The sequence below is a fragment of the Ostrea edulis genome, chromosome 4 (genome assembly GCF_947568905.1).
Source record: "Ostrea edulis chromosome 4, xbOstEdul1.1, whole genome shotgun sequence".
In the NCBI taxonomy this organism is placed as follows: Eukaryota; Metazoa; Mollusca; class Bivalvia; order Ostreida; family Ostreidae; genus Ostrea; species Ostrea edulis.
The window spans coordinates 3,196,299-3,268,387 of record NC_079167.1 but is presented as its reverse complement, the minus strand read 5'-3'; the positions used below and the strand labels follow the sequence as shown (position 1 = coordinate 3,268,387).

General features: G+C 34.5%; 2 protein-coding genes and 2 long non-coding RNA genes across 5 annotated transcripts in view; 2 read left to right on the top strand and 2 right to left on the bottom strand.

The window, feature by feature from the left end:
- The window catches only part of LOC125671641 (uncharacterized), a 19,065-nt gene extending 8,638 nt beyond the window's left edge, over positions 1-10,427 (bottom strand). The window contains exons 1-9 of the mRNA XM_048907469.2: positions 10,288-10,427; positions 9,665-9,880; positions 8,878-8,942; positions 5,923-6,035; positions 5,461-5,529; positions 5,226-5,366; positions 3,351-3,477; positions 3,120-3,237; positions 2,830-2,993 (exon numbers count right to left, since the gene is read on the bottom strand). Coding sequence (XP_048763426.2) covers positions 2,830-2,993; positions 3,120-3,237; positions 3,351-3,477; positions 5,226-5,366; positions 5,461-5,529; positions 5,923-6,035; positions 8,878-8,942; positions 9,665-9,741 — 874 coding nt within the window. The 5' untranslated portion in view covers positions 9,742-9,880; positions 10,288-10,427. The remainder of the gene's footprint in view (positions 1-2,829; positions 2,994-3,119; positions 3,238-3,350; positions 3,478-5,225; positions 5,367-5,460; positions 5,530-5,922; positions 6,036-8,877; positions 8,943-9,664; positions 9,881-10,287) is intronic.
- LOC130053928 (uncharacterized) lies at positions 5,411-6,249 on the top strand. The gene is made up of 2 exons (XR_008802155.1): positions 5,411-5,550; positions 5,884-6,249. It is a non-coding gene; the product is annotated as an uncharacterized LOC130053928 (long non-coding RNA).
- A 6,698-nt stretch (positions 10,428-17,125) lies between the features above and the next one.
- LOC125670537 (uncharacterized) lies at positions 17,126-22,773 on the top strand. Of its 2 annotated transcripts, none has more exons than XR_008802154.1 (3): positions 17,126-17,260; positions 21,128-21,205; positions 22,662-22,773. It is a non-coding gene; the product is annotated as an uncharacterized LOC125670537 (long non-coding RNA). The 2 variants fall into 2 exon arrangements; XR_007368280.2 differs by having other exon boundaries at positions 21,128-21,237.
- LOC125669408 (pikachurin-like) lies at positions 21,338-70,934 on the bottom strand. The gene is made up of 26 exons (XM_048903875.2): positions 70,532-70,934; positions 66,812-67,022; positions 65,142-65,314; positions 63,588-63,691; positions 63,331-63,436; positions 62,206-62,424; positions 60,864-60,959; positions 60,555-60,726; positions 58,903-59,028; positions 55,172-55,287; positions 54,916-55,002; positions 53,038-53,106; positions 52,774-52,873; positions 52,463-52,609; positions 42,948-43,205; positions 39,370-39,571; positions 38,970-39,114; positions 35,795-36,035; positions 35,542-35,667; positions 35,176-35,413; positions 34,004-34,232; positions 33,720-33,900; positions 33,532-33,604; positions 33,169-33,402; positions 32,724-32,827; positions 21,338-32,102 (listed from the first exon to the last, which is right to left on the bottom strand). Exons 2-26 carry the CDS (start codon positions 67,002-67,004, stop codon positions 31,954-31,956), a joined length of 3,888 nt encoding a protein of 1,295 aa, XP_048759832.2. The 5' UTR covers positions 67,005-67,022; positions 70,532-70,934; the 3' UTR covers positions 21,338-31,953.
- Between the last annotated feature and the right edge of the window lie 1,155 nt (positions 70,935-72,089).

Here is a 72,089-nt window from a genome sequence, read left to right as displayed (position 1 = left end):
AACTAGCTCTCTATAAATAATGAACAACTATCTCTCTATAAATAATGAAAGCTGTGTGTTGAAAACAAGACATGTATGGATTGAAGGTATGATGTGACCTTGATATATTCTGATCACAAAATGTATAGGTATCTTTCTGTAATCATCAACTACCTTTGAACAAAATATGAAAGAACTATATTGAAAACTTTTTTAAGATATCAATTGTCACATTGAAAGCCTAGTGAAGCTACAGAATGGAGGTCTGTTGTGACCTTGATCTGTACATATCTTCCTTTTATGGTCAACTACTTTTGTATAATATATGAAAACTTTTATGTTGAAAACTTTTCAAGACAACAAACAAAAGTGATGACGGAGAAATGGACATGCAGACAAAGTAAATCCCACTGGGCTTCTGCATTTCCAATGCAGGCTGAAATAAATGAAACACCAACATGTACACAATTTTAGTACATGAAAAGAAAACAATACATAAAAATTTATGCATTTCATTTCAGGTATATAGAATAAGGTGAACAAAACATTATCTCCCTTGGCAATCCTTATCACTGATGTTCTGACCTACTTTCTAAACTTGGTATACCACACTTTCTAGGTTTCATGACCCTAGGCCTTAAAAATCTAAACACTCCTTTATAGATAAACATGCTCCAAAATGGGGAAATTGGTCATGACTTACTTACAACGTAACAAATTGTCAACGAAAAACATATAGCAATAGAGATTACCTTGGACCCTGAAAACTAGTGTACTTAGTTGTCATTGCCAAGTTGACCAAAATGACCTATATCCAAAATTATACCACATATGGAAAACAGTTTCCCACCATTTTCAGTGTTCAGACATAAAATTGAGTGCAGGATTGAACAAACTTAATTCATAGATCTATCTTTCCTATACAATTAAGTGATAGAAAAAATATTTTGTCCAAAACTGTATTTTCAAAAAAAAAATCACAAAATTTCAAGTACATTGAATAGAATGAAGAAAACTTTGATATCAATTACAATAAACTATGGTATTAATTCAAAAACTCTCATACATTGATTTAATACAGTAAAAATCAAATAAGCACCCAGGGGTGCATGAGTCGAGATGCATGGGATACAATGCAAAGTCAGGAATGATGTGGCATATTTATAATTGTGAATATTCGGATTTAAACTTTTAGAGTTATCATGCAGATCCAGATATTTCTAAAATTTTCAATCTTTTTTCAGGACTGTGACCTTAACCTTTTTTCTCCAAAATCAATAGGGGTCTTGCCTTGCTGGTATCCAACAATATATCCAAGTTTCATTTGATTTAAATTAAAAAATTTCGAGTTATCCTTCTGAAACCAAATTTTTTAAAAATTTTAATTCTATTTTCGGTCACTGTGACCTTGACCTTTGACCTATTTTCTCCAGAATCAATAGGGGTCTTCCTTACCTGGTACATAACAATATCTTTAAGTATCATTTGATTCAGATTTAAACTTTCTGAGTTATTATCCGGAAACCAAATTTTTCTGAAATTTTCATTCTATTTTTGGTCACTATGACCTTGACCTTTGACCATTTTTCTCCAAAATTAAAAGGGGTCTTCCTTACCTGGTACCCAACTATATATCAAAGTTTCCTTTGATTAGATTGTAAACTTTTCGAGTTATCATCCAGAAACCAATTGTTGATGCCCAACCGCCCACATCACCAAACCAATAGCCGAGTTCAACTTCGTTGCAACTCGGCTAAAAACATTGATTGAAACATTACTATGGTAAAAACATTGATAAGTTGATTACGAGCGAATACGTTATTTCCGGTTTGATATGCATTTTTGCACGGCGGTCTGATATGTAATATGAGTTTTCGGACCGGTCGTTGATATTAGCTATTGTGATGTGAACCGTATCACACAGTGCAGAATCTGCATATTAATCATCATCAAGTACATGATAAATTAGTACTAGTATTGCAACGAAAACCATTGATAAGTGAATCAGAACGATCTGCTCCTGCCTAAAGGATACTGATCGAAATGCCTTAACTTTAAATTCCTCTATAAATATAATTTCAATGGATTTTTTACACTTTTTAGAAATTGGTTGTGCTTTCGATACAGATTTTTAAGGTGTAAAATAAAATCTGATTAAGTGGACGATTGAAGAACTCACAGGACTCTTTCCTATACAGCTTTACATTTCAATGATTTGCGAAAAAAATGTCTCTAGAAAAAATACAGTACCATTATCTCACGGAAATAAAGTATTGTGGATAATAAGTGATTAACAGTATCCTTGGCTTGCAAAGATGATATCATAATAGTCCTTCATGTCAATATTTTGCACACACACCTACATTTTAAAAATAAAATCCATTTTCTGAAAATATATGAGGGCATGAATTTATCAAAATTCATGTGCACATTGTTCAGAGCCCTCACTATGTCTGTTACACATGTCAATCAGAACCCTCACCATGTCTGCTACACACAAGTCAATCAGAACCCTCACCATGTCTGCTATACACATGTCAATCAGAACCCTCACCATGTCTGCTACACATGTCAATCAGAACCCTCACCATGTCTGCTACACACGTGTCAATCAGAACCCTCACCATGTCTGCTATACACATGTGTCAATCAGAACCCTCACCATGTCTGCTATACACACGTGTCAATCAGAACCCTCACCATGTCTGCTATACACATGTCAATCAGAACCCTCACCATGTCTGCTATACAAACATGTCAATCAGAGCCCTCACCATGTCTGCTATACACACATGTCAATCAGAACCCTCACCATGTCTGCTATACACACATGTCAATCAGAACCCTCACCATGTCTGCAGATCCAGAATACAGGGTGTTTGGATTGTCTGTATTCCTTCCACTTCCAGCCCTCCTCCGTCCAGAACTTTTCATCATCATAACCACCACTTTCAACAAACTCAAGGAATTCTCCATTGGTTATCATGAACTTGGAGGCTTCAAATGCAGGAACTCTGGAATTTATAAATATTATCAATACACACAGACAGTTATTCACATGTCTATTCCTGTTCCACAAATTCTCGTATATTTTTTTTTTCTCAACTGTATTATCTGATGTCTAACATTAATTATGTCACCTGGTGGAAAACTCTCCATATTCATTATCCCATCCATAGGATGGAAACTCTTTTGGTTTCCCGAAGGTAACGTCTTGAGCCTCAACGGATATGAAGGGATTCTCTTCAACTCTTCCACCTGCATTTATCCACCGCATAAAATTCTAACTAAGCAAACTGCCACATTTTAAAAAGTGATAATAACTCTGGCTCTTGCTGGCATCATGATTAAAATCTAAAATATGATCTCACCACATTTATATGGGGCATACACCCATCCTTTAGGCTTGATAACCAATTCCACAGGCAGCTGACGAATCAGGACGGAGGAAGTTTCTAGGTGGATCCTCTCGTGCTCAATTCCCATCAAGATTGCCCACTATATAAATCAAATCAGTCATGTTAATAGCAACAAGTATTTTGACATGCAAGTATAAACAAGAGGCCCACAGGCCTTATTGGTCACCTGAATACCAGTGAAAAAGTATCACTACTTCCATGGACTATGAAATCTAGAAAAAATTTCCTGTTCTGAATATCTAAGCTAAATTCTAATGTTCAGCAACAGTAAAAAAATTCTCTGCCCTCAAAAGTGCATACACTGATGAAAGGCTTTAAATGATAGGTTTATTAAATTAAAACATCAAAATATATGACTAATTTGGACTTATCATAAAGTCATAACCCTGGGTTGTGAAATTCACCATTTTTTGTAAATCCTTTTCTGCTATTCCTAAGTATGCATTTAGATTTTATAAAGTATCAGCAAACTTACACATAAATACTATATACTAAGTTTGGCCCCACCCTGCGGTCAAAACCCTTACTCTGGGGAAAATCACATTTACAATTTTGGTAAAAGACTACCTGCTCTATCCATTTAGTTTCAATTTAGTATCAAAAGCACTAAAGAAAATGTTATTTAAGTGTTATACACATAAACACTATATAATAAGTTTGGCCCTGCCCTGGGGTCAGAACCTCTACCCCGGGGATCATGAAATTTACAATTTTGGTAGAGGCCTTCCTGCTCTACATCACTATGCATTTAGTTTTTCTTACATATGTGTGGTTCTTGAGAAGATTTTTGAAAATTGGTCATTTTTGGACAGTTTTTGCCCTGCCCCTAAGGCCCCATTGGTGCAGGAATCCTGAAATTTATAATTTATGTTCCCTTTCTTCCAAATATGTTTCATACCAAATTTGAAAAGAATTGGAATGATAGTTACCAAGAAGAAGTTAAAAATGTCTATTGTGAACACATTTAATAACTGACCACCCTGATACCAAAACACCTACCCCTGGAATAATCAAATTTACAATTTTGGTAAAGGACTACCTGTTCTTCCTAAATATTTATTTACTATCAATGTAGTATCAATAGCATTAAAGAAGATGTAATTTAAGTGTTTTACACATAAACACTATATAACAAGTTTGGCCCCACCCTGGGGTCAAAACACCTACCCCGGGGATCATGAAATTTACAATTTTGGTAGAGGCCTTCCTGCTCTACATCACCATGCATTTAGTTTTTCTTACATGTGTGTGGTTCTTGAGAAGAAGATTTTTGAAAATTGGTAAATTTTGGACAGTTTTTGCCCCGTTCCTAGGGCCCCAGGGGTGCTGGAGTCCTGAAATTTACAATTTATGTCCCTCTTGTCCCAATGATGCTTCATACCAAATTTGAAAAGAACTGGACTGGTAGTTATTAAGAAGAAGTTAAAAATGTTCAATTGTTGACGCACGACGGACGAAAACCAATTGCAATAGGTCACCTGAGTTTACTCAGGTGACCTAAAAAAAATCCAATACTTAGACTGATAACTTTACACGTGTTGTCATCATTGAGCATCACTATTGTGAATTTTTCTGATCAGGCACCTATTTACTCACATGCTATCCTTTTTACATTACAATAAATGACCTACTCATCTAATATTCATTTGATTTTAAAATGTTCAGTTTGATCTATTAATATACATCTATTTTGTTTTATATGCATGTACCTGCAATAACAAGCATGTAAAACAATTTCATATAATAATGGAAAGCAACTGGAAATCATTTGATACAAGCAAACAAGACATTTCTCAAAAATGTGAAAAGCAATGAATGGATAAATACCCATGGTGACTCCATGGTAACAGGAACGTCCAGTGCTGTGTCCCGTATCACCTTCAGGACCAAGTTTCGGACGTTTCTGCGATATTCCATCACAGAATCTACAGATGGCCATTTATAGCTGCCACCCATCCGGTAATTTTCCTTCAAAGAAGTAAGGATACCACTGTAAATCTAATTTCTCTTTAAGCTATACTGAATGGAAAGCTGTGGCTGTTACTTTCAATATCGATCTTACTGTGTCATCCCAGGACATTTCATCAACGCCAGTCTCAAACATTGTTTCAAACTCCAAGTTAACCCGCTCCTGAAAATAACAATATTTCAGGTAAGATAGAATTATTCACTAAGATTAGTAAGCTAAGAGAACATGCACTAATTCCCTTTTTGATCACTACAACTAGAATAATTTTGACAAAAATCAAGCAACTACTGTGGCACATATAGCTCAATTTTTGATTGAGCTTCTACTTTGTATTAGTTATACATAGGAATATTGAGAGCATATAGCAAGTGTGTAAATTTCAAGAGTATCTTTATCATCTTTTAACAAAAGACTACCTCATTTTGTATAAATTTATAGAGTAGAATTCAAACTGTTAAGTAGAGAAAAATGCATGTCCCTTTGTTTCCTTTCTTACAACTTTCACTCTCATTTCAGCATATTTCAGTCAGAACATTTATTCTTTGTTCTACGTACTGTGATGAGGCCAGCTAACATCAATTTGTTGACGTACACCACTGCAGTGTGACAGAAGTAGAAGATCAGTGGCAGTCGCAGTCGGTCCGGGCATTTGTAAAATACGGACTCGTCTAAAACAAAAAATCAGTAAGCCGATGATCTAATAGTAAAATAATTAATGTATAACATGTTTTCAGATGTTGAAATATGGATTGTATTGAAATCTGAACTAAACAACATTTAGCCTTAGTCCTTATTTAGAAATCTAGCAATGTGAAAGTATTTGAAAATAATTTGACTATAAAACTAAGTGTCTATATATGTTATAAACTTAATACTACAAAACTAAGTGTCTGTGTTATAAACTTAATACTACAAAACTAAGTGTCTGTGTTATAAACTTAATACTACAAAACTAAGTGTCTGTGTTATAAACTTAATACTACAAAACTAAGGGTCTGTGTTATAAGATTAATACTACAAAACTAAGTGTCTGTGTTATAAACTTAATACTACAAAACTAAGTGTCTGTGTTATAAGCTTAATACTACAAAACTAAGTGTCTGATTGATTGATTGAATATTGTTTAACGTCCCTCTTGAAAATATTTTACTCATATGGAGACGTCACCACTGCTGGTGAAGGGCTGCAAAATTTAGGCCTATGCCCGGTGCTTATGGCCATTGAGCAGGGAGGGATCTTTATCGTGCCACACCTGTTGTGACACGGGACCTCGGTTTTTGCGTTCTCATCCGAAGGACCGCCCCATTTAGTCGCCTTCTACGACAAGCAAGGGGTACTGAGGACCTATTTTAACCCGAATCCCCACGGGACTAAATAAATGTCTGTGTTATAAGCTTAATACTACAACACTAAATGTGTTATAAGCTTAATACTACAACACTAAATGTGTTATAAGCTTAATACTACAAAATGTAGTGTCTGTGTTATAAGCTTAATACTACAAAACTAAGGGTCTGTGTTATAAGCTTAATACTACAAAACTAAATGTCTGTGTTATAAGCTTAATACTACAAAACTAAGGGTCTGTGTTATAAGCTTAATACTACAAAACCAAGGGTCTGTGTTATAAGCTTAATACTACAACACTAAATGTCTGTGTTATAAGCTCAATACTACAACACTAAGGGTCTGTGTTATAAGCTTAATACTACAACACTAAATCTGTTATAAGCTTAATACTACAAAATGTAGTGTCTGTGTAATAAGCTTAATACTACAAAACTAAATGGCTGTGTTATAAGCTTAATACTACAAAACTAAGGGTCTGTGTTATAAGCTTAATACTACAAAACTAAGGGTCTGTGTTATAAGCTTAATACTACAACACTAAATGTCTGTGTTATAAGCTCAATACTACAAAACTAAGGGTCTGTGTTATAAGCTTAATAAGCTTAATACTACAACACTAAATGTGTTATAAGCTTAATACTACAAAATGTAGTGTCTGTGTTATAAGCTTAATACTACAAAACTAAGGTATGTGTAATAAGCTTAATACTACAAAACTAAATGGCTGTGTTATAAGCTTAATACTACAAAACTAAGGTCTATGTTATAAGCTTAATACTACAAAATTAAATGTCTATTATAAGCTTAATACTACAAAACTAAGTATATCTGTTATAAGCTTAATACTACAAAACTAAGTGTCTGTGTAATAAGCTTAATACTACAAAACTAAGGGTCTGTGTTATAAGCTTAATACTACAAAACTAAGGTCTGTGTTATAAGCTTAATACTACAAAACTAAATGTGTTATAAGCTTAATACTACAAAACTAAGGGTCTGTGTTATAAGCTTAATACTACAAAACTAAGGTCTGTGTTATAAGCTTAATACTACAAAACTAAGTGTCTGTGTAAGCTTAATACTACAAAACTAAATGTGTTATAAGCTTAATACTACAAAACTAAGGGTCTGTGTTATAAGCTTAATACTACAAAACTAAGTGTCTGTGTAAGCTTAATACTACAAAACTAAATGTGTTATAAGCTTAATACTACAACACTAAGTATCTCTGTTATAAGCTTAATACTCAGGGTTGAGCAGTTAAAACCACCCCCAGTTTTAACCAGTGGTTTTAACCATCCCGGTCAATACTCCCCAAGTGGTCAATACTGGTCAATTGTGATTTAAACTGTCTATTTTCCTATTTATGTACATTTCTTGCAAAGATAAAGATAAATCAAGTCTTAAATATGGATCAATTGTTGATTAATATTTTTCATTTTATAATTAAATGTAATTTCATAAGTTTAATATATTTGGTTTGCTGAAACGGACTGAAATATCTTCAGTACTTACCAGAGGGTCACAGTTCTATAGCATAGCTTGACATTTGGAGACAGACCTCTTAATACATCTACCTGGGCAGATTAAGAATAAAAGGTAGCTGGACATTATCTAAGCACATGCAGGAAGCAGAGTTGACTGGTGTTAATAAGCATAGGCTGGGACCAGAGATGACCAGTGTGCCTGTTATTGTTATGAAAACATCACCAATCCACCCCTCAAATGTTTATTCAACTTTTCAGTTAAAATGAAGATTGATGAAACAATACTTATAGGTATAGTTCTTGTTAAACTAAGGAATTTGAACAGAAACTTTTACATCATCCCCCAATTCAACAGTCATTTGTACATTATTTAATATTATGACTTATAAGTATATCATAAACTGATAGTGCATGTTATGAATTACAGAATTTACCAATATGGTCACTTAAACATTTAAAATAAATAACACAGACTATAATGACCAAATAATTTTCAATCGACCAGTATTGACCGGTTTTAACCAGTATTGACCACTGGCCCGGTCAATACTCATATTGACCACTTTTTTGCCAACCCTGTAATAATACTGCATAACTAAGGGCCTAAGTTTTACCCCCCCCCCCTCTTTTTTTATTCACTGACTGTTGCCTTATCCATATATAGAACATGTACCTTTGAGTGATGTGAACAAGCTCTCATTCAGGTCATAACTGTTTTCAAAGTATTCACAAAGTTCTCTGTTAATACAAAAAGATAATAATTAAATATAATATCTGTGCAATGATTTTACCAGTTATTATTAGATGACAAAGAAAACCAATCAAAGTAATCGCTCCTAACAAGTAACAAATTCACAATAGTTAACACGTACTCATTTATAATTCCGTCAACAATGTACCTTTTCCTTGTGGGTACATCTACTTGATACACTCTGCTTACACCATTTGACTTAATCTAATTATATAATGGTTATTGTGAAAATTCAGCAGCCATGAAATTTAGCGAGTCAACACATGAGTGATTGTGGATGTTCTGTATAGGAGTTAGGTAAGGTAGGTCATTGTTTGAGTGTAGTTATGCAAGTTAAATTCTGTACAATCATCATTTTATACATTCAATCTAATACCACTTTATATAACCATTGATATTCATGAGTAAGTAAGATTTCTACCAGAATATATTCTGGCATACGTACGGTCTTAAAGAAGTGTTAAAGAAAATAGTTTAATCTTAATATTACATTTTCAATATTTTATGTTGTGACATCTAGGTCTTTGTACATGTACATGTACTAAAAACACTTGAGACCCATTGCTTCATTTCCTATGGTGCATATATAGCTCACAACTATAATTGTTAAACAATTTTGAAACCAAAGATGGCTTCTTAAAATCCCAATAACTTCCAAAAATCAGACACAAATTTATGTAGCCTAATATACAATGAGATGCACAATTACCTTTTTGTGCAATTAGCCAAGTCCGGTGGCCTTAAAGATTTGAAGGTCAAATTCCCAGTCAAAGTTTTGGACTGCATTATCTGACCTTCTTTTGTTGCAACACAACAAATGCGTGAATTCTCAAGCTTTTTTTATCAGGAGCTGATCTATACTACTATTTTCAGTGAGACTTTTCGGTAGCTGAAGAAGACAACAGGACACAGCAGAATGGACTCCCTGAAATAGTTCAATTTTTTTGGCAAACATTTTAAAATCAACATTCAACTCCAACATTGGCCATACATTTAATTTAGCCATTCACTTCAGTATGTTCAGTGCACTTAAATAAGTGATGAACCAGCTATATGATACATTAATTGTAGCTAATAGAAAATTATCCTACAAAGTAGATGCAATAAACTAATATAATATATTTTACATGTAATGATTCTTGCTTACAAACTCAATTCCTATACTAGCTACTATATAAATATATTCTCCAAGCTTTATCCCAGTTTGGGCTCAGAATAAGAAATACTATAATTCTATCGTTTTCTAAAAGAAGATATAGGGGAAGGCAAAACCCCAACAATTAACATTTTTGATCGATACAGGGATTTTGAAATTCATACTAACACACTCACCTGTAAGTCGAACTACACAATAGCTGATCCCTCACTTAGACTGAACGATTTATTTAACTCACGTGTCTGGGTCTTTCACACGATTGGTCGCACCTCCAAGAAGTCAAATCTCATTGGTCTAAAAACACATACCCAAGTGTTCACGTGTATGTAGGTCAAACTGACCCAACACGTGTTGTGAATTTTTGTAAACAAACTGCATCGAGATGGTTTCAAAATCGCAAGACTAAATTAGAATTGAATACGCGTTGTATATAAGGTATATTACTTTGGTTATAGATTACATGTCATTTGTATTTTAAAAGTTGTCGTACATGTTGTGTTATGTAACGATTAGAAACGTACTTATGATTAAAGTTCACTCTAAACAATAACGCAACAAGCAAATCGTGTTTGGGTCGTAGTGCGAGATGATCAATCAACGTTAAAGCGAGAAAGCGGAAGTTATGAATGTTAAAAAATTATACACGAGAAAAAGATTTAACTCAGAAAAAGATCTGAGAGATCTTCTCTAGAATTAGATTGAGTGCACATGTACGCTTGCAATAGAAAGTGGTAGATATAATTCCACATCAATGAATGAAAGATGTAATGCTATCAATACTGGTGTGATTGAGGATTAAATTCATTTTCTTTTTCAATGTAAATCTTATTCTAATTAAGCTAAGAAAGAACTACCTTAGAAATAACATATATGCCCCCCATGGTGCAAAATTGAAAATGGTTATACACATGCATAATTTGATTGATAGTAGTATCACCAATTCGAAATATTGAGCAGACAATATCTTCCAATGTCAGGAGTGGATTGACCAAGTGACCTAAAAATCAATAGAGGTCATCTAGCTACTCTTTATGCTGTACCAGTGTACCAAGTTTGGTGTCATTCAAGCAAATTATTCTTAAAATATAGGAGACAATATATTACTATGTCCAGCGTACCAAGTTTGATGTCAGTCAAGCAAAGGGTTCTCAAGATATTGAGTGGACGGTGAGTATATTCTTATGTCCAGTTTGACCCTTGACCGTGTGACCTCAACATCAATAGGGGTCATCTTCTCCTGAATGTGTACCAGTGTACGAAGTTTGATGTCCGTGAAGCCGCTGAAAAGGTTCTCAAAATATTGCGTGGACAGCATATTCCTATGTCCAGTTTGACCCTTGACCTTTGACCATGTGATACCAAAATCAATAGGAGTCATCTTCTCCTGAAGATGTACCAGCGTACCAAGTTTGATGTCCGTCAAACAAAGGGTTCTCAAGATATTGAGTGGACAGTATATTCCTATGTCCAGTTTGACCTTTGACCAAAAGACCTCAAAATCAATGGGGTCATTTTCTCCTGAAGATGTACTAGTGTACCAAGCTTGATGACTGTCAAGCAAAGGGTTCTCTAGAAATTGAGTGGTCAGTATATTCCTATGTCCAGTTTGACCTTTGATCATGTGACCTCAAAATCAATAGGGGTCATCTACTCCTTGGGATGTACCAGTGTACCAAGTTTGATGACTGTCAAGCAAAGGGTTCTCAAGATATTGAGCGGACAAGGTCTTCCATGTCCAGAGTAGATTGACCCTTGACCTTTTGATCTGAAAAACAATAGGGTTCCTCTTCTTTTCAAAACCAAACCACGTATGAAATATCATTACGATCAAATGAATGGTTCTCAAGATATTGAGCGGACAACATGTGGTCTACCGACCGACCGACCTACAGGTGCAAACAAATATGCCTCTCTTCTTCTATGGAGCGCCAAATTAACATAAACTCAAATAATTGAAGATATCTTCAATTATTTGAAGATATCATCAATTCAATTATTACTCTCTTTAATTTAATTAATTAGCGCATGAAATCAATTATTGCTCTCATCAAATGAATTAATGCGCGCTTCAATTCAATTATTGCTCTCATCAATTGAATTAATGCGCGCATCAATTGAATTCATGAGAGCAATAATTGATTTAATGCGCGCATTAATTCAATTATTGCTCTCTTCAATTCAATTAATGAGAGCATCAATTTCGTAGAAATATTGCTCGCAATAATTGATTTAGAGCTTGGTATAAATAATTTGATGATCTCTTTAATTCAATTGAAGATATCTTTAATTATTTACAATGCTTTTGTATAAGGAATTAATGCCCGCATAAATTCTTTTAAAGGGAGCAACAATTCAATTAAAGAGATCATTAATTCAATTGTGGATATGTTGAATTGAAGATATCTTTAATTATATAGTTGCTCTCTCTAAAAGAATTATTGCTCTCTTCAAATGAATTAAAGATATCATTAATTCAATTGAAGAGAGCAATAAATGAATTAGTGCGCGCATTAAATCAATTATTGCTCTCTTCAATTGAATTAATGCGCGCATCAATTCAATTATTGCTCTCATCAATTGATTTAATGCGCGCATTATATCAATTATTGCTCTCTTCAATTGAATTGTAGCGCGCGTCAATTCAATTGTTGATATCATTAATTCATTTGAAGAGATCATTAATTCAATTAAAGCGCGCATCAATTCAGCTGAAGAATTAATGATATCATCAATTCAATTAATGCGCGCAATAATTCAGAATTGAAAATATCATTAATTATTTGAAGAGATCTTTAATTAATTTGTTGAGCGCATGAAATGAATTGATGATATCTTCAAATAATTGAAGATATCTTCAATTATTTGAGTTTATGTTAATTTGGCGCTCCATATTCTTCGAAGTGGGGGGTGCATAAATATTACTCTGGACAATGAAAGATACATGTTACAAGTATATTTAAACAATGATATACATAAAGTTTTAAGAATTACTGTGAAATTTATTTAGAGACTGTTTTGAATACAGAAGTCAATTACTTAAGACTACATAAAAATTTTGTAAACATTATCTTATGATGTTCAACGGGCCTTTGCCAATTATCGTAATGTTCGTGACAATAAGTATCTGTGTGTGTGTGTGTGCATATTGCATTGCTGGGTTTAGAATATCACTTACATAGTCCGAGGTATCCAAATATTTGCATTTACCAACTAAACCTAACTCTGGTGTTATACATGTCTCTGCTACAATGTAATTCTCCATATAAATTCAGAAATGCATGGTGACCTTTCAATTCAATGTGGAAAACATACGTGTATGAATGTTTATATTATGGGAAACAACTGGGTGCTTTCTGATTAATCGGCTTACAATTAACGCATGCCTAGAAGCACCCCACCCCTTCATCTAGACAATTAAAGTAGACATTTATTATTATTATTATTATAGTGTTGATGTTTTTTCATGCGACAATTTTATTTGAACACTGTTGACGAGAGTTTGAATTAAGGAATATATTTGGGACTTTATAAGATACATAGAGAATAATGCATACCAATTTCTACATCACTTTTTATATCAGTGGCACAAGCAAATGGTACGGTTTACTATATGTTTATTCACAGCAATAGATTTAAAAAATGAAGATAACCAGAAACAAAGAGTAAGATATTGTGTGATCTGGGAAAGGGTATATATGTGTTGTATGTTCTATCAAATTAAAAAATGACACTACTGATATCTTATCATTGTTTCTGATTACTTTATTTTTTGCATGTTATTACCAAGTTTGCTATAACATAATAAAGCACGCGCTTTTCTATACACCGATCTATATCAGACGTCTACATATTTTACCTGTATAACATTTATATATCGACCTTTCACACAGACCTGTTGATATTATTGTCTAAGGATGGTATTAGTGGCGGATTTAGAGGGGGCGCAGCCGCGCCCCCCCCCCCCCCCCCCCCCAATTTTCAAATTTAAGGTAAATCGCGGTATCTTGTTTCGGAAAATGTACTAAACGATAAAAGAAGCAATAATTTCTTCCACTCCTGGAGAAATGAATGACAAAATCTTTTGATTTCCTTAATTACTTTATTGGGAGAACTTGATTTTTAAAAAAAACCTTAAAATGTGGGTCATTTTATTAATTTCACCTTATTAAAATGATAGAAAATAGTACAAATGACTAAATAGGAGAAATATTTCAAGCGCCATCAAATCGGTAAAGTCCAGGGCCCTTATTCACAAAAGATCTTACGACTAAGATGAAAAAAAAATAACTCTGTCTGATAATCAAATACCGATCACAATGTCATTAGTATGTATTGAAGTTTTATAAACCATGAATGTACTTTACATATTAATTAAGAAAGTCTACAAGAGATGAAAAATAAGGAAATTAGTGTTTGTAAATTTTGATCTTAGTCGTAAGATAGTTTGTGAATAGGTGTCCTGGAGCCTCCGGGGGCTTCTCCCCCTGGACCCCCACCAGGGCTTCGTCCTGAACCTACTGCCTCATAAAGTGGCGCCCCCCGTAACCGTAATTCCTGGATCCGCCCTGCATGGGTATGGGGTCCGATTCGAAAAACTGTAAGTATCATCCTCTATAATTGAATTCTATACTATAACAGATTTGTAAATCTTGTTTATCTATTCTTTTTTTAAGTTTGTAACCTTTTGCCTCTTCATATATATATATATATATATATATATATATATATATATATATAAGCCCATCTTCTAATGGACAAATTTAAATTACCCCCCCCCCTAAAAAAAAAAAAAGAAAAGAACAAAAATATATGAAAACCATACTGCAATTTAATTGTAAATAAATTAAAATTTTTCCACAGTTACATTTACAATAATATCTAATGAAGTGCCACTACAACGGCTGGGAGGTTTTCTGTTGGTTGTAATTTTTTTGACAGCGTAACATCACAAAAACTAGCCATAAATGCGGCCGCTACGGGTTTTCTTCTTCAGCCAACTGCCCTTCAGATATTTGGATCTTGACTGTTGTGGAGTAGGTCTGGTCTTCTCTCCAAGTACGATCTGCAAAAATCGCCGCAGGAATGTGTAATTCAGAATTAAATAAAACACATACAATGCTAGGCTAGCGAACCAAAATGACGCAGGTTCCAGAGTTATGGCGACATCCTTGAACAATTCACATATGGTAGCTTTGACCTGGAGGTTAGAAAGGTGACACAGAGCCCCAAGTCCAAGACATTTACCAGATAATCTCAATAATCGCATGAGCTGCATCTTGTGTGTGTGTGTGTTTTTAACTTTCGGCGTTGCGAAGTTTCTGTTGTGACGTCATGGCATTGCAAGTCTCTATTGTGACATCATGGTTAATTATTACGTCATGGGATGTACAGATTCATTGACTACATCACAAATGGCACTATTTAGCAGTGGAGAACAATCTGTTGGGCTTTTGACCAAGTTTGTTTTTCGTGTCATTCATCCATCCATCTGTCTGTTGTCAAGTTTTAACCTTTTTCTCAAAAACCAGTAGGGGAAATTTGACCTCATCTTGTCAAGAAGGGCCATGCCTACCTAAGGCAGGTGATTAAGAAATTTTGGGGGCACTTTTTAATGTCCGGGGCCATAACTTTTTTGTCTTTTGACATATGTCTTTGATATTTCGTATGTAGGTATACCATAAGACAATGTGCCGTGTGCCATTTTTTATGACTTGTGACTTTATGTAAAGGTCAAACAATAGAATTTTGGGACAAGGCCTGTTGGTATAACGTGATGAGACAGTGTATTGCGTGTTATTTTTGGTGACCTTGACCTTAATTGTAAAGTTCAAATATCAGAATTTTTGGGGCATTTTTGTTGTCCCAACCATAACTTTTTTTGTCTTTTGACATATATAGGCCTTTGATATTTGGTATGTTTAATTTACTATCATATGTTCACAACACTGTTCCTTGGTTGAAGCACATATATATATATATATATATAGATGACTGTTACTCTAATTTTCTACTTTAAAAATAATAATAATGAATAATAATAATAATGTGCGGCATTTATATAGCGCATTATATAATTTGTAATTACTTTAAGCGCTTTAACAATGTAAAATGTAAAACATGATAAGATTAATCAGAGCATAAAATATAACAAATAAAATAAAACAATTTAAACATTACGAGTTCATGCGACAAACCAGCCTTTACTTTAAAAAAGAATATATTACAAAATATGGTTATAAGATTTCCTAAAAAGATATGTTTTGAGGTTTGTCTTAAAACTTTTGACAGTGCCACACGAACGGATGTCTATCGGTAAACTGCTCCATAGTGTGACAGCAGTTACATGAAACCTTCGATCTCCATTGGTCTTTGTACAAACGCGGTTTTTTTTCTAGCAATCGTGAATTGCATGAACGCAGAGATCGTTTTTGGTTCGTACACAGTGATGAGGTCGCTGATATAGGCCGGTGCCAATCCGTTAAGTGCCTTGTATGTGTGTAATAAAATCTTGTATTCAACACGGGAATCAATTGGAAGCCAGTGCAAGGATACAAGCACCTCTAACAATGTTTTAAAAAAAAAACAACTATGGGAATTGAAGGGGAGACATCAGCTTTAGTGTTCTAAAACGATTCTTCCTAGTTAATTTATAACTAAGTTATTGTACATAGATGTATTTACTTGCAGGTAAAAGTGCTGTATGAAACAGTCAAAACAACAAAAAACCCAAAACCAGAACAAAACAAACAAATAAACCCGAAATTCCCGACCAAGCCACAATGAATACTAATAACCAGCCAATAGAATTTTAAAACCAATACGTACACTATAAAAATTAAATATTACCGCGTTTCGGGAAAATGTTGTATTCACTGCATGTATTCAAAATGGTATATAGCGTGTATGGGGGCATGATCCGTGAATGGTGTTCAGGTTTTGACCAATAGAAATGCTTAGTAAGGGGTTTTTAACAGCAGGTTTTGTTGAATTATTCATTTCTAGCTGCTGTCCTACACGGGTTAAACAAACTTCCACATTTTAATGTATATAATGTTTGTATCATTGGTATTTTATGAGGCTCGTTCATAAATTTCCTACATCTAGTGGCATTTGGCAACGGACATATAGGTTTTCCAGAGTTTTTCATTGGTAAATATCATTTTATCTTTATTTTTTGCGGGACAATATTACATGTATGTTGTCGAGTTAAAATTTTTCTTAGCTTGTCATTTGTACAAATATAAAATAGATGGCGGCGTCCTGTAAGTACGGCTGGCTGTCGTGCAATAACCAGTGTGTTGTATCCATTTTATAAGGAGCAAGGTTAATACTATACCTGCCTAGGCTATTTAATTACCTTGGACGAATTTGGCTCCACTCTTTTGGCAGGCTGTTTTTGGCTATATTTAGCTCTAAAACTTCATAGTTATTTCGGATTTCAAACATTTCGGTTGAGCATCACTGAAGAGACATTATTTGTCGAAATGCGCATCTGGTGCATCAAAATTGGTACCGTATAAGTTTTACACTGTAACATGGGACCGTTTGGCCATGACCTCAGTCAAGTAAGCAGATTTCAGTTTGCCCAGAAGGGTGGGGTGGGGCCTCAAAAGGGGATAACATTCAGGCGCGGATCTAGAAATTTTTCATTGGGGGTTGGGGGGTTGGGTTGAAGAGGAAATGCAGGGGCAGATCCAGGAATTGCGGTTATGGGGGCCGCCACTTTATGAGGCAGGGGTTTGGGGCCGCCTTGAGGCTCCCAGTGGGTCCAAGGCGAAGCCCTGGTGGGGACCTAGGGGGCGAAGCCTCCCGGAAGCTCCTGGATTTTACAGATTTTATAGGGCTTAAACTATGTCTCCTATTTAAGTCATTTTTACTATTTTTTATCATTCTTAATTAATAAGGTGAAATTAGTAAAATGAAACAAATTTGAAGGGTTTTTGGAGAAAATTAAGTTCTCCCAATGAATAAATCAAAAAGATTTTGTCATTCACTTGTCCGGGAGTGGAAGAAATTATTGCTTCTTTTATCGTTTAGTACATTTGTGTAAACAAGATACCACGATTTACCTTAAATTTGAAAATTTTAGGGGGGGGGGGGCGCCGACTGCGCCCCTCCTCCCTCCTTAAATCCGCCACTGAAATGAGTTGTTTTAACGTACTTAACATAGTTTAACGACAACTTAACAGGAATGCTATACTATCAATTTGTATTTCTAAATTCAAATTTGGATTAATGTTATTGTACGATTATCAGACGTAGATCTGTCACTCTTGATTTTAAAACGAACCCCGTTTTAAAATGCATTCCGATTAACTCCCGGCAATTCATTTTTAAAAAAATAAAATGTAGTATTACAGATACAAACAATATAAAAGATATGAATTATCATCACCTGATAGAAATGTTGACGCACAATTGTATAAACAATTTCCATCGCCTAGGATTTTAATAACTCTATAGTCATTCTCTCTCTCTTTTTAGCGAATCCAAGGGAGGGGGGGGGGTGCAACCCCCCTCTAGATCCGCCACTGACAATTTTACCTGGTAATATACGTGTATGGGGAATATTATAAGTCTGATTAAAATCAGATCCTTTGATCCGCTCATTAGCCTAGTGTAGCGATCTACGTGGGCGGATCAAAGTATCTGATTTTAATCAGATTGGGGAAACATTCTTCATGGAGTCTCAAAGAACAACGGGGCAAGTCATGTTACTGCAAGCATCCTCAGTTACTGTAGATTCAGATTCAAGTCCCTTCAAATCATGGCTAGGGTTGGATTGTTTTAGATGCCTGATGGAGCCTTAATAACAGTATCAGAGGAGTAAATCTTTAAAAATCTCACTCTCCAGAGCAGCAGGACGAGAATTAGTAATATCAATATGCAAGCATCTCCAGGTAGTGAAGATTCAAGTTTGATCAAAATCAATTCTCCATGGGAAGGTTTGGGCCTCAATACAGATTCGAAGTATATTGGAGGAAATTTGAAAACCTTACAAACAACGGAGTGATGTAGTAAGCAATCATTCTCAGATAGTGCAGACTCGTTCTTCCAGGAGGTAGGGTGGGGCCACAAGAGGGGTAAAAGTTTTACATGGGAATATATAAAAACAAGAGGTCCACAGGCCTTATCAGTCATCTGAGTATTAGTTAATTAAATGTATCACTAGCCCTAGGGGCTACAAAAGCTATGATAATTTTCTTGTTTTGAATAAGCTAAATTGTAATATTCAGCAGCAGTAAAGGGGTGTGCTTGATTTGTCTACATTGTTGTCCACCCATAAGTTTACACCTCATAATCGGTGCAATTAATTGGTGTATTATAGCATGTTCAATATGGACGTTAAGCTACTGAGGATATCCGCATAGGATAGTTATTGATTTTTAAAGTGGCTCATTACACTAAAATTTTAGTAATGGCTCCTTTAAGCACCAAGCTAGTATGAAGCATGATTTCACCATCGAAAGAGTGATACAAGTTCTCATTCATTTCATATACATGTATTTTTTGTGTGATGTTATTAAAAAAGATGTTTTGTTTGCAAATAAATAAAAAATTACCAACTTTTTTTCATAGAAAACCCTTGATCTTGGCTAAATGACCATAGTTTGAGGTCTGAACACACTACAGTATTTGATTATAATCTATGTTTTAAATCCAAAGATGGGGTTCTATAGTCTCTTAAAAATGGCATAGAAGAGATATTCACACTACATTTACTAATGACCTTAAGTTTGTTGGCTTATTCAATTCAATCCAAGAGCATGAAATACTGTCTATCATTAAAAATCTTTGAATTTCATAATTAAAGTAGAAGCTCCAACTATGCATTCAATTTATGTGCTAGATGATTGGGAGTAAAATTTTCACTGCATGAACCAACATATTCATGCCCTTGGACCTGTACCCCTGACTCAGGGGCATGGAATTTCACAATTTTGGTAGGGGTAACTATGCTCAACATGAATATGCACTCACTTTCTGCATTAGATATTCTGGATGCTTTACAAAGAAATAATGGAGCCAGACAGCCCCACCTTAGCACCAGTAACATAGGAGCCATAAAAACAATTTCAGTTATGCTTTCAGTTTTGTTGTTTGATGTCCAAGAGTCCAGAAATTTTTAAAGAAATAAGAACTCAGCTAAGCGAGGCATCCTCTCACAATGTAGGCAAACAATAAATGTGTTTTATATGAAGTTCTGTAGTAACCTTGACCTCTGGACCCCAAAATAAATAGGTTCTTCCTCTCTAAATAGCAAAGCTACATGTGAAGTACATGTATCAAATCAGTCTAGCAAAAAATGTGGCTTGTCTACAAATTCTTATGAAGTCCCGTAGTGATCTTGAGACCCTAAAATTGATAGGGTCATTCCTCTCTAAACAAAGCTACATGCGAAGTATCAAATCAAATCTAGCAGTTCAATCACCGATGGCAAGATAGCTCATTTGGTAGAGCACCTGACAAGAGAATTCAGGGGGCCCGAGTTCGAATCCTGGACTGGCCCGTTGCATTTTCTCCTTTCTTGCTACATTTGGTGCCAGTGACCACCTCTGGACTTGCTGGTGAAAGTCCTGCCAGAGGCAATAAGAATCTGGCTTGTGTCTTCAGAGTGAGAAGACATTTAGGGAGGGAGGAATGTAGCAGTCAGACGGGTTCAATCACTGGTGGCCAGATAGCTCAGTTGGTAAAGCATTCAGGGGGCCCGGGTTCGAATCCCAGTCTGGTCTGTTGCATTTTCTCGCTTCGTATTACACAATCAAACAAAACATATGTCCTGTAGAGTGTATGCAAGCTCAGTGTTACACACACCACTCCCCCACACAGGAACAGTTCCATTACTAAATCCCCTCTCACAATTCATTGTGAGGTAATAAAATATGCCCCTTTACTACATGAGCCACAAACTAGTACCTATACGTCCCAGGGGCCATGAATTTCATTATCATTATACATTCAATGTGGCTCTTTTGTCTGCTAAGATAAATTTTTAAAGATTTTATAATTTTTCAGGTTTTGGTCCCACTTTCAGCAACCAAATGGGCCAGGGATCATGATGTCCTACCCTATAAATGCTATATATCAAATTTGGTAAAACTTGATTAGATGAATACTTGAAGAAGGTGAAAATGTTTAAATTTAAATGCATGATGCATGTCAATGGAGGACAAATCACAATAATTCCCTGAGTGATTCAAAATGAGTAAGGTAGTTACAATAATATATCACGGAGAAATATTGTTTATTCATTATCATTGAAATAATAAATACATAAGCAATATACATAAATCAATATATTAATTTATGAATCTTAAAAAACTGCACACAAAAAAATGTATACATTTATACATAAATAACAAAAATATACACATGAATTGTACACCTTAATAAGAATTTCACAAATCCTTTTGAAAATATGGACATTCAAAAAGTTAGTTATTTTCTAAATTTCTCCACAGAAAGTCAATATACATGTGTAAGATGAAAACAAAATGTTGATATGTGAATGATCACAACCAAATCAATATCACAAAGGCCTTACTGGTTAGGTTCAATATTGATTAAATACACCTGAATGGCCTTCTTGAAATCTATAGCATGTTTTTGTTAATTATTGTCTCGGTGAATAACCTTTACTTGAACCAATAGTGAATCATGAATGTAGCCGTTTTGATACATAACAACATAACATTCTGTTAAGTAGACGAGGTATCATAATTACTGTAGTAAGCAGAATAAAATTGTTTTCATAAAGATATATATTCAATGACTGGATGTCACAAATTTTACACTCCAGGCAGTTATGAAAAAATTTCCATTTCAATGACTCATTCAAAAAAAGTTCCAAAGGGTTTCCTTATGTGATTAGTTTGGAAGTAAATCAAAGGGTGAAGTATTAGGACATGGGAAGATAAGAATTCCTGTAAGGACTGAATCAATACCTATATATAACACAGAAAACAAGAATTAGAACATTCTGTGAAATGATGCAGATCAAAGCAAGATTAGAGAGGGGGATTTAATAAGTCAAATATGTGTGTTCTAATTTCAAAATACTTGCTATTACCTAGTATCACCTTTCTGCAAAGATATCACAATTTAAAGAACCTCATGTTTGTTGACTCAAAAATCAAACATTTGTTTCACAGGGTTGGGATTTGTGATTTCATTTTTTCATGCAAGAAATGTCACTTCCACATAATTATGCTACTGAGCTCATGTATTTGAAATGTCACTTCCACATATATATGCTAAGTTCATATATTAGAAATAAAAGATTACTGAATTTTAAAGTAATTTAAGTACATTGTTCATGTATATTGAACAGAATCAAAATGATCTACATCCCAGACTGAAAATATGCATTCACGATCACAGCCGGATATTTCACAATATATGTACCATTGTATTGAATTGACTATTTCAAACACCAATTAAATATTTAGGTCTATAGGTGTATTACGGAAACTTACCATGTTCTAATTTATCCCATTATTGATGATTATCAGACTAAATCCTCAAATACTATTTTCTTTCTGAGTAACAGGGTCGCTCTTGAGGCCCCTTGCAGGAATTCTACATTACATGTACCAACACCAGTGCAGACTGTACTACTACTGGGCCATGTGGACTTGCTTGTGGAGAAGACACAGGCCTGCCCACCCAAGTCAGTTACATTCAGTAGTTTTCTACTCACTTATCAGTAAACTATAACAATCATGCAGAAGACTTTTTTTTTTTACATAATCAAATAAATTATCACATATACAATACATGCTTTAATACTAATAAAATTATTTAAAAAACAACAAAGTACTTGATGCAATGTACTTAACAGCAGTGAATTGTTTAAGTGTTTTAAATGACTTTAATAAAAGAAATGATATTTAATTTGGAGGATTTTTCATCCAAATCAAAGATCGTAATTTTAGGGGTGTACAGACAAATCTGGAGAGTTAGCATGTCCGGGATTATAAATTTCACATTATAGGCAGAAGGTATAGTATAAAATGGATGTGTGTGCAAAGCATGTGTATTTCACTTGAGTGATAAGAATGCACAATTTCCAACAAAGATTGGATAAATTTTCACGTTACTAATGTTGTCTCCACCCCATCCCCTCATTTGAAACATGAGACACATATTGCTTTTACACAGATATCAAAACCCTACAAATATAAGATTGAACCATATTGTGGCCTTCAACTTAAGGCTCATCATTGGACAGATGATGGTTTTCACAAACTGCATCCTTGTTGTTCATTTTTTGTCACAATGTACATTTGAACTTCCATTTGTTTACTAGTCCTGCATGAAACAAGAATTTCATACAATAACTGCAGGTACCGTAATTTAAACTTGTCCAAATTACCTTGGGTTAGGTAAAAGACATATCCTTCTTATATAAATAACTTATTCACATGCGCTATGTTTCCTCGATAAGGCATTTCTTGCACAGACAAAAATTCTTACATTTTCCACCATGGCCTTGACCTTTAATTGCTTACCTGGGTCATGACATGGACACAACCTTGGTGTTAAGTCTAATCCCCTGCTGTTTTTCCACATTGAATTTAGTTTGTGACAGACAGATGCAGACATAATAAATCTATGTATACCCAAAGCTTCTGAGTGTTACGAACAGAAATTTGTTGGCCATAGTTTTGGTAGTAGAGAACATTAATTTAGTGTGGAATTAATACATATTTAATGAATTTAATGACACTTGCTACAAACATTTTTTTTTACAAAAATGATGAAAATGAACACTAAATTTATGCTTCTATAAATAAAATGAATACAATTTACCACATGGATTGTAATTTATCTCCATGATTTTTAAAACAGTGGGAAAAATGTGTATAAAGCTATATAAGGAGGAGTAATATATTGCAACTTTTGAATATCATTGAAACTTTACAAGTACCTTAGTTTTTTTTTAAAGGAATTTTATATTTGTACTGATTATAACCAAACTCAGCCAAAAAAATATCAATCCATGCATCCATTTTTTGTATGAATCGTGTGTCCTTAAATATCTATAAACTTTGTCTATCCCTCAGAAGTCATTTTAATCATGCACTTAGATGTACAATAGCGGAGACGGTATTTTAAAGGCTTTGTGCTCTTTAATAGAATGATAATCTCTACCCCTAGGGCAAAAATCAATTCTTCATTCCCAATTTTTCTTTGTTCATTTAAAGTTGAAACATATCATTACAAGCTACCCAGTGTAGTTCCAAGGAAAATGTGTCACTTGCAGATAGAACCATTGTATATTTGAACTGGCTCTCCCACAAGGAACACACATGCTAACAAGAGTACCGCAAACGGTACTATATACGCCCGTTGGACAGATAAATTCAACCTGGAAGCATATTGTGCATTCTGAATTGATACAACACACGTTCTGAATAGAAAAGCCTTAAAGTGGGTCATGGTGCACCAATCCATCTGACATGTGAACTGATTATGTATTTCTCTAAGTGAGGTTGTGACAAAATGTCTGAAGTGCAATATCTATGATGATAAAAATTCCAGGAAACCATTTGATCTACTTTTAGCCCTAAAATAGGTTGTGGTGCACCAATTAAGTTGAAATGTTTGAAATATGAGCTGACTATATGTATTTCTCTGAGAGGGAGGTTGTAACAAAATTTCAGAGCAAAACCTATGACCATACTGAAAAAAAAATCTGGAAAACTGTTTGACCTACTTCTACCCCTAAAGTAAGTCATAGTACACCAATCCAGCTGAAATGTTAACTGAACTTGTATTCCTCCGAGAGGAAGCCTTTGACTAAATATCAGGGTAATATCTGTATCCATAATGAAAAAAAAGTCCGAAATCTGTTAGACCTATTTTTAGCCCAAAAGTAGGTCAAGGATGGACCAATCCAGCTGAAATGCAAACTGAACTTGTATTCCTCCAAGAGGAAGCCTGTCGCTAAATTTCAGTGCAATATCTATATTCATAATGAAAAAAAGCCCGGAAAACTGTTTGACTAATTTTTAGCCCAAAAATGTGTCACCAATCCAGCTGAAATGCAAACTGAACTTGTATTCCTCCAAGAGGAAGCCTGTGACAAAATTTCAGGGCAATATATGTACTCTTAATGAAAAAAGCCCAGAAAAATGTTTGACCTACTTTTAGTCCTAATGTAGGTCAGACGGACGGGCCAATCCAGCTGAAATGCAAACTGAACTTGTATTCCTCTGAGAGGAAGCTTATGTGTAAATTTCACACCAATATCTGTATCTATAACAAAACAAGAGGCCCAAGGGCCACATCACTCACCTGACTCACCGTGGCTCATATTTAAAGATTTTTCCTATATATTCGCATGTAAAACTTTGATCCCTACCTACTCCTGGGGATCATGATTTTTACAAAATTGAATCTGCACTATGTCAGGAAGCTTTCATGTAAATGTATTCTTTTCTGGCCAAGTGATTTTTTCAGAAGATTTTTGATGATTTTCCCAATATACCATGATTTTTACAAATGTGAATCTGCACTATGTCAGGAAGCTTTCGTGCAAATGTAAATTTCTTTGGCCCAATGGTTCTTAAGGAGAAAATTTTGAAAAGATTTTTTTTATTTATTAGTTATGTAAAACTTTGATCCCCTATTGTGGCCCCATCCAAGCCCTAGGGGTCATGAGTTTAACAAACTTGAATCTGCACTATGTAAGGAAGCTTTCATGTAAATCTCGGCTTTTCTGGTTCAGTGGTTCTTCAAAAGATTTTTCAAGATTTTCCCTATATGTAAAACTTTGATCCCCTATTGTTGCCTCATCTTACCCCCAGGGGCCATGCTTTTAACAAACTTGATTCTGCACTATGTCAGGAAGCTTTCATGTAAATCTCAGCTTTTCTGGCTCAGTAGTTTTCAAGGAGAATATTTTTAAAGAATTTTACCTATATATTTGTATGTAAAACTTTGATCCCCTATTGTGGTCCCATCCAACCTCCGGGGGCCATGATTATAACAAACTTTAATCTGCACTATGTAAGGAAGCTTTCATGTAAATTTCAGCTCTTTTGGTCCAGTGGTTCTTGAGAAGATTTTTAAATGACCCCACCCTATTTTTGTGATTATCTCCCCTTTGAAGGGAGCATGGCCCTTCATTTGACAGACTTGAAAGCCTTTCACCCAAGGATGCTGTTGGCCAAGTTTGGTTGAAATTGGCCCAGTGGTTCTGGAGAAGAAGTAAAAAATGTAAAAAGTTTACAGACAGACGACGGACAACAGGCGATCAGAAAAGCTCACTTGAGCTTTCAGCTCAGGTGAGTTAAAAAGGTCCAGAAAACTGTGTGACCTACTTATAGCCCTAAAGTAGGTCAAGGACGGATTAATCAAGCTGAAATGCAAACTCACTCTTACACTTCTACCCCTGGTAAAGGGGAGACATAATTTGTCACAGGTCAAATGACCTAAACTTGATGACAATGATAATTTAAAAATGTGATGTTCTGCTGTGCATAACAAAAATTGGCAAATTCAAAAATATTGCAGAACATGCCAATTTTGAGAAATTTTCAAGATGTGTCCCAAAAAGTTCCAGTGAGTAAAAGAACAACACATACTCAGTGACTAGTCTACGATGATCTTAAGAATTTGAACTCCGTAGAGATCTGGCTAAGTACAAGGTCAATACATAATCAAACTAGATCAGGAAGATAAGACTATAAAAGTACATTACATCCTCTGTCATTTATTACACAATATGGATGAAAGTTAAATCATATCTACGATCAATATGTTGATTTATGAAGACCATGATAGAGCAATGTAGATTGCTACACAGCATTTTTACTAGATTTTGTAAATGCAACTTATCTGTAAATGTAAAAAAAAAAATTGGATACAGGTCTGTTTTCACTTCCTCCATCTTTAATTTGGTTATATATAATATACTTTCTTTACTGCCATAAAAAAGCAGTGTAATTGATTAGTTTTGAAAATACTAATGTATATAGTATATACACAATCTCATTTCCTCTTTAAATTTGAAGGTGAACAACCATGATAGCATACTACAGGACATACATATGTCTACATATCTTACAGTAGTATGACAAAAGTTCAAATGTAATATTTTCCTCTTCTATTTCACACATTTATTTCTTTGAATAAAAATCTAATTGTTTCATCTGAAAGCATGTTGTAAATAAAATTTTATTAACACTAATCTGAGAAAATCCAGTGATATGGTGCTTATATCATCAAAATTGGTGAACAAACAATAATTTGAAATGCATGTAGTTTCATTTTGTACGAAACACATGTGCTTTTTTTCTTTGGAAACTTAATTTGGCCAAGGAGTGTACATTGTTTCTACTTCTTGACCCAACTCTACACTCTAATTTACCTTCAATCTGTAAAGTACAGTAAGTCTGCAAGGTGAAATAAATCCTTATTTAAATAATACACATTTACATAAAAAGTTTGGTGCCTGGGTTGCACTAGAATTAGCATTAGAAATGTGTGACTTTACAGTGCTTGTTCAGTCTAAAACGGCAATACCACTAATGTATTCTGCAATCAAGGACTTTATGTAGTCATGAAATGACTCAATCTAATTAAAATCAGACTTCTTAGATCCGCGCCATATACTTTGTGTATTGTGAGCGTATCCTAGGATCTGATTTTAATTAGATTGGAAATGACTGGACAATATACTAACTTTAACACCTTTCCAATGATCTGCACCTTTCTAATCTTTCAAATTGTTTTGCAATCCATAACTCCATCCACCCAGTCCCTATATAACCATTTTCCAGACCTTTCACCACATTACCAATGATCTAAAACTTTGACTATGCTACGATGACCTTGCCCACCCCACCCCACCTCCGGGTGACAATTTCTTAAAACCATTTCACTGATAAGCAATAAGACCATCTTTCTAATATCAACATTTGATTTTCTGCACTTAGCGGAGATAACTGTTTTTAAATCTCTTGAATGCACTTTCATATGTAGTACAATTTATATAATATGTGTGTCTTCTCAGTTTAGGGCATAAACCAAGAGGTAAAAATTCACAATTTGATAAGAGGTCTGCTTGCTAAACTATGCACCTAATTTGAGTGTTAAATGTTCGGGAGTACCGATACAGAAATTTTCAGTACATTCATGACTTGAATCCCTGACCTAGAGTCATGAATTTCACAGCTTATAATGATACTCTGAATGTTTGTCTGCTATATGTTTAAGAATAAAGAGGAATATTTTCAAATCATTTAACTTCATATGAACCATATAATCCTGCACAGAAGTCTAAATCCCAGGGCCTTGGGTCATGAATTTGACAATTTTGGTAAAGACCTTCATGCTCATTATAAGCAAAACAAATTTACTTGTACATTCCCATGATGTGTTGGTGATCTGTTTATTTCGATTATAAGCATAATTTGTAAGATGCCTCGGAGTAAGATTTTCTTTAAAGATTGTATTGATATTGGTCATGCAAATAATTTCTGAAAAGAAGTTGAAAATGTTAGGCAAGACAGATGACAATTAACAGGCACTGATTACATTAGACCGCCCGAGTATCGTCATGCATTACCCCCCAGAGTACCCCCCAGAGACGCTTCGGTTTTAGTCTCATTATATGGGCAAGAATACATCAACTGAAAGACAACTTTAAGTTCCTGAAACATACTGACAATTACAATTATGGTCACTTTCACAAAATCCTCAAAATTTGTAATCACTGTTGGTGCTTTATCATTTACTGAAATGAGGACGGAAAGTCACAGGACAAAAAGTCACAAAATCCGTAGGACAAAAAGTCACAGGACAAAACGTCACAGGACAAAAAGGTCACAAAAATGCTCACTAAAGCTGTTGTTCTGACACCAGACATTCTTACAGTGGATGGGAGGTAGAAGGGAATACATGTCATCATTCTTATTTGTGTTTGTTTTGCCACATTTAGCACTTTCAGTTCATTATTAGATGTTCATTATTAGATAATAAGAATGGAAAAATCATTGACTTGTTTATATAGCAATTATTATATGACAGTTCACTTACTTCTTGTTTTGACAATAATCTGGAGTGAAAGGAAGCCAACCATAATTCTGCCATTAGATTTTGTTTTGACAATCATTCATATGTAGTATACTAAACCAAACGATCATAAAGCTTATTTTTATTTTATCTCAATAAAAAAATCAAAATAAATATTTTACAATAAATATGATAAAAGGAATAACAATTTTATAATTATTATCAAAATCTCATAAAAAATATAAATTTTGCATATACATTTTCTTAAACTTTACAAAAAGAACAGATATGTTTTAATTTATATATAAAAAATCAATACTTTTTATTTTCTTATAAACTGTGACTTTTTGTCTTGTGACTTTTTGTCCTGTGACATTTTGTCCTACTTTCATAAAATTTCTTATTGTGACTTTTTGTCCATGGTCATTTTGTCCATGACTTTTTGTCTGTGACTTTTTGTCCTGTGACTTTCTGTCCTACATTGATCTGAACGAGCAAGAAATTCACCCATCTGTGATTAACCTTGCAAAATGTCAAATAACTTTTTAAATATTGTCAGGGGGGGGGGGGGGGGCAAATATTCATGGTCTTCACTTTCTGAAACAACAACAGGGTTTTGACTGATGAGTTGCCACCCTCTAAGATTGTTCTATATGTGGAGGATTTGAATTACTGGGTATAACCCCCATAAAATTTAGCCTTTTTTGTTTTTACTTTGGCAATGTATTGCTCCGATGCTTGAAAAGTTCCCACTTTCCATGAAAATTGAAACATTAAACCAATCAGTTTGTGAAAAATGAGTTAATCTGGCCCACAATTTTGCATATACATTTATTTCAGGCTTTTTATTTGGCATGCATATTTCCTGATAACAATGCTTTGATTTAATTGATATCAAAATAAATTACTTAAAGAAAGGGCCTTAGTGTGAAAGCATGAGGTCACATTCTTTGAAATTGCTTGCTTATCGAAGTTTTATATCTTTTGTGACATGGATCAGAATAAGAACAAGTTTACAAAAGGTTGAAATTTGTTTGCATGTCCTGAAATATCAAATGAATTGTCAAAAAATGTTGACCCAATGTAATTAAGGCCTGTACTATTTAAAAGTACTTTACAGGTATCATTAGAAGTTGTTATTGTGTTTCTCTCAGTATCATATGTTTACAATGTGCAAACAACAGAATAAGTTTGTGGAGTCCTCCTCCCCTCCATGGAAATACACTGTACTTGTGTGATGAAAAGACAGCAAAAAACAAAGAAGAAAAAACCACAACAAAAACATATGCCCCATGAAAATTGAAATGCATCATTTAATTGATAGTACATGTAGTGCCAAAACAATTCAAGATATTGAGCAGACAATATCTTCCTATGTCCAGAGTGGATTAACCCTTGACCTTGTGACCCTAAAAAAATCAATAGGTGTCATCTATTCCTTAGGATGTACCAGTGTACCAAGTTTGATGTCTGTCAAGCAAAAGGTTCTCAGATATTGAGCGAACATTATATTCCGATGTCCAGTTTGACCTTTTGACTATGTGACCTCAAAATCAATAGGGGTCATCTACTCCTTAGGATGTAACAGTGTCCCAAGTTTGATGTCTCTCAAAGAAAGGGTTCTCAAGATATTGAGTGGACAGTATTTTCCATTGTCCAGAGTAGATTCACCCTTGACCTTTTGACCTGAAAATCAATAGTGGTCCTCTCCTACTCATAATCAACCCACAAATGAAATATCATTACGACGAAGTGAGTGGTTCTCAAGGTATTGAGGAGACAACATGTGGTCTACCAACCGACCGACACACATACTGACCGACAGGTGCAAAGCAAATATGCCCCACTTCTTTGAAAGGGGGCATGAAAAAAAGATGTGTTTGTGAAACACTGATACCCACATATGGCAGCAAAGTAATTCTGGTGCCCAAAGAAAGGTCTTGTCAAAAAGAATATACCTGTAAAATATGAGAGCCCAAATAATCACCATGCATTCAAAACTTACGGCAGACAGACTAACACACCAAAAACTATACACCCCCAAATCTCCAATTATGGGGGGAGGGAGCATAAAAGGCATAAAAATATGGAATATATGAAATCTGGATTTGAAAAATCAATATTATATAAAAGCTAATCTCTTTAAAATCATATTCTTTAGAATATTGAATCTACCGGTAAATGAGATCAAAACGGCATAGGAAGATGAGAGTATATACTTGATGATACAAAACATGGAATACCCTTAACTATAGTAAGTAGTTTCAGTATTCACTAATTCTGAACAAAACATGCTCATTAAAACTGATTAACTTAATCAATCTAGCACCATTTTGCATGTGTAACAATGACAATGAACTTTAAGGAGGCATGCTACACCAGAGATATTTGATATGTATAATGGATGAAAAGTGGAGGATATGTACAACAATATTTTGAAATTGAAAACTTTCAAATTTACTTTATTTAGTCAAAAAATACAGTTTTAGTTGAAAACCAATCTAATTAAAATTGAGTTGAAAGGAATCTGAGAAAAATTTAAAACCCTGCTGGACTCGAACACGAGATCTACATTTCAGCAGTCAAAGTGCTAACCTACTGAGCTACTCAGCTAGGCGAGAATTTTTTAAATTCATCCATATTTGAAAAGGAAGTCGGCCATTATGACGATGTAGAGTACCTCCTTAAACCAGAAATTAAAGCTAGAACAGCTGTGTAACGAGAATTTCTCTAAAATATTGTTATGGCACACAGAATGGTAATGAAAGATACATGATGAAATATCGTATCATTAACATGTCTCGATTTCCTGGTCTTGGCTAGTTCCCTTGACATTGACTGACTCCCTGTCCTTCTGATTCTGTTAGCTTCAGCGGTGAATAATTGGCTAATGCTACATCTTGGACACATCCTACAAAACCTGTCTTGTACATACCTCTGGTATTGTAGGAAACATCTGGCATACCACCTACAATAATCAAATCATACATTGTACATGTATATTAGCACTACAAATAAATATACAAAACTGTGTACCGTATGCACTAAAACAAATAATGAAGCATTTTATGTAACATTTAGTAAATAAATCATTAGTAACTAACATAATCATTTACACTTCAAACATTTCATCACACTTTTACTTCTTAAAGAGGTCGGTCATTTCCATCTGTCAATACAATGTCTTGATCGGCACGTGCTATCAACTGACATATCATCACACACCACCTAATTAAAGGGAGGTGTTGACAGGGTACAGGTAATCGCTTCAATTAGACAGTTTGGTTTGTTTTCTTTATAATTTACGCCTTGCTAAAATTGTCCGACACAGACTTTCCCTTAAAAAAAAAATACCGTCCGGATTAACGGTACAATTTTCAATGCATTTTAACGTTTTGTAGTAAAAAATGACTGTCCGGATCTGGAACGCGAATTTCCAGATTAATGATGCAAAATAACGTATAAAAAATCTGTTCCCTAGAAAAATCGTCCGGAAGGTGAAGCGTCCGGATTAATGGCGTCCGGATTACCGAGGCTCCACTGTACATCTAATTACTGGTGATGAACCAATGCAGTGTTATAGTCTTACCTATATAGACAGGACCATTGACATTCAGCATAGTACATGCCCCTGGTGATCTTCCCTCAGACACAAGTGTGCCATCAATTGTCAGAGTGCCATGTTGTTTATTTCTGTAAGGATATTAGTTGACATGACATTTATATACTTTACATATTGAAACTTAGGATATGACTTCTGCACCACACATGTACCAGTTGTATACAAAGCTCTATATTCCTTATCATATCAGTTTAGTGCTAATTTCTACTGGTGTGAAAGTGAGAATCTACACCACAACAAACATTAATGGCATAAACTATAGAGGATATTTGAACGAAATAATGACATTTATTAATCTTTGATAGGGTGATTCTTGTCGATATACACATACAAGCATATAATTTATGAATCAATAGCACATGCATATGGTACAATGTTTTAAAACTAATTTTTCAAAAATTACACTCATTACCTTTGTGCTTTGATTGTATACCACTTTCCATCGGATACCCTAGTTTTGTTGTATGAAATGTAAGCTCTGCCACAACCCAGATTATAATGGAACAAAAGCAAGCCCTTCTGGAACCCCACGGTGAGAAAATCTCCCTCCTCTCTGATAGGGAAACTTGAGCTGATCCAAAAGAGAAGGCCATCTAAAGAATGTCCTTGAATCTTCATTTCTATATCAGACTGTCTTCCCGATTCCCTACAAACAGAAATTAAGGCTCTCAAATGCATTGGGGTTTTTTTAACTTGAAAAAACAAGAAGTACAATACAGTATGTGCATTTAGAAGGTTTAAGAATGACATCTGTAGTTTATAGTAAATGATTTACCTTTTCATAATATATTCATTGTCATAAGACAAAAAGCCAGAACCAGTGAACTTTGCTGCAGAAATGGTGAGATCTGTAAGTAACAGTAAACTTAAGCAGAACAAGCTTCGCAGGGCAAGAAATTAAACTTGCACAATTCTGATTGAAATAAAACTGCAATAAACCTAGCTGTTTTGAATGATGTTTACTTTTCTGACAGTGTGTGTCTGTGAAGCCCAGAGAACAGGTACAGCTGTACTCCTCCATATTAGGAACACACACTCCAGAATTCCAGCAAGGCCTTGTGTTACAAGGATGAGAACATGGTTCCACATTGTAACTGTGCATAGCTTCCTCAACAAGGTGTATCAGACGACCATTGACAATCAACTAAAAACCAAAATTACTGTATAAACAAAGCTGACCATTACTTTGCAGGACATTATCACAAGTTTTGCTGAATTTGTGGATGAAATCAATCCAGCTTATCTACCTTCTGAATGCAGCCTTGGAATGATACAGACAGGTTGACATGCTTAGAGATGATATCAAAGTCTGGGTGGCCCCCAATAAATAGGGGTTGTAGCAGAGTAAGCTGTGTGTAAGCTCCTTTGGACAGCCCCTGTATTGGACCCTGGTCATCAACTTCTACCACACCCTGTAGGCCAGTTCTCGACACCTTAATTTTGTGCCAGGTATTCAGACTAACTGGCTTTGAACTTCTACAAATAAAATCAAGATTCATAGTAGACAAGATTTAATTAATAAAATATAAGAGCATTACAGAAAAGTTGTCATTGTCTTTAGGAAAGATTGGAAGCACAGTTAGCACTGTAGCTATGCTGTACAGGACATACCTGATTGGAAGCACAGTTAGCACTGTGGCTATGCTGTACAGGACATACCTGATTGGAAGCACAGTTAGCACTGTAGCTATGCTGTACAGGACAGATTTGAAGCACAGTTAGCACTGTAGCTATGCTGTACAGGACAGATTGGAAGCACAGTTAGCACTGTGGCTATGCTGTACAGGACAGATTGGAAGCACAGTTAGCACTGTAGCTATGATGTACAGGACAGATTGGAAGCACAGTTAGCACTGTAGCTATGCTGTACAGGACATACTTATTTTAATATAATGATATCAGACCTACATGTAGCACTCCTTACTTTTAGCATTGAAATTACAATGACTGCATGCTATACATGGAGATATCAGATGAAATTACAATGACTGCATGCTATACATGGAGATATCAGATTGAAATTACAATGACTGCATGCTATACATGGAGATATCAGATTGAAATTACAATGACTGCATGCTATACATGGAGATATCAGATGAAATTACAATGACTGCATGCTATACATGGAGATATCAGATTGAAATTGCAATGACTGCATGCTATACATGGAGATATCAGATGAAATTGCAATGACTGCATGCTATACATGGAGATATCAGATGAAATTACAATGACTGCATGCTATACATGGAGATATCAGATGAAATTGCAATGACTGCATGCTATACATGGAGATATCAGATGAAATTACAATGACTGCATGCTATACATGGAGATATCAGATGAAATTACAATGACTGCATGCTATACATGGAGATATCAGATTTTAGGGAGTCATTTGTTATTATAAACAAACCTGATAACAGCAGGTCCCGTGCCCAAATCAAACTGGAATTCTACATATCTCTGGCGCATCAGAATACTGAGGTAGTCGCCTTGCCTGTTGTTAGTGTAGCCATTGTACAATATAACCCCCTCTGCAGCTGTGGGCTTAATTACCATTTCTAACTCAGTATATGACAAACTGTTTCTACCAAGGCCTTCATACTGCAGCACTGATTGGCCTCTGAATTCAGCAACTTTTACCTTTCCAGCTATAAAGTTACAAGAGAATATTCTAACCAATTCATATAAAATACTTGTTGGTTAAAACTGCCAGTTTATTCTGAAATTCTATTATGTGCTACAAAATTACATCTTTGTGATTTGAAGAGAAACTTACTTTGGATGCAGTTTGGCCCATAGAAACCCATGGGACACAGGCAGACAAACTGATCAGGCGAAATGACTTTACATGACCCTCCATTTTGACAGACAACACTGTCACACACATTTTCACTGCAATCACCTAAAAAGTGTTAAAGATGCGTATTAACTCTACAACACAAGTCAAAATCGACACACAGAGTATTAGAAGTTCATTTATCTGACTTTGGAGTATAGTTATATCTCACATAAACTTTAACTGGAGATACCTATATTCCATCCATCTATTGAATCTCCTAGATCAACATCACCCGACACACTCCGTGTTTCCATCTCTTCATTAGTGATGTGTACAGACTTTCTGAAATTATATTGTTGCTGGTTGATGACAAGGCTCTGTACACATCCCACAAATCCACTCCGTTCATTTACTCTGTGCTGTATTGATGAAATGGACGGGTATCCTCCAAGGTACAGGTCTGTCCTCACTTTTATTCTGGAGTATACTCCCTATAGTTTCAAAGATATGTGTACAGTTGAACTCTGATATAGCAAATTTCTCAAGACATTCTATAAACATTCATTATAAGCGTAATTCACTATATGATTATAGTGAATTTGTAATTCAATTATAACAAATTTGTTATAAAAATTATTTGTTCTACATGTATACAGTTGTATAAACAATCAAGTGAACATACATGTCTCTAAGAGAAATTAAAGCTTCTAGTTTCGAGAAAACATATTTTCATACTAGAAATATATACTTCCACATATTTAAGGTAGTACTCTACATCGTCATAATGGCTGACTTCCTTTAAAAACATGGATGACAAAATCGATATCAGCAATATTTGACTTTTCCTTTCCCATTTAAATACCTAGCCGAGTAGCTCAGTAGGTTAGAATACCGACTGCTGAACTGTAGGTCGCAGGTTCAAGTCCAGCAGGGGTTTTAAATTTTTTTCAGATTACCTTCTACTAAAACTGTATTTTTTGACAAAATAAAGTAAATTTGAAAATTTTCAAATTCAAAATATTTTTGTACATATCCTACACTTTTCATCTACATCAAATTTCTCTGGTGTAGCATACCTCCTTAACACTAGTACCCATACCATGTCATTTTAACAGCTATGTTTTTCACACCATGTGGTAGTTGATTGCTGGATTGAATGTTTAATCAGGTGTGTCTGTTTTTGTATGCAAATATACATAGCTTTTTCCCTTCATCAAAACTTTATTCTTCATATATTTGATTGAATACAAAAACTACACCCCTTATATCTTAAATTTTATAAACTTGTACATATAATTTTGTTTTGTATTTTTAGCACTGACTTATTAAAATATTTTTCAAGAAAAAAAAAAGAAGGAAAAGAATGTATGTCATGTGAGAGTTGATCCAGAAACGCCTGGGTGAAAATCCAAACAAGCATGCCACACAGCTATCTCAGACCATTTGAATTGAGCATTTTAAAGAAGCACAAATAAAGAGTGATGAAATAAATGCAATCAGCATTCAAATTCAATTAACAAGAATATGCTTAGGAATTGTTTTGAATCAACAATCCCTTTTGACAAAATACAAACAGAAATTTCGTTTTATGTGTGGATCTTATGACAAAGCAAAACGATTTCTAAATAAATCACAATGAGTTTCAATAAGAAAAAAAACAACTTTGTTATTATAAAGGTTGATTTTTATGTTCAATTTTAATTCCAGGGGAACAGGAATTTATATACTTGATTATAATATGCGTAATCTCACTATATCTGTGTTCGTTATAGACACAGAATTCTTACATAGAATATATATAGAATATAAGGAATTTGGAGGGGAGATCGGTTTCAGTTCGCTATAAGCATAAACTCGCCATGTCCGTACACTGTATTCGAGTTTTAATGTATAATGATCTTGATTTCTCAAATAAAACCCATGGGCCACATTGCTCACCAGAGTCATCTTAGCCCTGCCATTGTTCAGCTGTTGTGATTTTTAAAAGATTTTTTTTATCAATCTTTATTCCCATGAAAAAGTTTGACCCCATATTGTGGCCCTAAAGGATCACAACATAACTGAAAATGAATTCACAGAGATGCTTCAACACTAATACATGTATGACTAACATGAGTAGCCATTCTAGATAAGACCAAGGTCACACGGTCATACATGCAGATCATAATATGAAAAACCTTGCCATAGGAAATCTATATACAAAATATGAAAGCTCTATCTTAAATAGTTCAGGGGATATTGAATTGGTCAAATTTTTATCAACAGTAAGTCAAGGTATTCCCATAAAGAATCTATATACAAAATATAAAAGCTTTACCTTAAATAGTTCAAGAGATTGATGAAGTCAAATTTTTAAAGAAAAGTCAAGGTCACAAGATCAAATACAATTGTTTCACAAGGTCAAGAATCTATCAAAAAACATGAAAGCCCTTCCTTGAATAGTTCTGAAGATATTTAACAGCTTACATTTTCAAATGGGCATGGACACGATTTGAACTGAAAATTTTCCAATTTATTTTTCCACTTTTAATGTTTAGAATGCTTAACTAAGGTATTTCTAATGGTCAGCAAAAATTTGGATGTCAGTTGTCGAAGTACATAGGAGATACAGAGCTCACAATTCTTTGTTACATAAACAAGGTTTGTGCCATGTTATTGTTTACGTAGGTTAGATATACTAGTAAAAGTTTGTTTAAAGCAGATTTGTTTTCAATTTACAAGTTAATTCTAAGCACTGGTGTTTAGCACATCTCATTTTGCTTTAAACATGCTATTTTCTATTAAGCATTCTATACGTAAACAAAAACATTACACGAGCCTTGTTTACATTAATTGATTATATCTTGTTTAATGTCCCTCTCGAGAATATTTCACTCATATGGATATGTCACCAAGACCGGTGAAGGGCTTCAAATTTAGGCCTATGCTCTGCGCTTACGGCCATAAAGAGCAGTGAGGGTTCTTTAGCATGCCACACCTACTGTGACATGGAGCATCTGTTTTTAAGGTCATCTCTAAGGAGTTAACTCGTTCTTTGTTTTTGACTTGATCCAGCATAGGATTGATTAGTTCAGTTCAGTCTTGACGCTCGATTTGAACAGACCTTTCTATTGCCAATAATTTTAAAATGTAGACATCTTGTTTGTTATCAGCATTTGTAGTTTAGTTGTAGTGTTAGTTTCCTATTTAGTTTCCTTTCCTATGTAATAATATTCTATCGTCCTGAGGAAGGGATAAGTCGTCCCCAAAAGTTGACAATTCACTGTTGTTCGTGTCGTTGGTCATTTTTAGTGCTTTTTATATCCTTATTCATTTGACCTCGTATCTACTATTAGATCTGACACTTTGGATGTTGAGTGTTGTTGGATTTTAGTGCTTTATATATATATATATGTGTGTGTGTATGTAAAAATAAAATCTTTGACCTGCGAGAGTCCAGAAACAGGTCCATATCCATTAAGCCACAGCCAACCCTGTTTCTCTTTTCTCCTGGCCTTGACCTGATTCCACTGACCTATCTTGACTTGGATTGGACTCCTTATTATTGCTGGCCCACTTCCACAGTCAAACCTTAAACATCGAAAACGTACAAGGGGTCATTCTTCCCTAATAAGAACATTGAAAAACAGGTGTACTAAGTACAAAGTCAAACACTATCTATAATTGTGCTTGTTAACAGAGCTGTAAATTTTTTATATTTTTTGTTTTGCCTTTTTTGTTGCTTTATCTTCATAATACATTTACTTTCTATGATATTTCAAATTATGTTTTCATAGCTTTTTATTGATAAATTCAATGGTTTACATTAAACAATATCTAACAAACCTGAACTCCACAAAGCCATTGATGAGACCAAGAGAGATAAAGTCACCCTTTGCATCAGGTTGCTCCGAGATAAAAAGGAGGAGACCAGAATCTGAGGATGGCTTGAACTTGATTAAGAGTTCAAACTCCATGTACCCACTGGTTACTGCTGGAAATGCCAGGAAGCCATCTCCTGTAAACTTTGGGTACTTTATGTCCCCCACTGCAAGTCAATGGTGTCAATATGTATTAGAAAAAATCAAATAATCAGACAAAAAACAAGAGGCCCACAGGCATTATCAGTCACCTGAGTACTAGTTAAAAGTATCACTAGTGCCACAACACCGCTACAATATAGCGCTTTTACAAACATTTTAAATATTTTACTATATTCAGTTGATCTAGTTTGTAACAAATACAAAATTCACAATTTTCTGACCCCAAAAAATCTTCAAAACATAAAACAGACGTCATTGAAGTTAACTATGCTATACGATATATATAAATGTTGTTGACAAATTGAAAAATAGACTTTGGGGACTGAACCACTTTAAGCCAGAAAAATCAAACATGGATAATTATGTTCTATGGATGTTGTACAGTTAAGTATTATTTCAAAGCCTTTGTGGAGATCTGGAATAGAACCCCATGGTTGTAGTAAGAGGTGACTAAATGGGGCAGTTCTTCAGATGAGACCGCAAAAACCGAGTTCCAGTGGCATATGATAAAGATCCCTCCCTGCTCAAAGGCAGTAAGTGCCGAGCATATATAGGTCTAAATTTTGCAGTCCTGCGCCAGCAATAAAAATGTTTGTCTCCATATGAGTGTAAAATTCTCAAGTGGGACGTTATATTATATACAACCAACCAAGCCTTTTGGTTTAATGCTTTCTTTATACCAAGAATCACCGTTTGTTCTGATTTCATCTTTTACTCACATTTTCACAAAAATTGGTCAACACATTTCCGAGAAATTTTACAAGGATTGTAAGAGAGAAAAAAAAACAAGTAATAGAGAATAACTGGAAATAAAAGACCTTCAAAATAATAATGAAAGAGAGTAAAAACAATATCTTTTTAAACTTTGCCCACCATCTAGGTTGTTTGAATTATAGTGGATATAAAGACAATAAAACATAGGGTAATTTCTGCATAGCCAGCTTCATGTTTCCCTTGTCTTTATACGTTTATGAAGAAAGACAATTTCAGAGTTGAAAAAAGTGTGACTTTTCATCAAATTATGTGCAAAGTGAGTAAATTTTCCCCCATGACTCATTAATTCTATCACATGTTTCTATACAAACAAAAGAAAACAACAAAAGGTTGCAGGACGTAAAGGATGAATTCAGGGTAACCAAAGAAAAGATCTACAGGGGAGAACGATTCAGGGTAACAAAAGAAAAGATCTACAGGGGAGAACAATTCAGGGCAACAAAAGAAAAGACCTACAGGGGAGAACGATTCAGGGCAACAAAAGAAAAGATCTACAGGGGAGAACAATTCAGGGTAACAAAAGAAAAGATCTACAGGGGAGAACAATTCAGGGTAACAAAAGAAAAGATCTACAGGGGAGAACAATTCAGGGCAACAAAAGAAAAGACCTACAGGGGAGAACAATTCAGGGTAACAAAAGAAAAGATCTACAGGGGAGAACAATTCAGGGTAACAAAAGAAAAGATCTACAGGGGAGAACAATTCAGGGTAACAAAAGAAAAGATCTACAGGGGAGAACAATTCAGGGCAACAAAAGAAAAGACCTACAGGGGAGAACAATTCAGGGTAACAAAAGAAAAGATCTACAGGGGAGAACAATTCAGGGTAACAAAAGAAAAGATCTACAGGGGAGAACAATTCAGTGCAACAAAAGAAAAGACCTACAGGGGAGAACAATTCAGGGCAACAAAAGAAAAGACCTACAGGGGAGAACAATTCAGGGCAACAAAAGAAAAGACCTACAGGGGAGAACAATTCAGGGCAACAAAAGAAAAGATCTACAGGGGAAAACAATTCAGGGTAACAAAAGAAAAGATCTACAGGGGAGAACAATTCAGGGCAACAAAAGAAAAGACCTACAGGGGAGAACAATTCAGGGCAACAAAAGAAAAGACCTACAGGGGAGAACAATTCAGGGCAACAAAAGAAAAGACCTACAGGGGAGAACAATTCAGGGCAACCAAAGAAAAGATCTATAGGGGAAAACAATTTTCTGGAAAAAGTCATTGTTATATCAAGTTGCTTTAATTATTTTCTGTCGTAAAAATATGTGAATTTTTTATATTTTCATTTCAAACCTATAAGTTATTATTTACAATGTTGAATTAAAACCTTCAAAGTTGGCCTAAACAGCATTTTCCTCATTTAGGCATGGAGTCCCTCAAGGCAGGCCTGCCCCTAATATTTGTTTTGATAATTTGATTGGTTACAATCATTAAAACAATTTATATTTTAGGGGTGTGTCCTTGTGGTCAAAATATCACGAAAAACTGACAAAAAATTGAGTGGAACCGTTTTTAAAAAACCTGGTTCATATTTACACTAGTATTACTTGTGCTAAGAATAGCCCAGTCAGTTGCACCGCTGGCAATACATGCATATGCTGTGATTATTTTTTGGATCGAATACGCCTCATGCCACACTTTATTTTTTCATTTTACATTTTCAAACACTTTTTTTAATTTCTTATATAATATAATGTGTATATTTTCCTTCAATAATCTAGTTTTTATTGTATATCCAAAGGCATTAAATGAGCTTATACAAATGCAGTCGAGTGGAACTATCCTCTCAGTGGACAATTTTATTCCAAGGGCAATAACAATTCATTCTGCATTACTTCACTCATGATGGAAGCACCAGTATGACAGGGGGAAAATCATGCCACACAAGAATATTTCACATTCTTGCTCAACATTGACACTTGGAATTCTTATTGAGAAATAAACCAAAACCAAGAAAATACCATTTATCCTTCTCGCCATAATATATACACAGTTCTCATTATATACTAGTAGTCTATTAATCATCCATAGGAAATGGAATCCAGATATTGTACATTCCTGCTTCCTGTTTATTGTTTCTGGGAATCGGTCTGTTTCTTTAATATGTAACACCTACTGCAACAAGACACCTCAGTTTTGAAGGTCATATCCAAATTAAAGACCCATGACTTTCACATTGAATGCAGGCCGTCTGGCCATGGAACAGTTACTACCTGTTTTAATGATTTACATGTAGTACTATATCTGCATGTATTTCTTCAGATTTCCATTGTTATAATTCAAATATATGTATCATGCATCAGTGACATGTTTTATGGTTGCCAGAAATAAATGTCTTGTAGATGTATCAAATAGGGAGTGAGCACGAAAGTAACCAAGACCAGATATATATCATTACAAAAATATAGAGCTCAAAATGCCTAAACAATACATGCATCATGCTGGTACATCGTTGTCTATTCAAAGTTTAGGTCTATGCCCCCATACTAAAGGCATTTGAAAACAATCAACTACATTTACGATTATGGATGAGCTTTCTGTAAATATTGAAAATCAGATCTGCTAAAGACGGCCTCAACAATGCCCCTTATTGAAGTCATACCTCTGTCACATAATTTTCCTGTGTAACCTAAGGGACAATAGCACTTAGCCCTGGAATCTTGGATGGAACACTTGGCAAAATTTTTGCAAACTCTCTCCTCACATGAAGGGAACTCAACAAGAGAACTCATGAGAGGATGAGAGAAAATCTCATTTGTTTGGACTGAATTACGCTCATTGTTGTCATCTGTTAAACGTTGGTCAACTTTCATTGACAAATGGGTATTTTCTGTGTGAACAGCAGTTTTCAATGATGATCCTGAAATTGATTTAATGGATATCAATTGGTAATACAAATGTTTATTAATTCAAATGCCAAAACAACACAAGAAAAAGAAAAAAATAACAAGAGGCCCATGGGCCACATCACTCACCTGAGTCACCTTGGCCCTACTGTTGTTCAGCTGTTTTGTTTTCAAAGAGTTTTTTAAATCTTTATTCCCATGAAAAATTTTGATCCCATATTGTGGCCCAGTCATGATACAATACATGTCACAAAACATGGTATGAAAAGTAAGGTCTTGCTATAAGGAATTGTTTTACAAAATATGAAAGCTCTATTTTAAACAGTTCAGGAGACATTGCCTAGAATAAGTTTTGTCAAAGTTACAAGGTCAAAAACTTTGGTACTGAAAGAAAGGTTTGTCACAAGGAATGAACAAATGAAATATGAAAGATTAAAAGACTCTCTTATGAGTAACCATGAAATATAAGGGTGATTCCACCTGAGGGTTGCAAAAAAAGCTGTGAAACCCGAGGCTTTCTTTGATTTTGATTAAAGTATCACTCTTGCAGAAGAGGAAATAAAAAATAATTTCATATTTAATTTAATGACCTTATTCAAACAAATATTATTCTTGATATGGTCAGTCTAAAGTATACCAATGGCTGATGTAAATAAAATTTACACTTTCATCCTTATATACATAGTTAGTCTATAATATATGTATACATCTTGTACCCACCCAAGTGTTCAACAGAATACTGAACATACCTCCATCACATAAGAGCTGATATCTCGAAAGTTATCTACACTGACTCATTGTCATGGAACCGAGAGAAATGGCATTGTTGATATATGGGACTGGCCTGATACCTATATATGTGTAGCGGTTAGCTGGATTCGATTGTTGGTGTCCAGATAGCTCAGTTGGTAGAGCACCTGACTAGAGATTCTGGGGGCACGGGTTTGAATCCCGGTCTGGTCTGTTGCATTTTCTCCCTTCCTGTTACATTTGGTGCCGTAGACCAGCCCCTGAAACTGACAGGTGAAAATGCCTGCCAGGGGATAAAGATCCTGAAACTGACAGGTGAAAATGCCTGCCAGGGGATAAAGATCCTGAAACTGACAGGTGAAAATGCCTGCCAGGGGATAAAGATCCTGAAACTGACAGGTGAAAATGCCTGCCAGGGGATAAAGATCCTGAAACTGACAGGTGAATATGCCTGCCAGGGGATAAAGATCCTGAAACTGACAGGTGAAAATGCCTGCCAGGGGATAAAGATCCTGAAACTGACAGGTGAAAATGCCTGCCAGGGGATAAAGATCCTGAAACTGACAGGTGAAAATGCCTGCCAGGGGATAAAGATCCTGAAACTGACAGGTGAAAATGCCTGCCAGGGGATAAAGATCCTGAAACTGACAGGTGAAAATGCCTGCCAGGGGATAAAGATCCTGGGTTGATGTCTTCAGGTACGTGTGAAGACATTTAAGGAGGGAGGAATGTAGCGGTCAGCAGGGTTCGATCGCCGGTGGCCAGATAGCTCAGTTGGCAGAGCACCTGACTAGAGATTCAGGGGGCCCAGGTTCGAATCCCGGTCTGGTCTGCTGCATTTTCTCCCTTCCTGTTACATATGCATTCTAACTGTTGTTTCAATTTATTTTATAGTAAAATACCCATTAACTTTGATATAAAACGTGTGGTGTTCCAATGATTATTTCTTACCAGATGTATCATCTTGTAACTAAAGAGATCAGCATTAAAATGCTTGTCACCACGCAACATTGTCTTTAAAAGCCAGTAATTTACATGGATTATGTTCATTGAAACAAAATCTGCATATTTATGTAACTATTAATGCATTATTTGCAAATTACATTTTATTATTTTGTTGAAAATAGATATGACGTTAAGAATATGTCAATGATGTAAGAATTATTAGTTACGGGACCTAATTTACATGAAAAGAGTGAGATAAATAAAGTGTTTCGGTATGTTTTGGTTTACTGGATAGAATGTTTTATCGATAAAGTGATAATGTCCTACAGACCTGCCTGTCCCGAGACACAGTTAGATTATTCTAATTAGTTCCGATTGTCTACGATGCATTTCGGTATTCAGACCTCAACCGAATGCGTGAACCATTTGTTTCTGCGACTTTTAAAAGAATTATTGTCTGCTTCATTTTGCTTTCATCATGTGAGTAGATTTATGTGCATCATTGGAAATTGTGATAAAATACTATGTTTGTTATGCCCCACACTATGGTAATTTGGTAATTTTCCATTTTTATCTGTTCAGGAGTTATAGTTCTTTTCAATTATTGCAAAGTTTTATTTAGAGTAATCTCCCTTTAACGTATATTGCCGCCATCTTTTGTTTTCCAACATCTCTATAATTTGTGGCCTACTACAATGTAAGTAGCTATGCATTATATTTGTGCATTTGTAGAATTGTTTTTTACAATATTTAAATGTTGTTCCCATCGTTAGTTTCATTGAGATATTTTATATAACTTTAAATTTAACAGACATTTCTACGGCACGTGTCTTGGGTAGATATCGTAGTCCCTATGAGCTTGAACAATTTATTTTAGGCTTTGTGCAGTTAATTTATAGTAATGTTTGCAATCTATGTGAATTATATATGTAGTTAATGACATATTTCCTGCAATTTTGTTGATAAGTACTTATATAAAGTAAACCCCTATTTGTCAGGAAAAGTTATGGAAAGCACTTGGTGTCATTAAGTATTTTTCTTCAATTTTTCTAATGTATGGTGTGCCATTATAGATATTATTCCAAAATGTAATTTCATTCTTTGTACTTTTACAGCCTTTTACCACACTCACACACACATATCTACTCAGCCTCATCTTCATGTATTATGGAATACATCACTTGGGAGAAATAAATATATTATTCAGAATTTGTATTGGAGTAACTATGTACGAATGGTTATACTACTGCCTCCGGGGCAGAACAATGTTCATTCCACTTTGATTAATATGTATTAAGTTCTGTTTTCTCAATCTTTTACTTATGACCAATTAGTTTATTTGGTAGAATTTAACGAGGAAGTTATGTCGCGTAGTTTATTAAAATGTATACTTACCCACTGCACTTGAAAAGCTACTTACCATCTATCATAAAGATGCAAATAATATCAGAGTTGTTTAACATCCATACCGCGATTTACTCCTTTTATGTACATGTAAAGCCTCTTACATCACATGTTGATACGGACGATATTTTTCTTCGAATTATTTCCGACAAGAATACATGTATAACCTAACATTATTTGCAGTATTGATTGTATAACCACAAGACGCCTTTCTAGTTTATATCTGCCAAAAAAAAAAAAATCAAATGTATGTTAAATAGGGGGCAAAATTCATAGTTTAATTTCAGTTCCATAGATTAGTGAAACGGTCTTGCATATTTTTCTAGCATCAACAGCAGACAAATAAGATTTAGATGCGGATGATAGCGTAAAAAGAAACACAATGTCCTATTAACTGTTAGAATTATGTTTTATTGTTGCATAATAGGTTTATGCCTTAATGTTTGTAACCAATATTCTTACCTTACATTAATCATGCTAATTAAAAATCAAAATCAGAAAGAATGAAAGAATACCATGCCAGAAAAAAAAAGAGGAAAAAATTCGGAGACCAATGGTTAAAGATGGAACGGGAACACATGAGAGGTTATTGAGAAACTTATTCTAAATGGAATGTTCGTTTCTGATGAGGTTCTTAATCTTGTGATCGCTTACAACTTGCACTATTCTACAGAACTAATGTTCTACAGTTCTTATTGAGTAGCAATTGATTAAGAGTGCAGTTAATCGTTACGCAGATTGTTTGATGAGTAGTTATTTGTTTTAGTGTTCGTTCAGATTTTATTTTCGTTTGGGTTTTGGTTCACGACACAATATTAAGAAAAACAAAGTATCCTAAAGTACCTGAGACAGTTACAATCGGCGACTGTTATTGAGTTTTCATTACAGACATTAATCTCTAATTTACCGGACAACCATAATATTGAATAACACCCTCAGTCTAGTCATTAGATGATGAATACCTCCGTCTTGTGAAAATGAAACGTTTCCTATGATTGTAAAGAAATATATTTCTTTGATCTTTGAATTCAGCATTGTGATCGACATTTATTCCTAAATACAATTACGTTTACCAAACATTATAATAGAAAAACGTATTACAAATCTCACATTCACAATATACCTATTTAATGACCCCATGTTCCTATTACATTACACACAAAATAATATGACCTCTGTTGTTATCAACTAAAGGAAGAACATGAAAACATCATCAGAAGTTGAAAATATTTTGGATTTTTCTTGCCTCAGTAACATCACAAAAATCATTTTTTCTGACTATCAATATTTCACCATGTTGATGCTCCAATTGTTGTACTACCCTGAGAATGAGTCACACCATGTCAGGATTTCAACTTTTCTGGCCCAGTGGTTAACTTGAGAAGAAGACTTTTAAATGACCCCACCCTATTATTACCTTTTTTTTTTATTATCTCCACTTTAAAGAGAGTATGGGCCTTCATTTGATCAAATGTGAATCCCTTTACCTAGGGATAATTTGTTTGTAGATAATTTCATTGAAATTGGCTAAGTGGTTCTGGAGAAGAAGTCGAAAATGTTAAGTTTACAGATGGACCGATGCAAGACAAAAAGTGATCAGAAAAGCTCACTCTAGCTTTCAGCTTGTGTAAGCTAAAATCTAAATTCACAAGTACAATGTCTAGAACTCAAATGCTACCATCTAAATATACATGTACTTCATAGTTTAATAAAATACAACAATTCATAAGTAACTACGTTCTGTGCTATATCATTGAATGTTGATGCATTTTGTAATGAAGCTTAAAATCGTCCTTTGATGAGCAGACATGTACAATTACAAGTCAATCAAGCTTACTAATGGTAATCCATTATTAAAAAAATCTACTGGATTAACCTCACAGACGGTGTGATTCAATAAGTCTATTGACTACCAGCAGTCTGGGGATTTTCATGACTCTACTCTGTCATTATCTTGTGAATGTGCATTATTGTCTGATAAAATATTTATTCCCTTGGCCAGTTTGCTATTTCTATGGTGTTTCAATCTTACAATGCTTGCCCATGAATAGACATTTTATCTGCAGTTGCAATCAGGGAGACCTTTTTAATATGCATTAGCATCAAAACATATTGTACATGAAGAAGCATTTTGATTTGTAACTCAGTGATTTATTTTAGATATCCCCTATTCTATGATTATTCATACAACCTACAATAAAATTAGGTTCTGAGAAAATTCAATTAATGTAACATCCCCAGCACTGGTTCCCAAACATAAGGGAATTAGTGATGATTGTTTGAAGACAACTGTGGAAACAAAAGAGACTGCAGCTTAAAGGAAAACCAATAATGGTTCAATCTCTCTTCAGAAGGCAGTTGGCAAGTGTGGGGATAATTAACAGTCATGAAAGGTTCCCCCAAGACTAGAGCAGACAGGATATCACCATTACATGAAATCAATAGTGGAGGTCAGCTCCTGGTAGTGCTTGTCACACTAACCTCTTTGTCAGGACTCACACACTCTCTCTCTCTCTCTCCTGCACACTAGATACATGTGAAATACAGTCTGTACTTGTTCATGTTCAATGTCTATAACTGTGGTTTTCAATAAATAAGCAAGTATAAAAAAAACATTGCTTATAAACTTAAGTTTACATTTTTCTAGAGAACTTTAGTATTTTTCTTACATCAGAAACTGTATATCTGTAGTAATGTTTTAATAATATTGTTTTTAATAACACTTGCCTGAACATGATACCCCATCCTTGTTAATGTTATATCCTGGATGGCATTTACAGACATGGCCATTGTCAATGTTGACACAAAGATGTTGGCAAACCGAGTCCTTGCTACAACCTCCTACAGTACAAATACCATATTAAATAATATATATGAAAGGAATTAATAATTAAGAAAATTCAGGAATTGTACACTAGAGATGCCCTATTAATGACAACATCTCATTTTCCTTCCCGAGTCAGCCGCATTAAAAGGAGGTGAAAAGTTGAATCCATGTTACCCATATAAAGAAGTTGTATGAACAAAATTTTCAGCTAAACAAAAAGACCTGATACATTGATTACTTATCCTTGTAAAAAATTATATTTATCACATTAATGGTAATAAAATTAATGATTTAAACAAAAAATAACTGATGTTTTTTCCCAAAATGTGCATTACATTATCATTTTTTAAAATTAACTTCCAACTTAGAGATTTCCGCATTTACTGTCCACTCTGCAGTTCTTAATATTTAAACAGTATGATGAGCATGTGCCTTGTTTTAGTATTTGTGTAAAATACCCAATAGGTCTAGCATCAGCTGTACACTACATGGATACCTAAATCATATTATCTATAGAATATATCTTCAATAACATTAGATTTTTAGTAACTTAGTTGCAAAAATTTATTTCAATGCATGGACAAATTTGTCAAAATTGCTTGTAGATGTCATGTAGGTTGTCTAACTGAAAGCGCTTTTACTTCTGTTTAATATCTATCGTCATAACGTAGGCTACAACAGAATCTATTCGACTCGCATAGATCCCGTGTCGAATCTCAACAAGAATTGGTAGCGCATGTAATTCCCCCCAATTTCATAAAATGACGATCAATCATAAAATTGTGAGACTACTTGTTGCGAAAATCTGCAGCAGCAGCAAATTAAATGAACCGATTTGGCGAAAATCTTACCTTGGAAGAAAGCTACAAGAACATCATTATTCTTGCTCTCTACTATATTCCTTGTCAAAAGAGACATAAAACAAGTTATTACTATTGAACACCTAGGCCTAGTCATCTCGGTTCATCTCGCTCCTCCCGGAAGTTAATGTAAACAAACATTATAAAATGCAAAACCATATCGTGCAAAACCCGGAAATCACGCTCCCAACATATTTAAATGACTGCAACAAAATTTTCACCTTAGAAGTATATCGTCTTCAGCTATTTAGCAGTAAAGAGTCTTGCATAGGATTAAGAAATAGTCACAGTTTTTTTTAAATGATAGAAAAATCTATGTATCCCCCCCCCCCCCCCCCCAAAAAAAAACAACAACATTGTTTTTACAAATATAAAGCAGGTTTATTAATTCATACTGCTGGCATTAACATAGTGGGATGGATCTACATAAAAACACTATTGAAAGACTGTCCTTTAATATTGCATCACCAAAATATACATCTAAATTTCAGTTTTAATTTAATTAACCTACTGGCAATGAAATATTGGTAAAGGCAATTTGAAAAAATGTTTAACTATCAAAAACAGGATTATTTTTATATCAATTTATCATATAACTCAAATAAAATATTTCAACCTGCATTTTGAACTTCTTTCCTAGATACCGGTAATACTTAAATTGAATTCTGCATGGTGCTCAATCCAAATACTTATGATATTTATAACTGTATAATAGGGTATTCATTGTTTAAAATCAAAAACACAGATCATGACAACAACTTTCAGCAAAATACAGTGTACATATTAAGTACAGTATATATAATATAGATTGAAACTCTTGATAAAACAATCATGTCCATGCACAATTTACCAGAATTACACAAAATCAATATACCTTACAAGAACATGTAAAATAACTTCACACAAACAACATGATTAACATTGTTACTAAGTTATAATATCACTTGCACACATGAACATCATCCCTGCCTAACTATAATTAATTAATCTACATCATGACAAATCAGTAAACACCCCTACATCATTAAAACAACCCCCTGAACATAGAAAAGCTAATGTCTACAACATTAATGTCCCAGACATCTAACAATCTTAAATCAGAATCCAAGATGTGTTCCGTGGTTTCCAATGAAAGCTTAACTTGAAATACACATGAATCACATCTGAATCACTCATTAACCTATTGACCGAGCTCAACCCTGATTTTCAAACAAATTACATATTAATTATCAATTACTGATCTACATATATAACAAAAACATGACAGACTACACAAAATAAATTGTGATCCTAAAATACAGTATCATGTATAATGTGTGTTGTGTATGATGTGTGTGTTGTGTATGTGTCTGTGATGTGTGTGCGTGTGTGTGTGTGTGAATCTACACAAACAAGCTTTTAAATAAAAATAAAAAATATTTACATTAATGATGCACCATAAAATCAGTTAATTAACACAAACACAGGCTTTATATACAGTTAGATAACAATGGAATTATAAATGAATGTTCTAATAATCTAATAAATAAGTACACAGCTCATCCAGTTCTTCACTGGTTTCGTTTAAAAAAGTATATATTAAAGCATGTACATAAAAACTTTACAAAGACATCTATTAATTTATATGCATATTTAAACCAAACACAACCAGAATATTTACTGGTACACAATGTACTTATTTTTCGATTATCATTACAACCTTTTTTTTCACAGATGGCATAATTAAAGCAGGATATATTAAGATATTTGGAGGCAGGACACAAGGAGTACAACAACATGACATTGAAAATGTAGCACAATTATCACAAACACTTTGATCCAAGCACATTTTGATTGATCACCAATACCACTCACTCACATTCTCACCAGTGTCACAGACTCACTCACATTCTCACCAGTGTCACAGATACACACACATTCCCTGTGTACTCCTCCCAGTGTCATACATAAATAATATGAAAACCTTTCCTTCTCAGGTTCACCGTAACACTACTTTAGAGTAGCAGGTATGAGTATCCTTAATGGCTGAGATTCTTCTTGAAATTGCACCCCATGTGTTTGATGGAAGACTCGGATGGTACCCCTAGCCTCTTCTGGACTTAAGCTGCTGCTATAGCAATAACCATTATAAAAGCAACAATACAGGTCACTATGAAATGGGCTATAAACATATTACGCTTGAAGATACGACCCTGAAAAAGACAAAAATTTGTCCATATCACACAATATGTTAAAAATAAAACAGAAATACTCAGATGATTAATAATACGTGAACGAGAAAAAAAATCTCAAAATTACTTACAGCTGGTTCAGGCTCTGGAATATTGGCCTTCGGATTTTCACGTTTCTGAAATTCATACTTTTTCCGTCTCTCTGTTGTAAAAAAGGTGATCATTTATGGATTTAAATGCTATGTTGAATTAAAGAGTCCAGTCAAGTAGTGTAAAAGTTGGCTATAATAATTAAGACTTAGGAGGAGATGTACCTTTGTTTTTCTTGTGTGTACAACATTGATGAATCTCCAGTGTTATCTCCACAATAATGTGGAAGAGAATGTAGATAAACAAAATCCAAGTGGCCCACCATGGAACATGAGCTTTTCCAAAACTCATTCCAATAAACATGTTGGGTACTGCAAGTAAAGATCAAGTCAGTCTGCATTTCAATGTGGAACCAATGTTTGAAATACTTAAATATCATGATAATATGTAGTTGAAAATGTCTACTATTCGATATTGCTTCTGAATATATATCTTGATTTTTGTAATTGTTACATCAGTTGTAAATATTTCTTACTAGCTAAGCACCAAGCAACAGTCCCAAATGCCCAGTGCACCCAATTGACACATGGTCGACATTCATGATCATCTGCAGGGCGGAGCAAGGCTATGATTGGCTAAAGTAAAGTGAAAATTCACAAATACCAATAAATTTCATCCACAGTAAATGTTGTCATGTTTGTCACGTTGACACATCTATAAATCAAACAAGTTAGTAGTATTGTGTATTGTCACTAGAAATTAATATTTATCTTTTATATTGTCAATTACTTGTACTTACGTTGATAATTACACAGCAGAAAATGATTATTCCTAAAATAGGATGGGCGTCCAATGGGAAGTAGTCAACCTGGAGACAAAAATCCAAAGTAATCATCAATCAAACATATTGTTAATGATAAATAATGCACACAGAAATTGTAAATCCTAAAGATTTTGAATTTGTAAAACATATATGTATTGCAACTATGCACAGGATACAAAATTGATGTCCTTTAAAGGACTGAAGGACTCTTAATTGATGTCTTTCACATGCTAGTTACATGTAGTACCCGGTAATGATGGTTTTGATACAGGTAGATAGTTTTTCATTGTTTTGGTTGTATAATAACATGGTTATGTCATTACATGAATAAATGAAAATATGTTGTCCAGAAGATTACATTAAAGGACAAGATGTGTTTGTGAAACACTGATGCCCCCGGCAGTGTTAATAATGGCCAAGGTTAAAGGACACATCTCGTGTTTTCAAAGTATACAGAATTGTATGCATTTTGTCTTCCTTATGCTTAAAGAAATTAATTGTAATAGTTTGTTCGCTGAAGTATTGCGATAATTAGCCACAATACGGACTTAAATCTAAGCCCCTATTTCAAAAAGCCTAGTTAATTAGATAGGTAGTCACGTGGTACAGTGAGGTCATGTGTGACCTTCGTTGATCAACTTGTTGTAAAAGTAGTGTTAGATACTTATACAAACTCGGGTTTTAGGGCCTAATTTATTTACCATGGATAACATTTATTTCGAGGTTGACAAATTTTCCGAGTCTTATATCTTTTAGCCACCAGTGCATACAAATAGCGACCCAAATGTAGCGAGGAAATCGAGTATGAAATCTGCATAATTTGCGAGTAAATAATGTTTACATTGGATCACTGTCTAAACATTATTTGGTAATGCCATTTCTGTAAACAACTGTAATTAGCGTTGTTGTTTTTCTTAAATAAACAGTGCAATTATTATTAAATTTATTTTTGGAGAAGTTAGATAGGCCTAAATTATGATACGATTTGGCCTATGTATCATTGACAACTAGGCCTACTGTCACGGGTGCATTTCGGAAAAAATAATAATAATAATAAAAATGATCAAACTTATTGTGAAAATCTCAATACTTTTAAATTATTTTATTCAAGCAATTTTATTAATCATTATTTTTTTGTTATCTACACGTTGTTACTTAGGAAGTGGGAGCGCGTTGTTGTAAACACATGTACGCGTTCCTTAAAAAAAAAATGAAAGTATATGAATTTGAATTATAATTCAATTCAAAGTTGGGAAATATCATATTTTATTATTTATAATTGAAGTTCAATTATCTTTTATCTTTAAATTTCTTTTTTAAAACTACCAGTTGGTATAGACACTGCTAGCAAAGTTCTGCCTATATGTTGTTACAAGATGAAGGTCAGTTGGTGCGAGTGTGTATTGAATTTGAGAGCAGAACGGAAAGCATATGCCGTAGGCCTATATGTAACAGTGCGTAGCTTTGATAGAACCATTTTCTCGCAGTTTATCCACGTCTTTGTCCAAGTGCTTGTTTGAAAAAGTACAGGGACAAACTCTACTAGTTTTTTTATGGCAGAGTCGTTGTGCCGATAAAAAATTTTCACGTCTTGTCCTTCGAAAATTGAAAAAAAAACACAGTCCAAATCCTCTCTACTGACAGCAAGTACACCCTTAAATGGCACAAAACACCCTAATGCAGTGTTATTTACAAGCCGTTAATGTGATAATTGTTTGTTTGTCAATTAAATCTAATCTGTTTATGAAATGTCTAACAACTGTTTTCAAATCTTCTCGCTCGAGATCGCATATGACTCTCCAATTATGGGGGCATAAAAATTATATTTTGCCTTTTCATTAATTTTGAACACACCTTGCTGTATCCACCTGCTTCCACAAAGATGAGAATAAATGCAATCAGAACGAAGATAAAGAGCCAGGCCATACAGTTGAAGTGAGCCTGAAAATCAGAACAATTCATGCATATGTATCTGAACAAAATATGTCAGTCCTCCACTCCATTTAACAATAACTTTAATCTTTAACAACAGATTTTCAATTCTAGAGTAAAAACGGTGATATTCTGTATACATGTAAAACTGGAATATACGTAAAAGAAAATTACTTACAACAAACCAGTATCGCTGGCCATAAAACCTCTTATTTGGCCACATAGGTTTGTAATACTTGGTCATTAATAGTCCAACAGTCCCAAAGAAACACCACGCCAGGATCATCAGAATTCCTGCAAATAATCACTCTAATGTGTTACTTTTTTCCTTCCCTTTTTTACCTGTTTTCTGTTTATTTGATTTGATCAGTTTTGGTTCTCTTTCTTTTGTTTTGTTTGTCTTAGTTTTCATCCCCCTTCCTTTCCCCCCCATTTATCTGTTTGCTAGTTAGTTCTGCATATGAAGTAATCATACTCCCTGTATTATCATTGTACTTTTTGTGATATATTATCTTTTTACTTCATATATATATTGAGATATTATTATCAATTATCATATGTGTTGTAATTTCTCACATACATCATTTTATAGACATTACCTTGTACCCTAAAGGAGAATGTTATACAGGCTCAGCCTGCTGCCTAATCCTTATTATGTTATACACAATACTGTTTAGATATTAAAAATAAACTTTCTAAATTTCTACCATTTTTCTAAAACTTCATGATTCTAACAAATATGAACATACTAGTCGATAGATTTAAGAAGTTGTCTACGGAAAACTCTGGAAAGGGTGGCACATCAAATGTTTGGAACTGGCAAATTTTTAATTAATCTAAAATAATACAATTGCCTATAAATCATCGTATATAAAGGCAGACGACTCTTGCTATTGTACACTCCTACATGTAAGAGTCACGGTTTACATCCCTGAGTTCCTTATATACCTCGGTAATAAAAAAAAACCAAGATGTGTTTGTGAAACACTGAGGCCCCCAGATTGCAACAAAGTGGAACTGTAAGACAGTGTGGATTTTTTTTTATATTTCCAAAAAGTAGGTCAATAGTCTATGTCAAAGTCACAAGGTCAACAAATCTGGTATCGTTGAAAAGGTCTTCTCACAAAAAATGCACAAGCTTAATATAAAAACAGTACCTTTTACAATTTTTTTGAAAGATATGACTTATATTCGAATTTTCTAAAAGTAGGTCAAGGATCAATGTAAAGGTCTTCAGGAACTGTAAGACATTATAGTTTTTTGTTGTTGAAAACTTCCAAAAACTAAGTCAATGATCAATGTCAAGGTCACAAGGTCAACAAATCTGGCATCATTGGAAAGGTCTTCTCGCAAAAAAAGCCACACGATTAATATCAAAACAACACCTCTTATGATTAGAAAGACGTGGCTTATATTCAAATTATCTAAAACTAGGTTAATGCAAAGGTCGTCAGGTCAAAGATTTTGATAAAAGGAAGTAAAAAAAAAAGTAATGAAAATAAAAACCAAAAATACATGTACAAGATAACAGAATGAAAGTGTTGCCGCTGAACGTCTAGCCAGCTGGATCAGCTATAGTACTGCTAACTATAAGAATATACAGGTGCCCTGTTTTACAACCAATATAATCAGGGAAAATCATTAAATTGCTAGAATACTAAGTTTACCTCAAGAACCAAAAAAAATGGTGGGAACTGACATGTCCTGTGCCATTTATACCACAGACAGTGTCTGATTTTCAACAGACAGTCTGTTAAATATGTGTCCTTATAGTCTATTACATACCATTTTTAAGATGTAGATTTGTTGAAATGAGTTCCATATCCATTCTTATCAAATATGAAATAACATACCATAGACATAATTCTGTCCGTTATAGTTCTGCTGTGGGGTTATAGTTCTGCTGTGGCTTTAAATTTTCATGTAGGTCATAATTTTACAGATTTGAACGCAGTAAAAATAATCCTCTTTTGAACACTATATCATGCCTACAAACAATACTGCAACAACTGGACAATCTGTTGTCATCATGATTCAGTGTGAGTTGTATACGTAGACAAATACATGGAAAAGTTTGAACTTGTGTGTGAACAGCTTTTACTTTTAACAAAAATTACTGTTACTGTGTTCATTTTTGGCATTAGATAACTTTGGTGTATGAAAGCTATCTAGATCAAAATGATTGATCTTTATGAGCTGTATTTATCATAAATCATAAATGATTGACAGTAAAATGTCTGTATAGCACTGATGCCATGATGTCAAAACAATTTAAGTTTCTTTAAAATCTAATGTGGCAGGTTATTTTTTTAAAGAAAAAATGTTCAAATTTATATTCCATACTATAGTCTTTGATCAATTCATTCTTTCCATTAATTAAAGAGTATCTAACTATTATCTAAATCATAACTATTATCTAAATCAAATATACCAGGTACTTTCAAAAATTGAAATTTGAGTTATCTCCCTTCTAAATACATTGATAATATTGTATAATGGGTATTTGCATTATATCTCCCGGTATTTTTCGATTGTAGTTTTTGCAGATTTTTTCCTATTTTCAAAAAATGGATAACTGCAGAAAATAACTATTACACAGCGTACTAAGCCATGTGGTTGCTTTCAGTCTGATGCATTTGTACCTGAGAATCAAAGACCTTTTCCATTAGCCTTCACTATTTTTGATATACAATTCAATGACCTACATTTTAAATATTGCTCTATTTATTTTCTTGTCTAAAAGAGCTGGTGACATATCTCTAATGAATCAGAAGTGTGCTGAATTCAGAATCCAGGAAAAACCACATCATAAGCCTGTTAAAACTTCAAAATGCCATTACAGATATTACTAGAAGTTTCCCCTCAACCTTTGATTTACAATCTGTGAATACAAATCTACCAGAAGCAGTTGTCTATTTACAATGACTGATAATCAAAGAAAACTAAAATCATGCTTGATTTTTTTATGCATATACATTGTAGGATACTAACAGCACCATGTGATGCACAGTGGGGGATTTTTTGTGAACAACAGTACCACTTACTGCAATACTCATATGGTCTGGGGGGAAACACCAATAGATATTGGACATGTATACAATTCAATTATCATCATTGTTTGTGCAGAACCCTACTATGATTTAAAACTAAAAACAAATGTCTACCCAGCTCTCCAAATTGAAAGTGTTCCAAATTACAACCTCCTCCCTTTAATGTACTGCATAGTATGGAGGAGAAAGCATGAGCAGGAACATAGGCATTATGAACTACACTTTGTGCATGGAGGAAAAAGATGGAGAAAAGTTTCAACATCGATGAGACCAATGATGTTGTATATGATACAAAAAGTACCAGTAGGAAAGTGAGCAAACCCTTGTACATGAAAAAAGCTATAAAACACTCCTCCTTGATCCACCATAAATTGTAGGAAAATATTAGATCCCTGGGTCAGAACAATGTGAACATCATTAAAGGATAATGAAGCATTGTACAAAATTTGAAGACTATCCGATAAGTCATATAGGAGAAGCATTCACAAACTCCTTTATATCCTCCAACCCTCTTAGATTCATAATAACTTTTAGGAAAATAATTGGATCCTAACTTCACGACAATATGCACATCTACAAATGGCAATGAAGCAATCTACAAAGTTTCAAGTCTATCAGATAAGCCATATAGGAAAAGTGTTCACAAGATTTTATAACAGACAGACAGAGACAGAACATGCATAAACAATATGTCTCCTACTGGAAGAGGGGAGACACAATAAGAATCTATAGCTGAACGCTCTGATACTAAAATCTGCAGATTTTCTAAGACTGGGGATATTGTAGAAGAAATTTGTAACAATCAGAATAAAATATGTTAAATTTTTTTTTAGCAGCATTTTCACAGCAAGGAACTTACCATGAGCCTTGACCAGTGGGTAGCGTGCATATCCCTCCATGTTAATGGATATGTCAGCCAAAGAGACCATATCAGGGGAGGCAACTGGGTATTCTCCATAGCCATATCTGTGGGGTGCAGTTAAACCTGAAAAATACATTTCACCATTACTTTACCAAATTCCGCCCTTTCTATATTGTTAATTACCACTTTTGTATACATGTATAATATTAATTGCACACAGGGTTCAACACTCAGGAAGGCAGTGATAGGGTTAGTGAAATATTTAAATGACATGCCAGAAACGCCATACAAAGAATCTGGGGGAATCCCCCTCTCCCTGCTAACCACCCCCCCCCACCCAAATTTTTATTCTTTCTATATCAACTTTACATTCAAATATACCGTATATCAGGTTTTTTCCGCGTGTATCCAATTTCCGCTTTGTTCGCGACGATTTCCGAATCGCGGAAAATAAATCCGCGTAAATTTGATACAAAGTTTGCTTTTATGATAAAGTTATACAGCCGATCTACCACGCACATCTCAAAGTCTGTCGAAATTCACAACTATGAAAACAACGGCCTTGATTCCCCGATTCCTGATTTTATTAAATAAACAACAACTCAGGTTTTGTTAATTAACCTCATCCGACCCTGTGTTGATTATACGTTAACCAGTTGATAGCTTGGGTATAATAATTGAGTCAGTGTGTCGATTAAACAAGATCACAGCCGAACTATTAGCAGTGCGTTTTAAAACGAAAGTGTTAGGGATGATAATGCCCAGAATAGTCATGCTCGACTGAAATCGAAAGTAGGAATCGCGTTATAATCGAAAAATGTATAGTCGTCGAATAAAGGTAAAATTTCATGAAATCACACGAAAATGTTGTAAAAATCACGGTCGTTGGTCGCGTTAGACAGGTGGTCGTTTAATACAGGCACAATAGATAGGGTAACGCCTTGGGGTGGATTATTACAGTCACATACAGCAGTGAGTCGCTTATTTACTTGAATGCAAAGTCGTTGTGTGATCAGTAACTCAGAAATCTTGTAAATCGTTTCACTGTGTGAATTTTTTGCATCAAAAATTAAGAGATACTTTCACAAGCTGGTTTCTTTTATAAGTTTAAATAATCGTGAATTATATTTTCACGCTGACTTTGAAATAGTGAAAATTTGATTCGCGTATATTTAATAAGCTATTTCAGGTTCTGATTCGTGGAAAAAACATGACGCGTAAAAAACCTGATATACGGTAACTCTACAAGAGTCATATGACCTTCACCTGTCATTACCTTAAAATGATAAAAATATTCTGATAGGGTATTTCCTATCTGGTCAGGATACTGAAATACTTAAAAGACCTTACATTTCAAATGCCGCATTCAAAAGACCTCTTAAGTTTCAAACGCATTCAAAGAAAATATTTGACCTCTTACATTCTATACTTTTTAATGGTCCATTGGATTTCCCGGAGTTTACAATCATCTAGTCCATTGGTATTCTCAAGAGCCTCATATTACAGGATCGGTGTTAGTTGGCAAACCCTAGCCGAACACATCATAACTTATTCAATCTATTAAAGATCCCTCTCCCATAGTTCAAGCTCCTGTTAACTGTTGCAGGTATATTGAGGGAATCAGTCAGGGATTTCAAAACTACTCTCACCATTTTCAGCTGGTCCACTGTACATCAGCATGTGGTAGGAACCTGAGAGAGGCAGGGAGTTGATGTTACGACTGGATTTAACAACAAAACGGCACCTCACTCTCCCATCCAGAAACATACCACCACATTTGAGTCCATACAGTTCACAGGTCTCATCTATACCATCTTGGGGCTAGAAAAGAAAGACATCACAGATCATTACATGTTTATATTACATGATAAATCTACAATGTACAGGTATAAAAATTAATTTAAACATTTTGAAAATAATTGTGAACCATTTGAGAAGGTTTTTAAATGTGATATTACATTTCTAAATCTCTCTGTGCTGTGGTCGATACTTCTGGCTTGGTAGATTTTTGTCAGCCCACTTTCATGGACACACTCAAATACTCTGTCATCTCCCTATAATGTAGAGAACACATGCACATTAAAAACAAAATGTCATTAGCTGTTGCTTATCACTGTATGTGTACACTCAGTATGGTGGTAGATTCGAAACAAATGACCTTGATAATGAGTTAGCACAATGTCTGTCTGTGTAATATGTAGGCAGATTTATATTTTGGTGCTCATCATAAATCAATGCACTTGCTATTGCACCTAAGGCGTTTAAACATGCATTCCACTAAAATCAATACCCATACACTTCCCAGCTCCTAAATTACAACCTCCTCCCCTCACTGTGCTGCGTGGTATTTAGAGTATTTGCTACTGTACAAAGTGAAATATGAATTCCACTAAGTACAGAGTATGTAGAATTGACACAATACTGAATTCTTTTAACCAACATTTGAATACTGTTGATAATTTTAAAACAAGAGGCCCATAGGCCACATCGCTCACCTGAGTCATCTTGGCCTAAATATAAGGATTTTCCCTATATATATTTCCATGTAAAACTTTGATCCCTATTGTGGCCTCAACCTACCCCCGGGAGACATGATTTTTACAAACTTGAATCTACACTATGTCAGGAAGCTTTCGTGTAAAGGTAAACTTCTTTGGCCCAATGGTTCTTGATAAGATTTTAAAAAGATTTTCTCTATATATTTATAAGTAAAACTTTTATCCCCTATTGTGGCCCCACCCTTCCCCCGGAGGGAATGATTTTAACAAACTTGAATCTGCACTATGTCAGGAAGCTTTCATGTCAATTTGTACTATCCTGGCCAAGTGGTTCTTGAGAAGAAGATTTTCAAAGATTTTACCTATATATTCGCATGTAAAACTTTGATCCCTATTGTGGCCCCAACCTACCCCCGAGGGTCATAGTTTTAACAAACTTTAATCTGCACTATGTCAGGAAGCTTTCTTGTAAATTTCAGTTCTTTTGGTCCAGTGGTTTTTGAGAAGAAGAATTCTAAATGACCCCACCCTATTTATGCATTTTTGAGATTTTCTCCCCTTTGAAGGGGGCATGGTCCTTCATTTGAACAAACTTGAAAGCCTTCACCCTAGGATGTTTTTTGCCAAGTTTGGTTGCAATTGGCCCAGTGGTTCTGGAGAAGAAATCGAAAATGTAAAAAGTTTACAGACAGACAGATGAAGGACAACAGGCGATCTGAAATGCTCACTTGAGCTTTCAGCTCAGGTGAGCTTACAACATGTGTATGAACATGACACAAATAATCTAAATCTGTAACCTTACCCATCTAATGTCATCGGAGAGAGCTAATGAGACATGTCTGTCTGTGATACCATCCACCCTGGCACTCATCTCAATCATGTACTCTACCCCTAGCCTGCTCAAAGGCCTCCAAGTGGCAATAAAATCACAGTAGGGTTCCCAGCATCCCTCAGGGACTCGGTAACAGCCCTTCTCAATTCCGCACTTGTCTGTGTGAATTGGATCAATGATTGGAAGGGCCTGTGATTAAATGGGACATTATGCATCAAAAGAAAATCAATTGAGTGTACTCTACATCATGGTCAATTCATAAATATCCAAATGCTGTGATCAATGACTTCCATGACTAACACTAGGATCTCATAACATTGCTTGTTCAATCACGTACCATGTACTGGAGGTATGCAATAAATCCTACATCAAAATACATCTGGCTAAGTAACAAGAGCAATATTACAAACATCTAGACTGTGTATTTTGTATCTATCTAGTATACTACAAACATCTAGACTGTGTATTTTGTATCTAGCTAGTATACTACAAACATCTAGACTGTGTATTTTGTATCTAGCTAGTATACTACAAACATCTAGACTGTGTATTTTGTATCTAGTTAGTATACTACAAACATCTAGATTGTGTATTTTGTATCTAGCTAGTATACTACAAACATCTAGACTGTGTATTTTGTATCTAGCTAGTATACTACAAACATCTAGACTGTGTATTTTGTATCTAGTTAGTATACTACAAACATCTAGACTGTGTATTTTGTATCTAGCTAGTATACTACAAACATCTAGACGGTGTATTTTGTATCTAGCTAGTATACTACAAACATCTAGACTGAAAACTCTTTATTTTGTATCTAGCTAGTATACTACAAACATCTAGACTGTGTATTTTGTATCTAGCTAGTATACTACAAACATCTAGACTGTATATTTTGTATCTAACTAGTATACTACAAACATCTAGATTGTGTATTTTGTATCTAGCTAGTATACTACAAACATCTAGACTGAAAACTCTTTATTTTGTATCTAGCTAGTATACTACAAACATCTAGACTGTGTATTTTGTATCTAGATAGTATACTACAAACATCTAGACTGTGTATTTTGTATCTAGTTAGTATAATCTTACATTCTGACGGACAAGGGAGGGTTCTAGCGTGGGTCCTCCTATCTGTATAATGGGTTCAGACTCCTCCCTCAGCCAGTAGTTACCCTGGTCATCCACAAAAGTGGCCCTGATATAAAAAGGAACATTTTAATCATTATTGGACATATCTATGAAGCCAGAGACCGTAAAAATCTGAACCATTTTCTGAATCTATTTCCATCACAGAGTACACAATTTAAAAAAAAGAAATTCATCATTTAATACATGTATTGTGTTACCTGAATTTGATTGGCCCTTGAATGCGCCTTGGAGCAAAAGAAAACTGGATTTTTGTTGCTTTGCTGTCAAATTTGAGATTTGAATCACTTTTCACAACCTTTCCCTGTAAAAAAAAAAAAACACCTTGCTTAAAAACAAATTTTGCCAGGACAATTAGGAACCATATGAGACATCTGGTGTTTAATCATATTAACATATTAAATCTTATTAGTACAAAAACATAGGAATATAAAGAACATGAAAGACATATGCATGCTTGACATGAGAGATACCTGCTCCCATCATTGGTATTTAACCCTGCAGTCATTGGCAGTGTTGCATTAATTAATAGATATTAAAATGCTTAAAAAGAATTCTTATAAACCTTAATCCATTCTAACTATATAATACTATTGCTTTCATATATGCTGAAATCAATTAAAGTTATTGACCATAATGCGCTATTGCGATGAATAAGCACAAAAATTTCTTACATCCTAATGGCAAATTATAAAACTCTTTCTGTCATGCTTCACCGACTACAACACGGAAACAAACATTTCAAATGCATACAATAAAATTCATATATAATTTTGTTTTGAACTTTTTAATAAACAGCATTAAGCCTCTGATTTTAATCAAGTTTACAATGGTAGAGATATTGTCTCCTTACACAAAGATTATCATCCAAATTTTTTTTTTATATATAAAACCCTCTCTAAATGCTTAGCTAAGATAACAATTGCTCTGTATACACAATATTTCATCAAGCATCATTCCCCACTAATTCCTCACACGAACTCTGTTCTCCGACAACATCAAAGTCATGAGCTAATGTTACTATCGGAATCACCTCAAGTTCACTGTCAATCCCTTGACAATATATTACTATTAGTTTCCTGCTTACAATTCCAATGATATTTATTACAATCATTTTGATTGGACAAAAATAAAGCAAACGTGCCTGAAAACAAATAACAGTGCTGGGAAACTATTCAAATTTTTGAAATTGATAATATAGGGAACAAATTGGAATTATAAGAGTCAAACATTCTTTTTGAAGAATTTATCGATGTGTAAACTCTGGACACTTTACTCACAAACTAAGCACTTTTATTCAGTTTGTGAGTAAAATGTCCAGAGTTTACAAATTGAAAAATTCTTCAAAAAGAATGTTTAATCCTATAATAACCTCACAGTGACTGGTTAATATTACAATAATGGCAGCATCCAGTGTCAGTAAAAGTTAAATAATGATCACTCATAGTTATACCGGTGGTCGATGGATGGTTGTATTTTGTTTAACGTCCCGCTCAAGAATCTTTTACTGATATGGAGACGTCACCATTGCCGGTGAAGGGCTGCAAAATTTAGGCCTATGCTCGACACTATGGCCATTGAGCAGGGAGGGATCTCTATCATGTCACACCTACTGTGACCTCGGTTTTTGCAGTCTCATCCGAAGGACTGCCCCATTTAATCGCCTCTTACGACAAGCAAGGGGTACCGAGGACCTATTCTAACACAGAACCCCACGGGAAGTGATGACAGCGAGTCTGCCAGCTGATACTAACCTCACAATCACTGACTGTGTTGACAGTAAGTCCATCCACTGGCACCTGTGTGAAGGCCTGGAAACCATTCTCTCCTGGATTCGCCTCTTTTACATGACCCTTGGAATCAATGCTCACGGCTTGTAACATGAAATTGCTAATGTATTTTCCACCTCCTCTTGACTCCAAAGTCACTACAAAACGGGTATTGTAGAAAATGATATTCCATGTGGTGATTGTTCAGTACAAGTTTGAGTATATCATTGTATCAAGGTTACATTCTTATATAAGATTAGATGTGAAACTTCACAATGGTACATGTATGTATTCGCTCCTTCCACATAACTGACAATTACTGTCAGAGTTCCTTTCAATGAGACCCTGAAGACCTTAAAGATATCGCACTATGGTAGGCAAAGTTCAGTAATCTAATTTAATGTCATCCAAAAGGATGCTTGTTGGAATCCCAAAGAGGGCATTTTATGTCGAGTGTTGTGTACTTGAAAATGGACTACTAACTTTATTAGAATTGTCTCAAAATGGCTCGGGTTAACTTGCAATGGTCCATCTAGTCTGTGACCTTCATCCACTTAGCACCAGGGAAAATGGGAATAAGCACTGTGCCTTATGGATCTCACAGAAGTGGGGTTCTAACTAAGAGAACCCTCATTTACTGTAGAATAGGTCCAAATCTGGTATTGAGTTTGTAGCTGTTATCAACTTGACATGAGTGGCAAATTCTTAAAGGACAGCAGGAGCATTTAAAACTCCAAACAATCCATAAATTCTCAAGAAAATCCGTGTAATTTAACATTAAGCTTATTTAAAATGGTTATTTCAATTTCATTTCAAATTTATTTTTCTTCAAAATACGACACGAAAATAGTTTGGTTTTTTTTTTTAATTTTGTATGTGTGAATGTACCAAACTACTGCCATTGAAAAAAACCTCACTCAGAATGAGATACATAAGAACATAAAGAAAGATCATAATTGCCAATCAAAGTAGAAACAAGTTAAATGGCTGTTTCACTTGCCAAATCTGCTAAGCAACTAGAAGCTGCCAAGAAGAATTTCTCATTTCCCATCTGACAAAAAACTGCCACAGAGAAGTGTGATTAAGACACAGGATTGACTTCAGTGCTGAGTGTGACTTAGAAAGCAAAGAAGCAATGTCTACAGAAACTGCCAAAAAACATTGTGTTCTTTTAAACTCTCATACTAACAATTGTAGTATTGGGGCTTGTTCAATTCATTCTTACAACGGAAAATGTGTTATTCAGTTTCTACTATTAACTGTAGTTTTAGTCTTCTTTATTGACCTGAAGTTTGATTTCACTCTTGTGTTATTCAGTTTCTACTATTAACTGTAGTTTTAGTCTTCTTTATTGACCTGAAGTTTGATTTCACTCTTGTGTTATTCAGTTTCTACTATTAACTGTAGTTTTAGTCTTCTTTATTGACCTGAAGTTTGATTTCACTCTTGGGCAAGACCACGAAATCCAAATAATAAACAAAGCAGTTTTTATTCAAAAGAAAAGTATAAACAGCAGGTAGCCACAAATTTTAATATATCAACAAAACTATACTATTTGGCAAAAAACCCTAAAATTTTAATACCCATGAAAATTAATGATGTATAGCGTGCTGAAGCATAATTAAATGTATGGTTAAACCTGTTCAATCGCTTACCACTGAGGTACTCTTTAGGGTTATCAGTTTCATAGGCAAACTTGTTGACTTTGATGATGAAGGGGCAGGGGAGGATCTGTGGTTCTGCAGAGGTTCCAGAGACATCAAGGTCATCACACGTACAACAAGACAAGGACAAGGACGTAGTGACCCCCAGGCTGATCAAAAACAGCACCTTCAACAGTGCCTTCATCTCTGCTTATGCTACTTTCTGAAATAGAAAGAAATACCTGCTACTTCTCTAATGACTGCATTGGCATTAAGATTATGTAATATGGAAAACAATGCTGCATTGATGTGGGAGACATTGAACACATCACTGGCAGACATGTAGAAAACCTTGAGCAAATAGTACATATGTATTGTAGTCTGTCTCAAGTGGACAAATCTTTGCAGAGAAGCTGATGACAAACTGTTAATTCTCTGCCAAAATGTAACCTCAGAAAAAATAACAGCTGTGATGATTCCTCAAGTTGGCTGGTAGATGTGATCTCAATCTCATATAGACAGAGAGAAGTTTGTGTATATAATAGTGAGTCATATTGAGAAATATGCCACTGATAAAAAGTTGTTCCCCCTCTATTTATATCTGCCCTCAATATTACAGCATTCTGCATCTTATTATATGCTTCCTTAGACCAATGAGAGAGAGAGAGAGAGAGAGAGAGAGAGAGAGAGAGAGAAGCTTGCTTCACTTAATCCAGTACCTGATACCCACTGTCAAAACTATTCCTTTTATTTTTCCTGAACATTTTTTCCCAAGCTATCAAACAGAAAGAAAATGAAGACAGTATGATGTCTGTTCCGATATGATTAATGACCACCTCAGTGACTATACTGACCTAGGTAGAATAGCCAGAGAAGACTTCCCCCCAGTAAACAGAATCACAAAACATATACAGCTAACACATACCAAGATTAGCAATCCAACAGCTGACTGCACACTGCCAACTCTCCAATCTGATTTATATAAATATCTTTACAATGAAGAATGCTGAGAGTATATTAAGCATTTTGAACTGGTGCAGAGGGTACTGGTTTCATTGTTCTGCATATATCTAAACCACAATCTCCTGTCATGAGTGCTTTGTACAAATCACTACTTAATACATACGTGTATTGGCTAGTAAATACACAAAATATGTGTGGGCAAAGCCACATACTGACATCACAAAACAAATTTAAATTCTTTTCACATTTTTCATCCACAAGGTGCTTATCATGAATCCATGTCATTATATAAGGAGTCATGGCTGAAGCAACCAACTTCCATAATATTTCACCATTCATTTCCAGTCTCAATGTCAATAAACTGAACCAAAAAATACAAACCGTTCAGCACAAGTTCACACAACGTACACTGCCATGCACATGTTCTTTATCATTTTCAGACTGTAAGAATTATGTCAAATGTCCTGAAATCTGTTTAAAATGTGTATGGTTTCTTTCAAAATTGATGTGAAACTAAAATTTAGTACACAAAGAAGACTTTTAATTATTATATGCATGTACCAGGATATGGTTGGGGGTTTGTATTATATGTAACACATTGCTTGATGTGATTGCTTTTTTCACTCTTAGTATTGAACAATTTATACCCAAAACTGTCACAAAATAAGTTATTTTGTATTATATGTATCACTTTTTGAACATATGTGTACCTGTCTACATTCAATTAAAGCTGGATTGTACATTCTGTCATTTTCTCAGTGATTCTTAGAGTCAATCATTATTCTGCAGAGGTTTCCAACTTAACTAAAGTAATTCCACCCTCATTAGGAACATAAATTTTGTTGGAGTCTTTTCTGACTGTTATTGTAAAAAATCTTGTTTACACAAAAAATATCTAAATGTCTTAAGTTATATATGATAATCAATTATATGTTTCAAAATGTTGAATCCAAGGCCAATAACTCTGTTTTATTGATTTCTTTATTATGTCCATTATGTGATATATTTCCTTTATTTTTCACAGACATTTAGCATATTTTAGTAAAGAGTTTTATGACATTGCTATAAATACCATTATATCTTTATTACCAGTTTTTGTGAAATTTTGATAATGCTGTTTAAGGAGGAGTGCTACACCAGAGAAATTTGACGTAGATGAAAAGTGGAAGATATGTACAACAATATTTTGAAGTTGAAAATTTTCAATTTTACTTTATTTTGTCAAAAAATACGGTTTTAGTGGAAGGTAATCTGAAAAAAATTGAAAACCCCTGCTGGACTCGAACCTCCGACCTACAGGTTAGCAGTCGGTATTCTAACCTACAGAGCTACTCGGCTAGGTATTGAAATCGAAAAGGAAAAGCCAAATATTGCTGATATCGATATTTTCATCCATGTTTTTAAAGGAAGTCAGCCATTATGACGATGTAGAGTACTACCTTAAGGAAAATTGTAATTTTCTGACATTGATATATGATTTTGTTTATGTATGTCTTCAATGCCTTGCATCTTAAAAAGTGTGATGACCTATATTTTATTAGACAATTTATTAGTTTTAACTCTAATGAATGGAAATAAATACACTTCTAATACTTTTATTAAATAATAATGCAAGTCTGGAGTTACCCTAATAAATACATGTATAATACCGTAGTTTAATTCTGATAAAGGTTGTGGCCTTAGGAAGGGACTGAATCGCTAAGATTACAGGTGCTTGTATCCATTCAATTGGTACTTATCAATATAATGTAAATGCATTTATTTAAATGTATTCGATTGATATTAATAACTCTTTGAGGAATGTAGAGTAAATACTGCTCTCAATTAATCAAACCTATCCCAATTTTCAAATTGCCGGTAATAACGATTAAAGGCTGAGCACAATATGTAGGTGTTACAAATAAATCATTGTATTCAGAATATCAACATGCATTTAATATGTATATAAAAAAACCATGAAATCAATAAACCTTATTTCATTTATCAATCATTACTCTAAATTATTGAACATGTAATCAGGAATTTTCAGTGCTGAATTTTGTGAAAATGGAAAAAAATGTTAATAAAACTTGATCCACAGCACAAGACTTATCAACTTTATCAAGTCCAGCAAAATAACTTGATAAAGCTACAAAGTAGCAGCTAAATCTAAACATTGTGTTAGACCTTGTAGTTTTAATTGTCAGCTTCAAAATTTCTCTATCGTTACCATTTCTTTTACTTAACTGGAACAGAGTTGAGAAAATCAAAATGATCATGATGATTCCCAAACTAATCTGGGTGATCTAGGTCAAAAGTCTATCAAAGATAACAAACACTTCAGGAAAAGCCACACAAAAACCTGACAGTAAAGTAAAGCACATGACTAGATATAGGAAAGGAATGAACACAGCTCTCCCCAGGGCAACAGAACACAAGTTGATGCAAGGATGGCCCAGATAATAAATAGCTGGGGCCCCAGGCTGGCATACTAAGCTAACGCCCCTTGATTAATATCACAAAGCAACAACATGAAAATACCATTGAATCTTCTGGTCTTTAAAAATAAGCTTTTCAATCCCAAATGCATATTTTACGCCCCGTTTTTAATCCTGTACAGAAATATAAACATTGAAGTCATATACACTTGTTATGCATAACAGGTATCTGTAGTCTTAAAATGATTCATCAAAACGCTGGAATTAAATGTCTAAGACCTGCAGTACACCACTGATAAACCACTTCTACTCATTCTTAATGTGTTGACTGAAATATCCATTCTAAACTTACCTAAAAGTAAAGTTTTTTGAAAGAAATAATCCAAACACTTAGCAGAAGAGATGATCCTCCATCTTGAATGCTAAGATTCTGTTACACCTCCATACAAGGCTGCTGTGACCCATCCTACCTCAATGACCTCTGACTCCTCTGGCTGTCTGACCTCATGAATCACAGCTGTTAGGGAATGCCTTTTTGATACAAACAAGCATATACTACCACCCACCTGCTGTACATATTGACTTCAGGAATTAACCCACTCCTTCACAGCTTTAATAGTGCACTATGCCCTGCAGCTATAACAATCTTTGAATTATAAAAAGACTTTCTGCACCTCCTCTTCACAGAAAAATATGGCTGTTTTATTTTTATATATAGTGCCAAGCCGGTTTGGTAGCATGGAGCAGTTTTCCACCTGACTTCACACATAAACAATAAACAGATTCTCTAACCATTCACTGCTGTTTGTATTAAGGGAGGCCATCAGTCAGAAATTACGTAATCTCAAACAGCTTCTAGACCTTGTGTTTCCATTGCAATTCAAGCAGGAGCAGTTCAAGTCAATGGCATCGGATTCAGCTGCCACTGCTGAAATGAACACTTCAAATTTATTTTACACACTCTACCATTAATTTTGTCAAAGCAAATTAACTTTAAAAATCTTTAGTGAAAGTAAATATATTAAAGTCTAGTACACACACTGTAGGTGTTGTAGCTTGCGCATACACAAGATGCTTTTATTTCCCATCAAGGAGCCATTCCTGGACAGTATCACTACAATGCTTCCACCAATAAAACTAATTTTGATAACAATATGAAACATAAGGCCCCTAACCAACACAACTTTTAGAACCAGTGCTGATAAGGACATTGAACTGCTACACTCTACAAAACTCTCTAGCCATTACAAACAATATATATTGTTTTTCTGATAAACCTTTAGGTCACATATGCAACGTTTCTCAATTAAATATAATTTTCGTGATTTTTCAGGTACAATTCACTTGCATTCTATCTTGCTTCTATAAAAAAAAAACCCTGGGGTATATTACCAGGTTTGTTTTAAAGTTAGCATATTTTGATTGTTCCTGGTTGTGGCAAGCAAAAATGTCAAGTCAGCTTTTATGTGTTAGTATAAGGTTGCATATATGGACATTACTAAAAGTTATTGTAGCAAAGAAGGGGAGAAAAATCTTTAGATTAATAGGGGATCAAACCTGGGACCCTTGAATTACTATTTATTTGATCTAACCACTGAGCTAACCAGGACAATACACAAAGTTTGACAATATTACAACAATATAAACAAATTTAAACCTATTTGAGAAATCATACAAGTACTTAATTGTAATATAGAGATGAAAATATAATTTTCGAAATTATATAAGAAACATTGCACATGGCCTTAACCATGACAATTGGTGAACTTTATTCTGATTGCTTTCATAATTCGAAATCTTTAACTTTACATATAGATTTGTATGTTGTATGACATTACTATTTTCTATGTTCTGATAATTTGTGACAAAATCAAAATTAATGTCTTGAAAGGCGACTAATAGGTCCAACA

Bases quoted from the DNA above. Each gene is read 5' to 3' on its own strand.
- LOC125669408 (XM_048903875.2), bottom strand. From the start codon at position 67,004: ATGAAGGCACTGTTGAAGGTGCTGTTTTTGATCAGCCTGGGGGTCACT. The intron at 62,425-63,330 runs GTAAGATTATAC...ATTTAATCACAG, and splicing joins CCTCCCTTGTCCGTCAGAAT to GCCCTTCCAATCATTGATCC. The intron at 52,874-53,037 runs GTAAGTACAAGT...ACTTTACTTTAG, and splicing joins TCTGCTGTGTAATTATCAAC to CCAATCATAGCCTTGCTCCG.